Genomic DNA, 72089 nt, shown 5'->3' with positions numbered 1-72089 from the left:
AGGCGGACAGCGAAACACAGAGGAATTCCGGCTAAATTGTCTAGGCGTTCCGTGTTGTCGCTTAGCAACGCCAGCGTCTGGCATTTGTTACGGAGGGAGTTGTAACAGATCCATCCGATTTCAAGAGACTACACAGGGTAATAATCAATCCGACTATGCAGGGTAATTCTCACTAACTTTTAAAAAGCGGCGTAGGTGACGTTGGGACAAGTAATTTAATGTAAGACACATCGGGCTTTAAGAGCTATCATCACTTGCTCAGCAGAAGAGCTGTGTTTCACACTAGCGAGGACGAACAAATGCTGACAGCTTTCACAATATACATTACTTCGGGTGCGTACGCATATGTTACGTTCTTTGATGGAAAAACACAATAATGTAGACTACACATTATTTCTTTTTTATTGCTAAACTTTACTAGTTGTAGGCATTATCTTACATTTATCTGTTTAAGGAGAGCTGCTACTCATTACACCAAGTGCAAATTTTCGGCAAGTAGTTCTGCTTTCCCACGCAATCCATCGACGTGAGTTTCGTGAAGAGAGCAACATTGACGGCGAATAAAGTTAAACTGATTCTACCGCATCACAAATACTGACCATGTGACGTCACCAGATGACGTACCTAACTACACGCGCGGCGGTTGAGCCTACCGGCCCATAGCAACTGACCATCACAATCCAAATCAAACATTCACACCGGTGTGCGTCTGGGGCTACGTCCGCGACTTTAGTAGTTGAGGCTCAGGGTTCGCGTCTTGCGTGTAGCAAGTAGAATTTCCTTGCACTAAGTTAGGCAGTTTATGTGTTTGCATTAAAGTAAGATTTACAGTTTTATATACGGGTCTTGCAGTATCAAAAATGGTTCAAATGGCTCTGAGCACTATGGGAGTTAACTTCTGATGTTATCAGTCCCCTAGAACTTAGAACTACTTAAACCGAACTAACCTAAGGACGTCACACACATTCATGCCCGAGGCAGGATTCCAACCTGCGACGGTAGCGGTCGCGCGGTTCCGGACTGTAGTGCCTAGAACCGCTCGGCCCCCCGGGCCGGCTCTTGCAGTCTCAACAGATTTATTGCAAAGTACAGTACAAAAAAATCTAGCGTACATGCCGAAATGTGCCGCGACGACTTAATGACATAATTTTCCTTTACTAAATGAACCCTGTAAACAAAAGAAACAGGGACAAATGGAAAGAAATACAGAATAAAAACAGCTTTTTCTTGGTTACAACGAGCACAAAAGTTTTGTAGTACCTACATTTACAACAGAACTCATTTATAAAAGATGATAGAAACGAAAATATCCTAGCAAAGCTATGTAAAGCACTGCCCCCTGAGTTACTTCGGGGGTTTTTGAAGATTAATAAGAATCACCTCGTATACCATACATGAAATTTTAGCTGTCCGATAGGGATAAAATGTTTTTATTTATTTATATTTTTATCTTTATAGATCCACCGGATTGGACAATGCTACACCTTTTACGTGCAATCTTACGCTACTTTTTACAAATATGTTTAGCGTCAAAGTTTACCCTGAACTTTTCAAATCAATGGCCGATCCAGTGGACACACGGGAAATACACAAACATCTAAATCACCCAAGACTCTTACGAACATGTCAGGAGATGCACCATTCTCACCCCACAGTAGTTGCTCAACGAACTCGAGTACAGACGGTACAAGAGAGGCGTGGTGCATTACCAGGAGGTTTACTGCTGAAATTTCGAGAAATTTTTCTGAGAAGAGTCAGATCACATATTACTTCCTACCAAATACTTCGCGCAATCCAGCCGCTGTGGCCGAGCGGGTCTAGGCGCTTCAGTCCGGAACCACGCGACTGCTACGGTCGCAGGTTCGAATCCTGCCTCGGACATGGATGTGTATGCTGTCCTTAGGTTAGTTAGGTTTACGTAGTTCTAAGTGTAGGGGCTGATGACCTCAGATGTTAAGTCCCATAGCGGTTAGAGCCATTTTTGAACTTCTCGCGAATGACCACGACAAGGAAATCCGGAAAGTTAGTGCCAATACAGAGGCTTGCCGCCATTCACAGCTGTTCCTATTTAGTTAACAAAAGTTCTAGGAAGAGGTGGCAAACCGATAGAGTCTTTCACAATGCCCCATCCACATGTACACAAAAGCGTACAGTAGGAACAGACGACGTTCGAGAGTAATGGTACAATTCGCAATCCACACGTCCTTTACGACACACCCATCTTTGAGGTCGCTCATTGTCAAGAAACACTCTTATATGCACGTCATAGTACAGTGTCATTCCGTCCGATTCAAAAATAAAAGTTTTCGGCATATTCTAGCTACTTTTGAGAAAGCCAGCTCTTCAATACATCCAGGTTTTTCTTTTATGTAATCGTCATTTCCTCAGAGAGAAAGGGGTTGTAAGCCTTTACTCGGTAAACGACACAGAGCACGACAAGCTTCTCGGGTTCGGCTGTTGTATGTGGCTACTGTGTTCTCCACGTGCTTACGTTTTCCACTTTTGTGGAACATAGCCTATGAACTTCCAGCAAAAATTGAAATGGTTCAAATGGCTCTGAGCACTATGCGACTTAACTTCTGAGGTCATCAGTCGCCTAGAACTTAGAACTAATTAAACCTAACTAACCTAAGGACATCACACACATCCATGCCCGAGGCAGGATTCGAACCTGCGACCGTAGCGGTCACGCGGTTCCAGACTGAAGCGCCTGTAACCGCACGGCCACACCGGCCGGCGCTAAACTTGAAAAGCAGCTTTTATCCTCCATCTCCACGACTCGAAAAAGTTCGGAAAATTGTACGCGTTGCTGCTTATCATCTTAGTGAAGGGAGTGCAGCAATTGCATTCATTATGATTTTAAACACAAACTTCACCATAAAAGACGCCAGACAGACACGACGTAATTCTAGTGAATGTTCTCTACGTCTTGAACGAGCACAGAGCACGACCTCTTGATTTTCCCTTAGATAAGCAGCCACATCGGCACTGCTGATACCATCGTGGAATACTTTAAGCTGTATGAGGAACAGTGGTGTATTCTCGAATAAAATCACACCACACAGCATTAACTCAGTTGCACCTGTTGAAGCAGAGAATGCTTTTTGTTACTGTGCTATTGACGTCTCGATCAAGAAGTACTGAGCGAGGTGACCACACCATAGAGACCCCTTCCGGCAATCACACGAACAGTTAACTTATTCGCCGTGCGGTTCTAGGCGCTACAGTCTGGAGCCGAGCGACCGCTACGGTCGCAGGTTCGAATCCTGCCTGGGGCATGAATGTGTGTGATGTCCTTAGGTTAGTTAGGTTTAATTAGTTCTAGGTTGTAGGCGACTGATGACCTAAGAAGTTAAGTCGCATAGTGCTCAGAGCCATTTGAGCCAGCCAGTTAACTTATTCGTAAATAAGCTTTAAGCTTCGATACCATTTGCTCCAGTTTCCTGTTTTCATCCGTGCAGAAGATATAGTCTCGTGAAATTGGTTGTATCCTTTCGAAAGACCCTGTATTATTTGACAAATACAGGATGAGTCTCTAACTATTGCCACCTAGAATAACTCCGAAAGTATGATAGGAGGTGAAAAGTTTGTGGGACAAAAGTTGCATGGGACAACGGAGGCCATAATATGACGTTGGTTTTTTGTTACTAGGTGGTGTCGCGTCAGAGATACGATGATCAACTTTGTTTTTTTAAATAGATGCTACAGTTTTGTACTTATTTTCTGATAGCGGCTATCGAGACAAATCCAATGATGTGTAACAGTAAGGTCTTTGAAGGTCAACGAAGGTCACAAAGGTGGCATGAACTTCCATTTACAGAAGGTGTTCGAAGTGATCACCATTGGTATCAATAAAGTGCTGCAGTCTTCTTATCATGGATTGAGTGGTATTCCTTATCACATCGGCACTTATGGGAGGCAAATGCTCTGACCATTCTCTCTCGTATATCGTGCAAATAGTAAATATTCGCCGAATACGGCGTATCAATCTAACGTGTCATTGACATGTAAACACCATTCGACGGTTTCGCAATACGACACTAATAGGAACGGTAAGATTAGTCGAATCAGGCGAATGTCAACGATGTTTTTCTTCGAAGAACAAGTCGATATGCTTCTCATTTGCGGAGAATACCAACGAAATTCAGTGAGAGCTAGAGATTATACGCTGAAAGATATCCTGAACGTACTCACTGTTCGCGTCGTACATTTAAATTCGTGTATGATTAATTGAGAACAACTGCATCTTTGACGCATCGCAAGCATATCCGGCAAAGGAAAGTCACTAACGAGAAAACGGAAATTAGTAGTCTGGCAACTATGGTTCGAGATGCTTGCGTTATTTCGCGTCAAATCGCAAGGGTATCTGACATGAGCAACAGTACTGTTGTTTGTGTTCTGCATCGCCATAAATATCGTCCATACCATATGAGTCTTCACCAAGAATTAACAAGTGCGGATGGTATGCGTCGCATTGAATTCTACCGATAGGCTCAGAGGTATGGCTCATTTATTAATTTGATTTGATTCACTGACGAGGCTACATCCACGAACCATGGAAATGTTAATTTGTATAACATGCATTACTGGGCAAATGAAAATTCATGTTGGCTGTGGCAAGTTGCACACCAAAATCATGGTGGTTGAACGTATGGTACCCGCCGTTGTGGCCGAGCGGTTCTGGGCGCCTCTGTCTGGAACCGCGCGATCGCTGCGGTCGCAGGTTCGAATTCTGCCTCGGGCATGGATGAGTGTGATGTCCTTAGGTTAGCTAGGTTAAGTAGTTCTAAGTTCTAGGGCACTGATGACCTCAGATGTTAAGTCCCATAGTGCTCAGAGCCATTTGAACCATTTGAATGTATGGTGTGGGATTCTGGAGGACAGAAATATAGACCCATATTTAATCGACGGAAATCTTAATGGTAGGAAGTACACCACATTCCTGCAAGAAACGTTAGGTCTGTTACTGGAAGAAATACTTTTAGGGACAAGGAACAGAATGTCGTGTCAACACGACGGGTGCCCGGCACATTTTTCGCTGATGGCTAGAAATGAGTTGCAGAGACAGTTTCCAGATCGTTGGATTGGACAGTTGACGCCTCTGGATTATTTCTTGTGGGGATTCGTAAAAGACATTGTTTATAAATACGTTCTAACTACATGTGAAGATTTGTAAAAGAAAATTGTCAGAGTATGTGTTTCGGTAAGTGCTGGTGTGATAAGGTATACCACTCAACCCATGATGAGAAGATTGCAACACTGCATTGATACCAATCGAACACCTTCTGGAAATGGAAGTTCATGCCACCGTTTTCACCTTCGTTGACCTTCAAAGACCGTACTGTTACACATCAGCCGCTATCAGAAAATAAGGACAAAACCCGTTGTCCCATGCAACTTTTGTCCCACAAACGTTTCAGCTCCTATCATACTTTCTGATTTATTCTCGGTGGCAATAGTTAGTGGCTTACCCTGTATAAGTGCGCCGCTGGCGGTTGCAGGTACTGTGGTTGATGAGGTCGCAAGTAGCGATTTTACGGTCTGTGTGTATGATATGTCTATTGAACACCGCCCATTGGTGAGCGATTGTCGAATCGATTTTCCAGAGAGGTCAAAGAAGAGGAAATGTCCCTGATTCAAAATTTCTAGTGGTGATATGAATGAACGGTTTATGAGATAGGTTTTCACCGATACTGCGAGCCGTACAAATCTATGCTGACACTTCAGAAACTTCATCGTATTCGTGAGGCAGACCTGAACTTTATGCATAGCAAGGAACGTACCACGAAACATAATTTTTCTGCACGATTCCATTACCAAAACAGATGTAGGTCCAAGTGCCAATGGCACAAAATTGTTCTCGTACTTGAATTATACAACTACATGTAGCAACAGATTTCTTACGGCTGTTGGCACTGACATAAACAAGTGACAATGTTAGTTAAGGCTTATCACACGTGCCTTATTCTATGAAAGCAACACATGAAAGTTTGCAAGGAGAAATGTTTTGATCAGCTGTTGGGATATCTAGCTTGCAGTTCGGAGGAACTTAACCCAGAAACATGTAATTTGATTTTCGTAATCGCAATATGGCACATGCTCCTGTTTCAGTGACCTAAAAAAAAAAAACTGGAATGGTGACTGCCACTGTTGAACTTTTGATGGCATCATCCTCCCTGTTCCAAAGACTAACCAAAAAAAAAAAAAAAAAAAAAAAAGGGAACAGCGACTGCCTGCCACATTTTTTGATGGCGTTGTGTTACATGAGAAGCGATAGACCATGCTTTAATATACGATGTGCTTTAATGCTTAGTAATATTGGACAGCATGCATACAACTGAAAAAGAATGGTTGGCATTGTTGCCTGATAGACTCCGATGGTCTTTTCAAAAGCCGAATAGGAAAGGGTTACCTTACTTCTCGTACATTGCCGTCTTTCGGCACGGTCTGTGAAAGAGGCATATCTGTTGAGTGGAGGTGACCGTAATGGGTGTGCATATAGAGTGCTGTAACGCTTGGATTGTATCAAACTGTGAGAAAGAAGAAGGGAGAAGGTGGAACCTGCTGTTGGCTCCGAGCGCACTCTTGGCATCCATTGGACTACCTGTATTAACGTCCACATCTCGGTGAACCATCAACAACAACAATATCAGATATCCTCATATGATGAGATACTGCCGCATTGTTTTGTAATTTAATGCAGACCATCTGTGCAAAGTCTGGTAGTCTGAAATTTCACCACCTCTCCTTCACATCACGGCCAGTCACTGGCTATGAAAATTTCTTATGGCAGCTGATTCGAACCGACTGCTTTCAATTCCGGTGGCAGCTCACAGTAAAAACCGAATCAAAATCAAGGATCTCTAATGTAAGGAACCAAGCAAGGTGGAGAAGTGGTTAGCACACTGGACTCTGATTCCGGAGGGCGACGGTTCAAATCCGCGTCCGACCATCCAGATTGAGGTTGCCAGAGATTTCCCTAAATCGCTCCAGGCGAGTTTCGGCATGGTTGGTTTGAAAGAGTTCGGCAGTTTTCCTTCCCAACCCTTGAAAAAATTCGAGCTTGTGCTCCGTCTCTAATGAACTCGACATTAAACCCTAGCTTTCCTTACTTCCTTCTTTCGAATGGAACGCTACCACCGTAGAGAGTAGTTTTGAATGTACCCACGGTGAAGCTTCATGATGAACGCGGACAAAAAAAGTTTATCTCTACTTTTCTAATCACAGTGCGTTACTTTATTAATCGTGAACTCAAGCAGCGGCTATCGGCTCTCCATTTCTGTCAAAGAGGAGATGCACCTCGTCTGAACCACAAAGGTGCTTCTACTGTAGCTGCAAACACCGTTTTACCTTGCAGTTCACGTTTCCTAAACTCTTCCCACCTACAATGTTTTGTGTTCAGTATTTCGGTGCGTCTTCTGCGTGTTAATGCGATAGGTGGAAGTTATTGATGTAAACTGTTTCATGGTGGTAGCCTAAGAACCATGCACTTCATGCCATACTAATTCACACATTTTGTGAGACGTCTGGTGCTAAAATTTCAGTGAAAATGTATTTCAAATTTTCGACTTATTAATCATGCTTAAGGACTATTTCTAGTTACCCTTATTTTTTCCCTGGAGTCTCTGACTTCCCCTGCCGATTTATTCAGTACGACCTTCATCATTTCGCTTTGGATCCATGCTACGGACAGTAGCCTATCTCTCCTTTTGCAGAAATCTATTACATATTTTTGTTGATATGATGTCTCTGAGGATACCCTTACTACGGATCTGTCGAATGGAAAGTGTATTTATCTGTATATAATTTGAGGTTTGCTGCATGGAAGATCGACGAGCGCCGAAGACATTGAGTTGAGATCCAGACAAAACGTTATGGATGAGACTCATAGTTACTGGGCCACACAGCTAATCTGAACAGTAAGTACACGGTATAGGTCTGTTGCGATATAATTAACTCCCTATAGTGTTTAATATCCGGATATGTTTCAATAATATGTTTTCGTATCACAAAGGCGTAATACGAATGAAGTACATCTTAGTTTTACAGTAATTGATTACATTCAATAGTTATCAATTGGTCGTTAAGATGTTTAATACCAATTAAATTTTCAAATTTTTTCTTTGATATTGCAAACTTACGTCTACAGTTATGTACATAGTCTGGAGGCCATTGTACAGTGTCAGCGCGTACTAAAAATTCCGTGTGCTTACTAAACGAAAGAAAAGATTCTGTATTCCTCTGTATATGATATATGATGATGGAAAACCGGTTCTTTGCCTCTTTATATAAGCGTTTCCCCGTAAGTACGTCGCCTTGTATCCAAGAGTTCTCACATTATTTCCCCGAGTATATCTGTTACACCTTCATATGCTCAGTATGGACCTCTTACTATTCTAGCTGCAGGTCTTTCAATTAGTCATGTGCACTTACACTGTTGTTGTATGAAGTGATACAGATCAATTAACATTAACATCAATTAACATTGCCATTGTATTATGATGTGTGGTGTGTACACACGTATGTGTTGTTACTGTCGTCTTCAGTCCAGAGACTGGCTTCATGCAGCTCTCCGTGTTACTCTATCCTGTGCAAGTTTCTTCATCTCCAAGTACCTACTGCAACGTACATCCTTCTGAATCTGCTTAGTGTATTCATTTCTTGATCTGCCTCTTCGATTTTTATCCTCCACGCTGTTATCGAATACTAAATTGGTGATCCCTTGATGCCTCAGAACATGTCCTATCTACCTAGTCAAATTGTGCCACAAATTCCTCGCCTCCCCAATTCTATTCACTACCTCCTCATTATTTACCTGATCTACCCCCATGAACCATGGACCTTGCCGTTGGTGGGGAGGCTTGCGTGCCTCAGCGATACAGATAGCCGTACCGTAAGTGCAACCACAACGGAGGGGTATCTGTTGAGAGGCCAGACAAACATGTGGTTCCTGAAGAGGGGCATCAGCCTTTTCAGTAGTTGCAGGGGCAACAGTCTGGATGATTGCCTGATCTGGCCTTGTAACATTAACCAAAACGGCTTCGCTGTGCTGGTACTGCGAACGGCTGAAAGCAAAGGGAAACTACAGCCGTAATTTTTCACGAGGACATGCAGCTCTACTGTATGATTAAATGATGATGGCGTCCTCTTGGGTAAAATATTCCGGAGGTAAAATAGTCCCCCATTCGGATCTCCGGGCGGGGACTACTCAGGAGGACGTCGTTATCAGGAGAAAGAAAACTGGCGTTCTACGGATCGAAGCGTGGAATGTCAGATCCCTTAATCGGGCAGGTAGGTTAGAAAATTTAAAAAGGGAAATGGATAGGTTAAAGTTAGATATAGTGGGAATTAGTGAAGTTCGGTGGCAGGAGGAACAAGACTTTTGGTCAGGTGATTACAGGGTTATAAATACAAAATAAAATAGGGGTAATGCAGGAGTAGGTTTAATAATGAATAAAAAAATAGGAGTGCGGGTTAGCTACTACAAACAGTATAGTGAACGCATTTTTGTGGCCAAGATAGACACAAAGCCCATGCCTACTACAGTAGTACAAGTTTATATGCCAACTAGCTCTGCAGATGATGAAGAAATAGATGAAATATATGACGAGATAAAATAAATTATTCAGGTAGTGAAGGGAGACGAAAATTTAATAGTCATGGGTGACTGGAATTCGTCAGTAGGAAAAGGGAGAGAAGGAAACATAGTAGGTGAATATGGATTGGGGGGAAGGAATGAAAGAGGAAGCCGCCTGCTAGAATTTTGCACAGAGCATAACTTAATCATAGCTAACACTTGGTTCAAGAATCATAAAAGAAGGTTGTATACCTGGAAGAATCCTGGAGATACTAAAAGGTATCAGATACATTAAATAATGGTAAGACAGAGATTTAGGAACCAGGTTTTAAATTGTAAGACATTTCCAGGGGCAGATGTGGATTCTGACCACAATCTATTGGTTATGAACTGCAGATTGAAACTGAAGAAACTGCAAAAAGGTGGGAATTTAAGGAGATGGGATCTGGATAAACTGAAAGAACCAGAGGTTGTAGAGAGTTTCAGGGAGAGCATAAGGGAACGATTGACAGGAATGGGGGAAAGAAATACAGTATAAGAAGAATGGGTAACTCTGAGGGATGAAGTAGTGAAGGCAGCAGAGGATCAAGTAGGTAAAAAGACGAGGGCTAATAGAAATCCTTGGGTAACAGAAGAAATATTGAATTTAATTGATGAAAGGAGAAAATATAAAAATGAAGTAAATGAAGCAGGCAAAAAGGAATACAAACGTCTCAAAAATAAGATCGACAGGAAGTGCAAAATGGCTAAACAGGGATGGCTAGAGGACAAATGTAAGGATGTAGAGGCTTGTCGCACTAGGGGTAAGATAGATACTGTCTACAGGAAAATTAAAGAGACCTTTGGAGAGAAGAGAACCACATGTATGAATATCAAGAGCTCAGACGGCAACCCAGTTCTAAGCAAAGAAGGGAAGGCAGAAAGGTGGAAGGAGTATATAGAGGGTTTATACAAGGGCGATGTACTTGAGGACAATTATAAGGAAATGGAAGAGGATATATTTGAAGACGAAATGGGAGATAAGATACTGCGTGAAGAGTTTGACAAGGCACTGAGAGACCTGAGTCGAAACAAGGCCCCAGGAGTAGACAACATTCCATTAGAACTACTGATGGCCTCGGGAGAGCCAGTCCTGACAAAACTCTACCATCTCGTGAGCACGATGTATGAGACAGGCGAAATACCCTCAGACTTCAAGAAGAATATAATAATTCCAATCCCAAAGAAAGCAGGTGTTGACAGATGTGAAAATTACCGAATTATCAGTTTAACAAGTCACAGCTGCAAAATACTAACTCGAATTCTTTACAGACGAATGGAAAAACTGGTAGAAGCCGACCTCGGGGAAGATCAGTTTGGATTCCGTAGAAATGTTGGAACACGTGAGGCAATACTGACCTTACGACTTATCTTAGAAGAAAGATTAAGAAAAGGCAAACCTACGTTTCTAGCATTTGTAGACTTAGAGAAAGCTTTTGACAATGTTAACTGGAATATTCTCTTTCAAATTCTGAAGGTGGCAGGGGTAAAATACAGGGAGCGAAAGGCTACTTACGATTTGTACAGAAACCAGATGGCAGTTATAAGAGTCGAGGGGCATGAAAGGGAAGCAGTGGTTGGGAAAGGAGTGAGACACGGTAGTAGCCTCTCCCCGATGTTATTCAATCTGCATATTGAGCAAGCAGTAAAGGAAACAAAAGAAAAATTCGGAGTAGGTATTAAAATTCATGGAGAAGAAGTAAAAACTTTGAGGTTCGCCGATGACATTGTAATTCTGTCAGAGACAGCAAAGGACTTGGAAGAGCAGTTGAACGGAATGGACAGTGTCTTGAAAGGAGGATATAAGATGAACATCAACAAAAGCAAAACGAGGATAATGGAATGTAGTCAAATTAAGTCGGGTGATGCTGAGGGAATTAGATTAGGAAATGAGACACTTAAAGTAGTAAAGGAGTTTTGCTATTTGAGGAGCAAAATAACTGATGATGGTCAAAGTAGAGAGGATATCAAATGTAGACTGGCAATGGCAAGGAAAGCGTTTCTCAAGAAGAGAAATTTGTTAACATCTAGTATAGATTTAAGTGTGAGGAAGTCGTTTCTGAAAGTATTTGTATGGAGTGTAGCCATGTATGGAAGTGAAACATGGACGATAACTAGTTTGGACAAGAAGAGAATAGAAGCTTTCGAAATGTGGTGCTACAGAAGAATGCTGAAGATAAGGTTGGTAGATCACGTAACTAATGAGGAGGTACTGAATAGGATTGGGGAGAAGAGAAGTTTGTGGCACAACTTGACTTGAAGAAGGGATCGGTTGGTATGACATGTTTTGAGGCATCAAGGGATCACAAATTTAGCATTGGAGGGCAGCGTGGAGGGTAAAAATCGTAGAGGGAGACCAAGAGATGAATACACTAAGCAGATTCAGAGCGATGTAGGTTGCAGTAGGTACTGGGAGATGAAGAAGCTTGCACAGGATAGAGTAGCATGTATAGCTGCATCAAACTAGTCTCAGGACTGAAGACCACAACAACAACACTCCATCTGATCCTCAGCATTCTTCTGTAGCGCCACATTTTGAAAGCTTCTATTCTCTTCTTGTCTAAACTATTCATCGTCCATGTTTCACTTCCATATATGGCTACAGCCCATACAAATACTTTCGGAAAAGATTTCCTGACACTTAAATCTATACTCGATGTTAACAGACTTCTCTTCTTCAGAAACCTGTATGTAAATATTAAAAAAGATTCTTTGAAACACAGTGGGAAGGCTTTGAAATGTAGACAGTACTAATCCATTTGGAAATGAATTGCGTGTAAGACCTCACTGCAGCTGTGTATGTACATTTTATTACATGCCTAACTGAACACCAGCCAGAACAAACCACGGCGCTACGTAACATGTGTACATATCGACATTCAACTGTTTTATATATACTGGTATCGATTCGCAACTAATATAAATGATACGTGAGCTCCCTCTCCTAGTAGTCAGTTCCGTACTGATACGCGACAGGTCTTTCGAAAAAGTGTGCTCAGACTTCCACTGACACGCCGTAGGAATGGCTCTGTGGTTATCAAGAAAGGTCTAACGTTTCAGGCCAGTCTGTGAGACGTGCTGGAATAATTTTTGCTGATGCTGGCTGAGTGTTTAAGGAGACGCAACCGCTAAGGTCGTCAGTCTCCTATTCACCACTCAGGAAGGAAGCAGTGTACCCATTCTGTGTGCATGTAGAGTGAATTCAATGCGGTAGTGTGAGGACGTACCTTATATCTTTGTGTAGAGTTTATCTGACTCGTAACAGAGGAACCGGCTCGATTTTCAGCTAGTGGGATGTGGGAAATTGCCTGAAACCCACATTCAGTCTGGCCGGCTCACATCCTTCGTGAAGGGTTGACGTTGTATCTCGAATATGTCTTCCCACTGTAAGTGAGTGCGATGATTAAGTGTAGAGTTCAATGTCTAGCCATGTTGCAAATAACATTGGGGAAGAATGGAGAAATGTTGAAACCCAATGAATGTACCGGCTGGGCTACTCCAAAAAAATGGTTCAAATGGCTCTAAGCACTACGGTACTTAACATCTGAGGTCATCAGTCCCCTAGACTTAGAACTATTTAAACCTACCTAACCTAAGGACACCACACACATCCATGCCCGAGGCAGGATACCAACCTGCGACCGTAGCAGCAACGTGGTTCCGGACTGAAGCGCCTAGAACCTCTCGGTCACACAGGCCGGCTGGGCAACTCCAAATAGTATCAAGTGGGCTACCGAGCAAAAAGTCCTCTTCCAACGGACGCATCACCAGCGTCTAGAAGAGCGTAGCGCTCCAAAAGATTGGAAAAGGGCATAGGCCATCCCAGTTTTCAAGGAGGGACGTCGAACAGAAGTGCAGAACAATAGACCTGTATAACGTCGATCAGCTGTAGAATTTTGGAACACGTATTATGTTCGAGTATAATGACTTTTTCTGGAGACTAGAAATCCACTCTGTAGGAATCAGCATGGGTTTCGAAAAAGACGATCGTGTGAACCCCAACTCGCGCTATTCGTTCATGAGACTCAGAGGGCCATAGACACGGGAGCCCAGGTAGATGCCGTGTCTCTTGACTTCTGCAAGGCGTTTGATAGTTCCCACTGTCGTTTAACGAACAAAGTAAGACCATATGGACTAATCAGACCAATTGTGTGATTGGATTGAAGAGTTCCTAGATAACAGAAAGCAGCATGTCATTCTCAATGGAGAGAATTCCGAAGTAAGAGTGATTTCAGGTGTGCCGCAGGGGAGTGTCGTAGGAACGTTGCTATTCACAATATACGTAAATGACCTTGTGGATAGCATTGGAAGTTCACTGAGGCTTTTTGCGGATGATACTGTAGTATATCGAGAGGTTGTAACAATGGAAAGTTGTACAGAAATGCAGGAGGATCTGCAACGAATTGACGCAATTTGCAGGGAATGACAATTGAATCTCTATGTAGACAAGTGTAACGTGTTGCGAATACACAGAAAGAAAGATCCTTTATCATTTAGCTACAATATAGCAGGTCAGCAACTGGAAGCAGTTAATTCCATAAATTATCTGGGAGTAGGCATTAGGAGTTATTTAAAATGGAATGATCATATAAAGTTGATCTTCTGTGAAGCAGATGCCAGACTGAGATTTATTGGAAGAATCCTAAGGAAATGCAATCCGAAAACAAAGGAAGTGGGTTACACTACACTTGTTCGCCCACTGCTTGAATATTGCTCACCAGTATGGGATCCGTACCAAATAGGGTTGATAGAAGAGATAGAGAAGATCCAACGGAGAGCAGCGTGCTTCGTTATAGGATCATTCAGTAATCGCGAAAGCGTTACGGAGATGATAGATAAACTCCAGTGGCAGACTGCAAGAGAGACGCTCAGTAGCTCGGTACGGGCTTTTGTTGAAGTTTCGAGAACATACCTTCACCGAGGAGTCAAGCAGAATATTGCGTCCTCCTACGTACATCTCACGAAGAGACCATGAGGATAAAATGAGAGAGATTAGAGCCCACACAGAGGCATACCGACAATCTTTCTTTCCACGAACAATACGAGACTGGAATAGAAGGGAAAACCGATAGAGGTACTCAAAGTACTCTCCGCCACGCACCGTCAGGTGGCTTGCGGTGTATCGATGTAGATGTAGAAGCTGACAATCGAGGGCTACTGATGGCCATAGGATACCTTTATGTGTGATACAAAAAAATGATGTGTGTACTTACACAAATTCGCCTGACACGATAAACAGCGCTGTATCAACAGGAAACTACAGACAAGAATTATGAAGTTTCGCAAGAAACGAAAATAAGTTAAGACTCAAATGGACTTCCTATGAATACGAGTACGTGAACTGCTTTGTACTATATGGAGACAACGCGTTTTCATCGATGATTAGGATTACATTGCTAGTTGATAGCATTCATATGATACCCTGAAAATGCAATGTCCTTGACTCTTCGCTACAGCGTCAGATTTCCTTGTGATTATGTCCATCCCACATGAAGCCTCACATTAATGAAAAAAAAAAAAAATGAAAGCTGGAGAGAAAGAGCTTCACGGTGTGTAGTGCAATATGAGATCTCAAAATAGTACAAAAGATAAATTCGGAAAGAAGTACGAGAATCATGAGAGACTATAGTCATATAGGGACTAGGCGTGAATTGTGCATTTCGGTGAAAGATGATTCTTTAACGTTGTCTTTTTAAGATTCCAGATGATAGGCGCATACATTTGGTCACATGTATGAAAAGACGTACAGGGAAATAATTTACGAACATAAAGCAGCTGATGTTATAAAAACTAAAACTGCTAATTTACTGTCAAAATATGTCTATTGCCGTTCCTAAATGTGAGACAGATGCTGCTTCTAAGAGACGCAAAACTCAGTTATTTTGTGCGCACTCATACAAATTACATTAAAGTCTTATGTAACTTCAAGACATTACAATATTAATTATAAAGAAATTGATATGTAATTCGTTTGTCATTTGGAACTACAGTGTTACTAATTCCTGCTATTAACATCTTCTGTTCAGATTTATGAATCTGGCGGCATACCAGTCTTTTAAGTCATGATATTACTTATTATCCTTCTTTTATATGTCAGCAAGTCGATAATCATGTGTATCTTGCAGGTGTTTCACAGTTGCTTTATCGAATAGTTTCCGCTCTACTCTCTTTTTCCTTTACAGAGTGCTAGCATGTTACTCGTGATGTGGAAATGATGCAGATATGCTGCTGGCTTGCTTCTTCTGCCGTCAGGAAACATACATCAACCATTTCACCAGAAAGCGCCAGCAAATATTTCTTGCTGAGCAGATGCATATAACTTTCAACAATCTAATGGTGATGTATGGCTTCCTACATACTGACCCAGAGATCGTCTGCCTTTACCTCTACTTATATATCGAAGAAAGATAGATTATAACGGACCTACACGTCCGATTAATTAGGAGTTTTTAATGACGCGTTCATTGTTTAGGAAAAGCATCTATTCCGAAGGATAATTAAAATCCGGATATTTGCAGATAAAGTTGTAACCGAATCTTTATCGCCCGACTACTTCGCACGATAACGGTCGAAATAAGTTTTGACAGAAAAGGTAAAAGTAAGAAATTGTTAGTGATATCTGGAATAAATAAACTGAATCTGTTGTAGTTTTAGATTTCAAATTACTTAAAAACGTTCACCAGCTCACTGTGTGAGTAACAATTACTGTGTGGTTATTAACTGTTTATAAACTGTAGTTACGAATAATCATTAAATTTTAATCAGGTGAGAGCTGAACCAAAAGCACTGACCCGAGCTGGGACGTACAAAAACAGTTAATACCGTGAATTAAAGTCAATCAGAAAACCAGCAGAATAGTACGTACGAAACACATGCACGTAAAACTTATTTTTTTTGCAGAATATTTCGCTTAATAAATAGCTGTTCATTGATCATTGTAATGCTGTTACTGACTTTAGAGATGCAAGTGTTCATAAATACTTGTTTTCTAATAGAGTAAGTCATTTCTGGAAAGTTTATAATGTTTCATTTAGAGAAGGATAAGTAATTTTATACTACACTGTTATGCAATTTGCAAATGGGAGAAGTGTTAGCAGCGTACAGAAAAAAACATGAAACGGATTATTCTGAAGTAATATTTTGTCAACATTCATTGAAATTATGCTTACAGTCTTTTACTGTTAGCCATTATTCTTTAATTAGCTGTACTACTAAGTAAGAAAGTTCACTGCAGTTAAATGACCCTTTTGGATAATTCTCACTTTCTCAATTTTATAAATGGCTCTTCCTTATATTGGTTATCAAAATTAAATAATCTCATGACTTTCAATATATCTCTATTCGTTCACTAGTTGTATTCTCGGAATCAATCATGGTGATAAGCTAGGACCTTGTTAGACAAATGGTTGAGGTACAGTTCATTTACATGATAGCAGTTGCTGCGCTAAATACTTCGTTATTCAGTTAAGAAAAATTACTGCGGTAGCTAGCCTCGTACAATCTAAAGCTGAAACTGGTTGAATCTTACCTTAATGAGTTGCTGCTGCTGCGATGTAATTCATTATTCGTCGACGATGTATGGAAACAGGCTTTTCTCCATTGTCGCTCCATGTAACGGGTTTGGGCCCACAGTACTCTTCCTGAATATCAATTATTCTTGATCACTGTGTAGTGTGCCCATTTGCAACAACATGACATGACTGGACACATATTAAAAATCTTACAGTTTATTCCTCAGATCCTCGCGCATTGCGTCTGCACTTAATTACTTGACACTGGCAACTCTTTCCGACGAATACTTATGCAGGACTCTGTGCTTACGAACCCAGCGACAATATTCCTTACTTACAATAGTATACTTCCCTGACAAGGCTATCGTGTTCACTATGTGATAAATACAACAGTCTTTATTAATTAATTCGTTTGAAATAATTCTTTGATATTTAATTGTATGGCAACGTCAACAAAATAAGATAAGGTACATGTGACGTATTACAACACAGTTACACTATGGTCACATAACTGGTCACGCGAATAATTTACTACGCACTGTGTTGTTATGTTACAAGCTTACCTTGACAAATTTAAATTCAGGATGTAAATAATTCATATTATCTCCGAACAGTTCCTGTACTATTCCACCATGAGTACTAGCATGCCAATTACAATAAGATTTGTTTCCATTGGCGCCCTGGCGAGTAGTTAAATGTACCAGTTCATAGTCTGTAATTATGGTAATATACTCCATTTATGTGTTTGATGACTACTTCATGTCTTTCTTTTATTCTTTATCTTTCTGTTTCTACAGACGTTTAGGATGTGTGATTTACCGCCCCGAAGCACCACTTGTCGCCCTTATTATTTATGCAAGGTGTTCCAGGAGGAATCGTGAATATTCAGGTTATGATAGGAAGGATCATTCTGTGGTGTCACCGCCAGACACCACACTTGCTAGGTGGTAGTTTAAATCGGCCGCGGTCCATGTAGTACATGTCGGACCCGCGTGTCGCCACTGTGATCGCAGACCTAGCGCCACCACCAAGGCAGGTCTCGTGATACGAGAGTGGACTCGACCCCAGTTGTATGAGAGCCTAGCTACCGCCCAGTTGTACGCGAACCTAGCTATCGCCCAGTTGTATGAAGCCTATCTCTCTCATTAGCCGAGAGACATAATAGCCATCAGCTAAGTACTGGCTACGAACTAGCAAGGAGCCATTTGTATCAGTGCCTATAGCGTACGAGTATTCAAGAGAGATGTATTCCAAGGAATAAATAAAAGTTAAGTAAAAAGCATCTACATACTTTTCTTCGTATTCATTTATAAGTTCTCATGTTCCAGACTTCACGCCCGTCTGCTTATTGCCGTTCGTGCACTATCGGCCACAGCATTAGTCTAGCGTGCCTTTCTTTTGGCTACTACCGTGTGGCGTAACAGTCTTGTTACGTCACTACAGATTGGCGACGAGTAAAAACTTTTTTCTGCTTGCTTACATTTATTTCTGATTGCTTACATTTCATTGTGTCATGGCTTCGCCACATTCTCCAGATGTACTGTCCGAATTTTATCGCTTGCAGAATCAGCAGACGCAGGCGTTCCTGGATGCCCTTGGACAGCTCGTCCAGGGTCAACGTGCGCTGCACACCGATGCGGCCGCAGCCGCTTCACCGCTACCGCAGCCACAACCTGCCGTTGCACCGCCTTTTAGGCACTACGACCCGAACCACGAGACCTGGCAAGAGTGGTCTCGTCAGTTCGCCTTTCACATGGCTGCCTACAGAATTCAAGGTAATGAGCGGCAGCCGTTTTTGCTTTCTTGTGTCGGTGTGTCCACATACCGTGTGATAGTGAAATTGTTTCCCCGCCGCGACGTAGCAACTTTGTCATACGAGGAAATTTTGTCTGCATTAGATGCCTATTTCAAAGAAACAGTTAATGTGGTTGCAAAACGGTATACGTTTTTTCGTACAAAACGTACGGCCGGTCAAACTAATAGGGAGTGGGTAGCAACATTGCAAGGACTTACTAGGGACTGTGCCTTTGAATGTGACTGTGGTCTTTCTTATTCCGATACAATGGTGCGTGATGCAATTGCACAGAACGTTTCTGATGTTCGCATACGGGAGCAAATTTTGAAACTAGTTAATCCCTCCCTTCAACAAGTGATAGACATATTGGATAGACAGGACACACTGGACTGTGCTCAGGAATCTTTTGAAACTTCGCCAGCTGTGTGTAACATTAACCGGCCCGCGAGGCGCGCTCGCGCAACGCGGCCCGGTCAACTGCCCTCGCGGCCGTCCGCACAGCGACCGCCGCGTGCTAACCCAGGTGTGCCGCGCCGGCCCACAAATGCAGTGAAATCATGCCCGCGGTGTGCTACTAGACATTCGCGTGAACATTGCCCGTCACGCCAAGCTATTTGCTTTTTCTGCAATAAGAAAGGACATGTTCAAAGTGTTTGCCAGAAAAAGCTCAGATCAGACAATCACAATCATTCCAGGCCCTTTGCTTCGCGCCGGAATCGAACCAAGGACACTCAGGCTCGTGGACCTTCGCCTATGGACATTCATGTCGTTAATTCCACTTCGTCCAGTGACACTTTCTCTACCAGTGACTGTGATCGTCCCATAAAAACTGTGCGTCGACGTCGCCGGAAATCACGTCAATTAGCAAGTGATTCTGTACCAGTGTCTGTTCCAATTGCACAAAACAGTCGCTCTTGTCGTCAGCAGGACAATAAACTTTTTGTGGACTTAGACTTTGAAGGCCAAGTGATACCATTCCAGCTCGATACCGGAGCTGCAGTTTCATTGCTCAATCACGACACATACAAACAACTGGGCGCACCTCCGTTGCGTGCCGCAAATGTTAAGCTAACTACATATTCCGGACAGAAAATTCCTGTGTTAGGACAGTGCAGCCTTCTTGCAACATACAAGGGACAAACAAAACTTGTGTCATTTTACGTTCTTCGTTCTTCTTCTGCAGTGAACTTGTTTGGTCTAGATTTATTTAAGTTGTTTAACATGTCTATTGTAAATCAGGTCCTATCAGTGAATCAGACTGTGCCTACAGACAGTGTTTCTCGGCTGTGTGACGAATTTGCAGACATTTTTGCACCGGGCTTAGGTTGCGCTACAAACTATGAAACACATTTAGAACTGAAGGTCAACGCGCAACCGAAATTTTTCAGAGCGCGCAATGTTCCCCACGCATTGCGTCAGGAGGTCGCAGGAACATTGAACACTGTAGAATCACAAGGTGTGAGTGAATGTGCGCACTGCCTCTTTCCTTTCAGCTCCGCTTCATCGCTTACGCCGTACAGGTGTTCCGTTTCTCTGGACGACGGAATGCGAACGCGCCTTTCGCCAGTTGAAATCGGCGTTGCTTTCTAATACTTGCCTTACGCCATTCGATCCCCGGAAACCCCTTTTGTTGATGGTAGATGCATCGGATTTCGGGATCGGTGCTGTGCTTGCGCACAAAGTTGGCTCACATGATCGCCCTATTGCCTTTGCGTCCAAATTGCTCTCGTCTGCGCAAAGAAATTATTCACAGATAGAGAAAGAAGCTTTGGCTCTCGTGTTTGGTGTTACTAAGTTCCATGATTTCTTGTATGGTCGTCACTTTACCATCATCACAGACCACAAACCTTTGACATCGCTTTTTCATCCGAACAAGCCTGTACCTCCACGTACAGCGCAGAAATTCATTCGCTGGTCTATTTTCCTCTCGCAGTACCGCTACGATATCTTGTATCGGTCCACTGCTAAGCACGGAAACGCCGATGCGTTGTCCCGTTTGCCTGTTGCTGAGGATAAAGCATTCGATTCTTCCGAACTTGCTTGCATGTTCATTGATTCGGAAACCGATGAAGTGGTCGAATCGTTTCCGATTGATTTTCGTCGTGTCGCTACAGCCACAGCTGCTGACCCTGTCCTTGCTACTGTTTTACGTTTTGTTGCTACGCAATGGCCTTTGTCAAAGTCTCGGATCGAGGATCCGTTGGTTCGCCGATTTTTTGCTCACAAGGAGAGACTTTTTGTTCGACGTGGTGTTTTGTTGTTGCGTTCTGATAATGATCAGTCCAGAGTCGTGGTCCCACGTTCGTTACAGTCCTCTGTTTTACGGCTTCTTCACCAAGGACATTGGGGTATAGTGCGAACGAAACAACTTGCTCGTCAGCACTGTACTTGGTTCGGAATCGATGCTGCGATTACGACTATGTGTTCTTCGTGCCCGGCGTGTGCCGAACAACAGTCCGCACCGCCGCGGAAAGTCTTTGCATGGCCAAAAGCCACTTCCCCTTGGCAACGCTTGCACATTGATTTTGCTGGTCCATTCTGGAATGCTCGATGGTTGGTTCTGGTCGACGCCTTCAGTAATTTTCCTTTTGTTGTCCGGATGTCTTCCACGACGTCCTCCGCCACCATCCAAGCGTTGTCTGCTATCTTTTGCATTGAAGGTCTTCCGCAGACTATTGTTTCCGACAATGGCCCACAATTCATGTCCGCAGAATTTCAGTCATTCTGCCAGGCCAATGGTATTCAACATCTGACATCCGCGCCGTTTTCGCCTCAGTCCAACGGTGCCGCTGAACGATTGGTCCGGACTTTCAAGTCACAGATGTTGAAATTGAAAGAGTCGCATTCTCGGGAGGACGCATTGTTGCTCTTTTTGTCTTCGTATCGCTCTCAGCCCCGAGATGGTCGCTCGCCGGCTGAGTTGCTCCACGGTCGTCCTCATCGCACCTTGATGTCTTTGCTGCATCCGCCGCATCAGGTTCCTGCGCAGCGGCAGACTCCTGCTTTTGCTCCAGGCGACGTTGTATTTTATCGCAACTATCGAGGTTCACGGCGTTGGCTCGCAGGGCGCATTCTTCGCTGCCTCGGCCGCGCGATGTATTTGGTTTTGGGGGCCTCTGGTGAGGTGCGTCGGCATCTCAATCAGCTGCGCCTCTGTCGTCGCTCGGGTTCTGCCGCTCCCCGTCTGCTTTCAGCGACGGTGCCGTCCGGTCAGCGCCCTGGGGACCCATCTACTGGCTCGCCTCATCCCCAGGTGTTACCGACGATGCCTTCCATTTTGCCCCATGGCGACGCGCCGCCGCCGCCGCAGCAGCAGCAGCAGCAGCAGCAGCAGCCGCCGCCGCCGCCGACCGCATTCGACGCTTCGTTGCAGCCGCCAAGCGCCTCCCAGGGTCACGCGCCGCCGATCGCTTCCCGTGACCAGCTGTCCTCCGCCATGGAACTCCCGCCCGCTCCGGACCACATGACGTCATCGCGCGTCGGCTACCCCGACGCAATGGAGGTCGACACTTCGGCCCCTCATGTTTCTTTACGGGCGCATACACCGCATGTTGACGTGCACCCTGGACTAGTTTTGCAGGCGTTTCCTAGCTCCCCTCGGACCGGATGGCCGGGTGCGGGTGGCACAGCCTCGCCTGTTGTTAGGCTCCCCACCTCGTCGCATACGTCAACATGTGGTCCTCCCCACGGCGGGCGGAAGCCTTATTACACGACCGTTCGCCGATTTGCGGGGGAGGAATGTGGTGTCACCGCCAGACACCACACTTGCTAGGTGGTAGTTTAAATCGGCCGCGGTCCATGTAGTACATGTCGGACCCGCGTGTCGCCACTGTGATCGCAGACCTAGCGCCACCACCAAGGCAGGTCTCGTGATACGAGAGTGGACTCGACCCCAGTTGTATGAGAGCCTAGCTACCGCCCAGTTGTACGCGAACCTAGCTATCGCCCAGTTGTATGAAGCCTATCTCTCTCATTAGCCGAGAGACATAATAGCCATCAGCTAAGTACTGGCTACGAACTAGCAAGGAGCCATTTGTATCAGTGCCTATAGCGTACGAGTATTCAAGAGAGATGTATTCCAAGGAATAAATAAAAGTTAAGTAAAAAGCATCTACATACTTTTCTTCGTATTCATTTATAAGTTCTCATGTTCCAGACTTCACGCCCGTCTGCTTATTGCCGTTCGTGCACTATCGGCCACAGCATTAGTCTAGCGTGCCTTTCTTTTGGCTACTACCGTGTGGCGTAACAGTCTTGTTACGTCACTACACATTCGAAGCAAAAAATTCTAGTAATCACTGACTATAAGTGCTTTGCCCACTTCTTGGATGCAGTGAAACAAATCTCTGCTACTGCAAGCTATTTACTTTCCATATTTAGAGAGGTGGTAGTAAGGACAAAAATAGGAAAAGTATGTCCAGAAAACATGGGCTTTAAAGTGCATACCTTAAGAGCTTTGGGCACATAATCGTCTGCGCTACTGTGAAACACACCTCCTTTACTTAACAACTGTTCATAACTTATCAGATAGGCGTTTTAAAACCCACGTTCACCGGACAAGGTTTTCTTTATTTGGTCAGTACTACCCCCTCCAAAAATCTGGGAGGTAAAGAGTTTGCAGTGGAATAGATCTGTTGCACAGTATCTAAGATGAAAAATTGTTCAAATGGCTCTGAGCACTATGGGACTTAACATCTGAGGTCATCAGTCCCCTAGAACTTAGAACTACTTAAACCTAACTAACCTACGGACATCACAGACATCCATGCCCGAGGTAGGATTCAAACCTGCGACCGTAGAGGTCGCGCGGTTCCAGACTGTAGCGCCTAGAACCGCTCGGCCACTCCGGCCGGCATCGAAGATGAAGAAGTGCTCGTAGTCCTTATGGTAATTATTTAAACAATGTGTACTAGACTTCTTTGTTTCGAATGATCGCCATATCCTGGAATATTGACCATTAGTCCTGGGACGCACTATATCTATAAAATTAATGTTTATCACACTTATAGAAAGATGTGTAGGACTAAAACCGCCTAAAGTAAAAAAGAAATAAAAGAAACGTGGGGAAGAATACATATGACGAAGCTGCCTACATTCCTGCGTGTTACACATTTTCTCAAATACTCCTCGCAGAAGTTTCTTAAGGGTGTTCGTCTCTTTGCAATATTCATTAGGCGGACAGACGTGCGAAATGATCTGGCGGTCTCGAGACAACGCCCAACATACGACCTCAAGCAAGGCCGCGGTTCGAGGATCTCTACTTTCACGTCAGATTACCCGTGCTGGCCCGGCTGTGTATATAAACCTGCGAGGCCCACTGAGCAGACACATTTCAGCAGCAGCAGTAGCAGCAGCACCAACTCTCTCAGCCATGAACACTCTGGTACGTACTATGGTAGAAGTAATATCATAAGTCTTTACTACAAAAACAACAACCTTGTCTGGGCAGCACTAATTTACGATACTTCTTGAACTTCAGATCGTCCTGAGCGCCATCCTGGCCGTCGCCGTGGCTAAGCCCGGCTACCTGGGTGCCGCCCCCGCCGCAGTCGTCGCCCCCGCTGCCTACGCCGCCCCCGCTGTGGTGGCCGCCCCCGTGCACGCCGGCTACGCCGCCTACGGTCCCGCCCCCGTCGCCGTGCGCTCCGACGGCTACCTGCTGGACACCCCTGCCGTCGCCGCCACCAGGGCCGCCCACCTGACCGCCGTCGCCCAGACTCAGGCCCGCGACGCCGTCATCAACGGCGCCGCCCTCGCCTACGCTGCCCGCGCTTACGCCGCCCCTGCTGTGGCGTACGCCGCCCCCGCTCATGTCGCCTATGCCGCCCCCGCTCCTCTGGCCTACGCCGCCCCTGGCGCTCTCGCCGCCGCCGCCCACCTCCAAGCTAAGGCTGCTCTGCTGGGCTGAAATGTCCTCCCGCCAACCTGCTGTACATACAAAGTTCCTGTAATAAAATTATCCAAAAAATAAAGTTCTTAAAATAAATTATTATTTTGTTTTTGATTTTCTCCACTTACAAGTGCAGATGCAAAATTTTTTTCCTTGAAATAACAACACAACGGTATAGAAATGAGTCATTGATATTGCAGAACATGTAATATGTTTGCATTGTAAAAAAGTTCACACGATATCTTTCTCCAGTTTGAGTTAGAGATATAGCTCTAAACGTGTGACCTCATGTTCTGCACAGTGAATAAATTTGATTGCCTCCACTGCAATGCTATTCATGACACCCCTATAGCATTTTCTGATGTTTCTATTGCTGAATAGAAGAGTTTAATTTGTGGAAATACTGCTATTTTTTCCTATTCTGTAAACGGACAGTGTCTCTAAATTTGTTCCAATTCTGTAGTGTGATCACTTTGTAAAGGGAGGTCTTGTTAGTCGGTTTCAGGTACGGCAGATGTAAGGAGACTTCAACACAAATATCAAGCGAGATAACTACGTCAGCTGTTGCAACAGTCTTAAACTCAAGTATGCGCATATGTATCTCACGATAATGTTACTCCATTCTAATTACTTGAAATATCAGTATCACACGCTAGAAGAGCACTGAACACACTGTACAACTAACTAACGTCAGCAAGATACAGAGAAGCCGGCCGGAGTGGCCGTGCGGTTCTAGCCGCTACAGTCTGGAACCGCGTGGCCGCTACGGTCGCAGGTTTGAATCCTACCTCGGGCATGGATGTGTGTGATGTCCTTAGGTTAGTTACGTTTAAGTAGTTATAAGTTCTAGGGGACTGATGACCACAGCAGTTAAGTCCCATAGTGCTCAGAGCCATTTGAACCATTTGATACAGAGAACGAATAAGATGTGTGAAATCATTATATTGGTATGAACTTGTTGATCAGAGTTTGTGAGTGCAGCTGTACACACCAATAGAAGCAGCAGTGTCCGAACTGCTCAACTTCCTTAAACCAATAGTATTGCCTCCAACTTCGTTTCAAAATGTAGGAACCACTCATTAGAATAGAAGACATGTCATTCTAGACAAGGATTAAGAAATTTTAACCACTATATTAGTATGACCTTGTGGATCAGAGTTTGTGTCCGTCGAAGTAAAGAATGATACAGGAAGCGATCTCTAAACTTAATTACTCCAACATTCTAGGCTACAACTTCATTTCAAAAAGTAAGGGTCAAACGTTACAGTAGCAGACATACATACGTAATGCGACATATCTGTCCTCTAGTGATTAGCGCGAATTCTCGCTTAGAGTCTCACAGTCTAATCTACGACTATTCACAGTCAGTTATACTCTGATTGTGAACTGTTACAGCTTCCAAACTACGTAGGCGAAAACTAAGTTACATCTTATGACTATAATTTCTTTTGCCCTTCACATCAGACTAAACTATTGGCGATCTGAATATCAGCTTGAGTGCACAGAAGTCACGAAGCCGATGAACAGAAATGAACACTCAAGTCTGCATATAGCAGATAAGTAACATTTTTCGGTCCCCCCCCCCCCCTCCCCCTCTCCCACCCTCAACGATCCCCTCAGTCAAAATTCTGCGCATCTAACGAACAGTTACTCGAATACCCATTTCATCTCTCCCCGGAAAATTACATCTGTTCGATCTTACCAAGAATTCTCGTCAGACATGCTTTACAATCTGTAATTTTTCAGTAGCTCCACTTTCCAGTCCACGAAACACAGTAACAGTGCAGTAGCAAATAAATCCAAACTAAGTGGTTCGTAATAACTGTCCAGTTAAAGTCACAATACACAAGTACATATAACATGACACAGGCAAATTTAAAGGTAAAAGAACGTTTACGATTTGGAAAATTTTCAAAATTCAAAGTAATGTGAGCAAATGCAGAAACCAGTCATTAATAGAATGTGCTCAAATTGTTGGCCATTAAGATCATGACACAGCTGATAACAAGACGTTCCTAATCAGTGCAGTTGGTATTTTGGCACATTCATTTTCCATGACTGCTGTCAACTCACTGACTGTACCTCTCTTGTGCTATAAACATTCTGCTTCACATTCTCCTACAGAAAAATTCCATAGGGATCAAATCTGGTAATCGTGGGTGGTACTCGGTACTGTCTCTTCGTTCTATCCATCTGCCTGGTATGTTTTCATCACGGTTGGCCATTACATCGCGATTGCAGTGGGGAGGTGCGCCATCATGCTGGAAATAGCACTCTCCATCCCGAAACATCGATTCGTGGCATCACCGGCCGGAGTTGCCGAGCGGTTCTAGGGGCTACAGTCTGGAACTGCGCGACCGCTAGGCTCGCAGGTTCGAATCCTGCCTCGGCCATGGATGTGTGTGATGTCCCTAGGTTAGTTAGGTTTAAGTAGTTCTTAGTTCTATGGGACTGATGACCTCAGATGTTAAGTTCCATAGTGCACACAGCCATTTGAACCATTTTTGATTCGTGGCATGGCGTATTCCTGCAGTCAGTTCAAGTAATTTTTACAAGTCTCTATATGCTCAAGAAACAATGGTCCACTCAAATCGAATTCTGATAACATTGTAACTCCTCGTTGGTTCACATCGTGCTCCATTGTCTGGTGACGATACTCAGCTGCCCTTCATGTACAATTGTGATGATTTATTCAATCATTTAACTCAAATGTGGCCTCATCACTTCAATAGCTGGTATGGGGTAGTTTGTCCTTTGCGCATGTCGGTTTGATATCACTCACAAAATTCGATTTTCCGGTCATAATCATCCTCGTTCAGAGAGTGGAGTAATATAGGAATAAAACTTTTCCACTGGACACGGTTCGAAATGAGATGGACACTCGGTTTTGGAACACCTGCCTCACACGCCGCTTGCTGCAAAGACTATCTAGGACAGGGGCGGCAGTGGCTGTCAAGATTTGGGCTCGTTGTTCTTGCAGTGGCAACACTGCCAGGAGTGCCGTGGCTTTCAGCTTTGCTGACCATTTCCCCCACCGCCATGCCACGCTATTTCAGCGTGAGGACGGTGGAGAGGGAGAAACTGCGAACGCGCCACATTTAAATGGCGGTACAGTTGCAATACATACGACTTTACTTTATATTTCACATTTATTAACAACATAGATCATAACCAAAACGAATTTGCAGTATTATTTACTGAAGACATAATTTTTTATCTGGTACCGCCAGTCAGCATGTGAACAGACCCAGTCAGTTTCATAGATTTTGCCGCATAATCGTGAATTATTTAGTTTCATAATCTGAAAAAGGTCTTTCACACAAATACTTCGATCTAAATAATGCAGCACTTTTGCCAATTCATTATGAAGATGTGGCTACTGTACCTGAAGAAAACAATGCTGATATCCTGGACAGTTCTGATGTAAAATAATCCGTCATTAAAACGGGAATTCCCCTACATTTCAGTCTGTTACATCTGCATATGCACAGGGGCGATTTCAGTTGAAACTGGAAACGGTCTAGAAAACAGTTCGAAAACAGATGAAATGCTGACGGAGTCCTCAAAACGTTTAGGCAACTACCTCCTCACAGTTCTTTCATGGTCACAATGTGTTCTTAAACACAAGTGAGCTTATGAACTGGAGTGTGTTTGTCAGAATGTGTCCATCACATCACACGATTTTCTTTTTAAGCGCATCGCCATCAAATCTGAATGAAGTTGTCCCTCACCTTGCAATGTCTTACTGTGGGCAGTTTACAATTCGGTCCAGTTAAAATTAAAGACCTGCAATCTATTCTGAATGTTCCAATTTTAATTCCCGCTCTCCTTTTTCCTTAATAAAGTCAACAATAGTGAGTTTTAAATCGAAAAATTCGTTCCAGGCTTGCCCCTTGCACCAGCGTACACTGATCAGCCAGAACATTATAACCACCTTGCTAGTAATAGCCGGTATGTCCACCCTCGGCCTTTGTGGCCGAGCGGTTCTAGGCGCTTCAGTCTGGAACCGCGCAACCGCTACGGTCACAGGTTCGAATCCAGCCTCGGGCATGGATGTGTGTGATGTCCTTATGTTAGTTAGGTTTAAGTAGTTCTAAGTTCTAGGGGACTGATGATCTCAGATGTTAAATCCCATAGTGCTCAGAGCCATTTGAACCATTTTTCGTACGGATTACAGCAACGACGATTCGTGGCATGGAAGTAATGAGGTCTTGGTAGGTCGCTGGAGGGATTTGGCACCACGTCTGCAGACACAAGTCACCTGATTCCTGTAAATTCTGAGGACAGGGTCAATGAGCTCTGACGCCACCTCCAGTCACATCTCAGATCTGTTCAATCGGGTTCAGGTCTGGCTAGTTGGTGGACCTACATATCGAATGGAACTCGCCATTGTGTTCCTCGAGCCACGCCATCGCATTCCTGGCCATGTGGCATGGCGCATTATCTTGTTGAAAAATGCTACTGCATTCGGGAAACATGATCGTCATGAACGGGTGCACGTGGTATGCAACCTGTGTACGATTCTCCTTGGCCGTCATGGTGCCTTGCTCTAGCTCCACTGTACCCATGAATGCCCTCGTGAGTGTTCCTCAGGGCATAGTGCAGTCGCCGTCAGTTTGTCTCCAGCCTGCGGTACAGGTGTCAAGGAACTGTTCCCCTGAAGATGACGGGTTTGAGCCCTCCCTTCGGCATCTTGAAGTAGGTAGCGGGATTCATCAGACAATGCAACGCCCTGCCGCTGGGCCAAAGTTCAGTGCCAATGGTCACATGCCCGATTCGGTCATAGTTGCCGGTGTCGTGGTGTTAACATTGGCACATGCATGGCTCGTCGGCTGCGGAGGCCCATCATTAGGAATGTTCGGTGCTCTGTGTATTCAGACACCCAGCATTAAAGTATGATGTTATTCCTGACACAGTTCACCACCCTTCCTGTTTTATCAGTCTGCTCAGCCTACGACATCCGAAATTTGTAATGAGGATTGGCCGCTTACGCCACGACGTCCGGGCGTGGTTTCCTCTTGGTTTCGCCACGTGTTGAAGGCACTCAACACAACATTCCTTGAACACCCTAAATCCCCGTGCCGAGGCTCCAGGCCATCACAATCTGCCCTCCGTCATACTCAGGTAGTGGGTCGCGAGCCTTCCCAATGTGCACATGGACATCACGCTCGCTGGTACTACATACACCACGCGTATGTCTGACTAGCCGTCATTCCTCACCAGGTGACGCTGGTATCACCAGGGTCGGTTTATGTCGATAGCAGGTCCGTGGTCATTATTTTCTAGCTGATCAATGTGCTTTGCAGTGATAGTCTTTGTTCAGTTCCATCCAAAACAGTTGCAACTAACAGTGGAATAATGTATGCGACTTTAGAAATTTTGCTACTATACCACCAATATCTTAATATGCTGCATCGTTTCAAATTTAGCACTACCGAAAAGTGAACCCAATCTGTCTCTGCTGTGACATTGTCAACTATATCTTGGAATTCTCCTGTTCACTTTTAAGGGGTTGTGACGTCAGGTCGATAGACTGCCTCTTCTCTCTTTGTACAAACATCCAGTCGACCTTTGAACGTGAATAGCGAAGGATACGCGGAGCTAGCGCCACGATTCTGACGTACTGAAGAGAGTTGTGCCAACCGAAAAATGTCGCACCTGAGTACGAAAGCAAATGATCGCGCCGTACCAATTATGGGAAGGAACGAACAAAAACGATGCAGGTGGAGCATTGGCACGCCGGCCGCTGAGGTCGAGCGGTTCTAGGCGCTTTAGTCCGGAACCACGCGGCTGCTATGGTCGCAGGTTCGAATCCTGGTTGGGGCATGGATGTGTGTGATGTCCTTAGGTTAGTTGGGTTTAACTAGTTCCAAGCCTAGGAGACTGATGACCTCAGATGTTCAGTCCCATAGTGCTCAGAGCCATTTAAACCATTTTTGAGCATTGGCACGCCGGTGGCCCACACACTCGGTCCGTGTGAAGTTTAGCACGCCGTGGCAGGCACTGGTTCAGGACATTGCTGAAACTTCCCGATGACTTCTCTTTCTCTTGTGGGACCGGTGGATGATCATGGTTTTCCGGAATTGTACCTGTGGGCATTCTGGCCGGTTTCTTCTTCCTCAATCTCGCAGACGAGTATAATTACGAGACTCGTTTATGCATCTCGCTGAAACTTCGCCCTGAACTATCTCTAAAGCACTTCACTTACGTTCTTTTCCTTCCAATAGTACTTCAGAACGAACTGTTTCCGCTCAATATTCAGCCTGGCTGCAGAAAATTTTCAAGCCATCACAGCAGTAAAAAGGAAAAAAAAGATATTTTAATTGTGAGGTGTAAAAGAATGCACATTTTTTGGAACACATCGTATATACATATACATGATACACGGTGCTTCTAGCGGTTGTAGATGGGGCACAAACCTGATAAAGTTTTGATAAGCGAACGACGTCAGAAAATTTGCCGTTTGGATATAAAAAATTTTTTGAAGATCAGATAACTTTCTAATCTCCTGCTTCACGATACAGACACAGCGGAGACTATCAGTCTGTGTGCTCTGCAGAAGTCCATGGCGTGGGCAATTTTTCGAGTACTCGTCATCTGAATCTGGTTCTCTTCTACATGACGAAGGACAGTCGTCCGGGATTCTGCGCTTGTGTGCAGCATCGCAGTCAACACACATAATTACGAACGTACCAGGTTATCGCACCCGTTGATTTAGTCAGACGACAATTGTGTGTGATGCTTAATAATCAAATACGTAGCCCTGTTAAGGTACTTGAAAATAACACCCTCATATATTCCGCAATAAATGTTACTGTAATCCATTTACAACATAGACGTAGATTTGCTTGTATATAACAAAATTAACACAGAGTATTGTTTTTTCTACTCCCCACTTCGCCTGCGATTCATAACCTAGCATATTTTCGTTATACCTCAAAAATAAATGCAAAGCTGAACTACGTACGTACCATCAGACTTCACACAATTCCGAAGATTGCAAGAGGCGACAAGTGCGACAATAAACACAAAATCTGCTTAAAAATTCATGCGCCCAAATTGCTAATAAGAATTATATACTGAAGAATGGAAAAGAAAATTGAGAATGAGTTTGATGATGATCAGTTTGGCATAGGAAAGGCAACGTTGCAGTTGATAACGGAAGTAAGACTGAAGGAAAACCAAGTCATGTTCATAGGCTGTGACGACCTGGAAAAAGCGTTCGACAGTGTAAAATGGTGCAAGATGTTCGAAATGGATAGATATGGAGTTTTATAACTCAGAGGTGGATGGCGACTTTACACCTGGAGTGATGCATATCCAGCAATTAATAATTTTCTTCGTTATCACATAGTAATTATTAGTAAAGAGATCGATGTTCTTCTCATTATGTTATATCAAATTCATTGGGTTCGTCTGGAGCCGTGAAACACCCACACTTTAACAACAAATTTGCTCATAGTTCATAAAAACATAAGTTGTTGTGGTCTTCAGTCCTGAGACTGGTTTGATGCAGCTCTCCATGCTAATCTATCCTGTGCAAGCTCCTTCATCTCCCAGTACCTACTGCAACCTACATCCTTCTGAATCTGCTTGGTGTATTCATCTCTTGGTCTCCCTCTACGATTTTTACCCTCCACGCTGCCCTCCAATGCTAAATTTGTGATCCCTTGATGCCTCAGGACATGTCCTACCAACCGATCCCTTCTTCTAGACAAGTTGTGCCACAAACTCCTCTTCTCCCCAATTTTATACAGTACCTCCTCATTAGTTATGTGATCTACCCATCTAATCTTCAGTATTCGTCTGTAGCACCACATTTCGAAAGCTTCTATGCTCTTCTTGTCCAAACTAGTTATCGTCCATGTTTTACTTCCATACATGGCTACACTCCATTAAAATACTTTCAGAAACGACTTCCTGACACTTAAATCTATTCTCGATGTTAACAAATTTCTCTTCTTCAGAAACGCTTTCCTTGCCATTGCCAGTCTACATTTTATATCCTCTCTACTTCGACCATCATCAGTTATTTTGTTCCCCAAATAGCAAAAGTCCTTTACTACTTTAAGTGTCTCATTTCCTAATCTAATTCCCTCAGCATCACCCGACTTAATTCGACTACATTCCATTATCCTCGTTTTGCTTTCGTTGATGCTCAACTTATATCCTCCTTTTAAGACACTGTCCATTCCGTTCAACTGCTCTTCCAAGTCCTTTGCTGTCTCTGACAGAATTACAATGTCATCGGCGAACCTCAAAGTTTTTATTTCTTCTCCATCGATTTTAATACCTACTCCGAATTTTTCTTTTGTTTCCTTTACTGCTTGCTCAGTATACAGATTGAACAACATCGGGGACAGGCTACAACCCTGTCTCACTCCCTTCCCAACCACTACTTCCCTTTGATGCCCCTCCACTCATAACTGCCATCTGGTTCTGTAGAAATTGTGAATAGCCTTTCGCTCCCTGTATTTTACCCTGCCACCTTCAGAATTTGAAAGAGACTATTCCAGTCAACATTGTCAAAAGCTTTCTCTAAGTCTACAAATGCTAGAAACGTAGGTTTGCCTTTTCTTAATTTAGCTTATAAAATAAGTCGTAGGGTCAGTATTGCTTCACGTGTTCCCATATTTCTACGGAATCCAAACTGATCTTCCCCTAGGTCGGCTTCCACCAGTTTTTCCATTCGTCTGTAAAGAATTCGCGTTAGTATTTTGCAGCCGTGACTTATTAAACTGATAGTTCGGTAATTTTCACATCTGTCAACACCTGCTTTCTTTGGGTTTGGAATTAATATATTCTTCTTGAAGTCTGAGGGTATTTCGCCTGTCTCATACATCTTGCTCACCAGACCGTAGACTTTTGACAGGACTGGCTCTCCCAAGGCTGTCAGTAGTTCTAATGAAATGTTGTCTACTCCCGGGGCCTTGTTTCGACTCAGGTCTTTCAGTGCTCTGTCAAACTCTTCACGCAGTATCGTATCTCCCATTTCATCTTCATCTACATCCTCTTCCATTTCCATAATATTGTCCTCAAGTACATTGCCCTTGTATAGACCCTCCATATACTTCTTCCACCTTTCTGCCTTCCCTTCTTTGCTTAGAACTGGGTTTCCATCTGAGCTCTTGATATTCGTACAAGTGGTTTTCTTTTCTCTGAAGGTCTCTTTAATTTTCGTGTAGGCATTATCTATCTTACCCCTAGTGAGATAAGCCTCTACATCCTTACATTTGTCCTCTAGCCATCCCTGCTTAGCCATTTTGCACTTCCCGTCGATCTCATTTTTGAGACGTTTGTATTCTATTTTGCCTGCTTCATTTACTGCATTTTTATGTTCTCTCCTTTCGTCAATTAAATTCAATATTTCTTCTGTCACCCAAGGATTTCTATTAGCCCTCGTCTTTTTGCCTACTTGATCCTCTGCTGCCTTCACTACTTTATCCCTCAAAGCTACCCATTCCTCTTCTACTATATTTCTTTTCCTCATTCTTGTCAATTGTTCCCTTATGCTCTCCCTGAAACTTTGTACAACCTCTGTTTCTTTCAGTTAATCCAGGTCCCATCTTCTTAAATTCCCACCTTTTTGCAGTTCTTCAGTTTTAATCTACAGTTCATAACCAAAAGATTGTGGTCAGAGTCAACGTCTGCCCCTGGAAATGTCTTACAGTTCCTAAATCTCTGTCTTACCATTATATAATCTATCTGAAACCTGTCAGTATCCCCAGGCTTCTTCCATGTGTACAACCTTCTTTTATGATTCTTGAACCAAGTGTTAGCTATTATTAAGTTGTGCTCTGTGACAAAATTCCACCAGGCAGCTTCCTCTTTCATTTCTTACCCCCAATCCTTATTCACCTACTACGTTTCCTTCTCTCCCTTTTCCTACTACCGAATTCCAGTCACCCATGACAATTAAATTTTCGTCTCCCTTCACTATCTGAATAATTTCGTTTATTTCATCATACATTTCTTCAATTTCTTCGTCATATGCAGAGCTAGTTGGCTTGTAGACTTGTACTACTGTCGTAGGCGTGGGCTTCGTGTGAATCTTGGCCACAATAATGCGTTCACTATGCTGTTTGTAGTAGCTTACCCGCATTCCTATTGTTTTATTCATTATTAAACCTACTCCTGCATTACCCCTATTTGATTTTGTATTTATAACCCTGTATTCACCTGACCAGAAGTCTTGTTCCTCGTGCCACCGAACTTCACTAATTCCCACTATATCCAACTTTAACCTATCCATTTCCCTTTTTAAAATTTCTAACCTAACTGCCCGATTAAGGGAATAAAAACATAATCGTCGTTAAATTTACCGTTGAACCATTGGTGTTTTGCTATCATTATAAACGGAAAAAGTTAATGTCTGGGAACAGTTTACTCTTTGATATGTGTATTTTATGTTTAAGGTTGAAAAACAAAAGTGAGTTTTTGTTCTAGTAATTTGTTTATTCTGAACCGGATTCCATGGCATTGAGCTACTGTCAGAAAACAACCGAACAGCGTCCACTACAGGGATCCGTATGTAGGAAGCGAAACAAACGAAACATAGATAAATCAACCCGTATCTTTGATCATGACATCATACCTCTATCTTTATACCGCCTCTTTAGTCGCAGCCATTACTTAAATCTTTTGGTATTCTATCCCACGGAAAGGAAACGAATCCGTCAAATTACCAACAACTCCCAACTCTTGCACAACTATAACACTTATTTTTATGTAAGAGGTAGCATAGTACTTATCTTATTCAATAGAAAGTATGAACCAGATTTAATTCAATAGTGGTGTCTACCAAATCATTTATATGCCGATATGGAGATAATACTATTTCAATGGTGCCGCGAATGGTACCTGCATTTCCTCGTAAGGGTGTTGAACGACGTCGCTGGGCCACGCGGAGGGCGTGGCTGTCTGTGCACTGCCGGAGGCGGAAGCACGCGCCCCACGGCTATGGAGTCTTGTCAAATGGGTACAGCAATGGGAGAGAGTCATTTATTTGGTAAACTGTGTACTGAAATGACGCAGGTATTCGAACTGAATGGAAGAAAAGGAAAATGTTGAGAAAGAGATTTTCACTCTGCAGCGGAGTGTGCGCTGATATGAAACTTCGTGGCAGATTAAAACTGTGCCGGACCGAGACTCTAACTCGGGACCTTTTCCTTTCGCGGGCAAGTGCTCTACCATCTGAGCTACTCAACCACGACTCACGGCCCGTCCTCACACCTTTACTTCCGCCACACACACACACACACACACACACACACACACACACACACACACACACAGGCAAAGGTCCCGAGTTCGAATCTCGGTCCGGCACATAGTTTTAATCTGTCAGGAAGTCTCAATTACCAATCTCGTTCGTCCGCAGGTCGTGGTCGTCCGGTAACGTTCTCGCTTCCCACGCACGGGTTCTCGGGTTCGATTCCCGGCGGGGTCAGGGATTTTCTCTGCCTCTTGATGACTCGGTGTTGTGTGATGTCCTTAGGTTAGTGAGGTTTAAGTAGTTCTACGTTCTAGGGGACTGATGACTTCAGCTGATATGTCCCATAGTGCTCAGAACCATTTGAACCATTTATTTCTTGGATATATCCCACTTTCCGTTTTACCCTGCAGTTTTTACACACTAAAGTTCCATCTCGTTCAATGGAAATAATTCCCTGATCTCTGAATACATGTCCTATCATGCTGTTCGTTTTTCCTGTCAGAGTTCTCCAATTTTTCTTTCTTCGCGGTTCTGAGGATAACTTACCGTACACTGATTTAAACTAATTGTATATTAGCCAGACAGGAAGGGCTATAGCAGCTACAGTGACTGAATATGAAAGTGGCTGGAGTGTATGTAAGTTAGACTCCAGTTTTTCTGAATGTGTACTGTTGGCACGTGATGGATAAGAAGTCTGCACAGAAGTCCATAATGTGACCAACAAAGGAAAAAAAAAAGCTATTAGAAACAATTGAGGTAATTAAGCATTCACCTCAAACGACATTCTGTGTATGTTGATAGTATCTATGTTACAATTGCCTGGATTCTTTTTATCTGGTATCTCTTGAGAATAGTAGCCAGTTATTTCTGACAGTGGCAGAAATACTGAAACGAAGTCCTAACTAAACAAATTAGGACAACAAAAAGCAGTGTCTATGTTTTTTAACGTTAAAAATGAAATTGTTTTCCCAGGAAGTAACGGAGCGATATGTATTTAATGTATATTGACTTCGTAAAGGGGATCACATATTCCACAACTCGTGATAACTCAACAGGAAATCAGGAAAGGTAAGAAGAAAAAAACATGTTCGTTGTTAGTGTTTTATTATTTTTTTCGAAATTTTGGTGTTTATACTGGTCTCGTCTCTTGCAGGATTAGACATTTCAGCCCAGCAGAGCAGCCTTAGCGTGGAGGTGGGCGGCGGCGGCGAGGGCGCCGGGGGCGGCATAGGACAGTGGAGCGGGGGCGGCGTAGGCGACGTGAGCGGGGGCGGCGTACGCCACAGCGGGGGCGGCGTAGGCGCGGGCAGCGTAGGCGAGGGCGGCGCCGTTGATGACGGCGTCACGGGCCTGAGTCTGGGCGACGGCAGTCAGGTGGGCGGCCCTGGTGGCGGCAACGACAGGGGTGTCCAGCAGGTAGCCGTCGGAGCGCACGGCGACGGGGGCGGGGCCGTAGGCGGCGTAGCCGGCGTGCACGGGGGCGGCCACCACAGCGGGGGCGGCGTAGGCGGCGGGGGCGACGACTGCGGCGGGGGCGGCACCCAGGTAGCCGGGCGTAGCCACGGCGACGGCCAGGACGGCGCTCAGGACGATCTGAATTTCAAGAAGTCTCATAGAACGATGTTCTCAACTAGTATAGATCATAGATGTGCTACACAGACAAGCTTGTTGTTTGTGGTAGTAGTGAAGTAAAATAAAGTACAGTAGTACGTACCAGTGTGTTCATGGTTGTGGGAGTTGCTGCTGCTGCTGCTGCTGCCGAAATGTGCCTGGCCAGTGGTCATGGCCGCTATTCATACCGAACAGTCCGGCAGTGTGTGCACCGAGTGAAAGCAGCGCGGCGCCTGATTCTGACCTCGTGCTTGGATCGCCCTCGAGTGTTGTCTTTTTGGATTTGGATTTGATCCCCGAAACCTCTCTTGGTATTTGCGTTGTCGGTCGCAATATAAAGCTACATGGAGTTTACAGCGATCTTTCTGATGGCTGCATTCGTTGGCTGTAGACTCCCTTCAATGGTCAAGTCGTTTTATATCTGCTGCCAATATTCACAGAATGTGAAGACTGATATTGGTTTTGCTCGTTTCCCATATATTCATCAAGAAACAGAATTTTTTGATAGCTTAAGGAGTTATGAAATTACACTGTTGAGCAGAGATATCTCTGCACAGCCAAAAAATGGTTCAAATGGCTCTGAGCACTGTGGGACTTAACATCTGAGGTCATTAGTCCCCTAGAACTTAGAACAACTTAAACCTAAATAATCTAAGGACAGCCGGCTAGAATGGCCGAGCGGTTCTAGGCGCTACAGTCTGGTGCCGCGCGACCGCTACGGTCGCAGGTTCGAATCCTGCCAAGGGCATGGATGTGTGTTATGTCCTTAGGTTAGTTAGGTTTAAGTAGTTCTAAGTTCTAAGGGGCTGATGACCTCAGAAATTAAGTCACATAGTGCTCAGAGCCATAATCTAAGGACATCACACATATTTATGCCCGAGGCAGGATTCGAACCTGCTACCGTAGCGGTGGCGCGGTTCCAGACTGAAGCGCCTAGAACTGCTCGGCCACCACGACCGGCTTAGCATAGCAGTCTGCTACTACGAGCTTCCTATTAATATATGTTTAGTGTTCCTTATTCCGTTCTGGATGATACTCTCACCGCTATATCTTCTTTAACAACTTAACATAAGGTCTGATACTATCTAACGTATGTGTTCAATGTTTCAGTCACTTACCGCTCTAAGGACCTTCTACACAAATCACTCTTGCAAAAATAAAAGAGAGTAGAATTAAGCTTCCGTTGTACTCATACCTCGAAGTAACACACACTCCACGTACATCATTTGACTTTAGTACAGCTGTGAAGATGAAGTACAGTTTCGAACCGTTCGAAATCTAATTTTACACTTTTGTAGTCTCTGTGTATGCTGCAGTTACATGAAAACCATCACAGGATATCTGTAAATTCTAGACTTATTTTGTATTGACTTATGTTCTTCAGCGTAGTTCCTCTGGAGTGAAAAACCTTACAGGGTTTGTCGAACAAAGTCATGATCCTGCACTGAATACATATTCTGATTTTATATTATTTTGTGCGTATGGTAGTGCGATGCGCTTCCTGCCTACTGTTACGTATTCAAGGTGTTGTCACAAATCCTTAAAATATGCAGCTAACATGATGGTTAGTAATATGCTTTTATCTACATCTACACATAAACACATATTATCTAAGCCACCGCACGGTGTATGGCGTCAGGTACCATGTAGCACCACTTGTAATGTCATTGCTTACTCAGCTCGGAAATGGAATCAGGTGAAATCGACTGCCTACAGGCCTCTGTCCAAGTCCTATTTTTATGTTCGTGGTTCTTAGGAGTGATGTACGATGGCGGTGTTTCGTGGTTTTGAAAGTAGTACACTCCGAAGATACCCAGAGGAGCGCTGAGAACTTTTCAAAATGTGGATGTGGAGGAATACTGAAGGTGTTAACTGAAAATGAAAAATATACTAACATAGATATCCATATAAGTATACAGGGTGTTACAAAAAGGTACGGCGAAACTTTCAGGAAACATTGCTCACACACAAATAAAGAAGAGATGTTATGTGGACATGTGTCCGGAAACGCTTAATTTTCATGTTAGAGCTCATTTTAGTTTCATCCGTATGTACTGTACTTCCTCGATTCACCGCCAGTTGGCCCAATTGAAGGAAGGTAATGTTGACATCGGTGCTTGTGTTGACATGCGACTCATTGCTCTACAGTACTAGCATCAAGCACATCAGTACGTAGCATCAACTGGTTAGTGTTCATCACGAACGTGGTTTTGCAGTCAGTGCAATGTTTACAAATGCGGAGTTGGCAGATGCCCATTTGATGTATGGATTAGCACGGGGCAATAGCCGTGGCGCGGTACGTTTGTATCGAGACAGATTTCCAGAACGAAGGTGTCCCGACAGGAAGACGTTCGAAGCAATTGATCGGCGTCTTAGGGAGCACGGAACATTCCAGCCTATGACTCGCGACTGGGGAAGACCTAGAACGACGAGGACACTTGCAATGGACGAGGCAATTCTTCGTGCAGTTGACGATAACCCTAATGTCAGCGTCAGAGAAGTTGCTGCTGTACAAGGTAACGTTGACCATGTCACTGTATGGAGAGTGCTACGAGAGAACCAGTTGCTTCCGTACCATGTACAGCGTGTGCAGGCACTTTCAGCAGCTGATTGGCCTCCACGGGTACACTTCTGCGAATGGTTCATCCAACAATGCGTCAATCCTCATTTCAGTGCAAATGTTCTCTTTACGGATGAGGCTTCATTCCAACGTGATCAAATTGTAAATTTTCACTATCAACATGTGTGGGCTGACGAGAATCCGCACGCAATTGTGCAATCACGTCAGGCATTGTTGGTGATGTCTTGATTGGGCCCCATGTTCTTCCACCTACGCTCAATGGAGCACGTTATCATGATTTCATACGGGATACTCTACCTGTGCTGCTAGATCATGTGCCTTTACAAGTACGACACAACATGTGGTTCATGCACGATGGAGCTCCTGCACATTTCAGTCGAAGTGTTCGTACGCTTCTTAACAACGGATTCAGTGACCGATGGATTGGTGGAGGCGGACCAATTCCATGGCCTCCACGCTCTCCTGACCCCGACCCTCTTGACTTTCCTTTATGGGGGCATTTGAAAGCTCTTGTCTACGCAACCCCGGTACCAAATGTAGAGGCTCTTCGTGCTCGTATTGTGGACGGCTGTGATACAATGCGCCATTCTCCAAGGCTGCATCAGCGCATCAGGGATTCCATGCGACGGAGGGTGGATGCAAGTATCCTCGCTAACGGAGGACATTTTGAACATTTCCTGTAACAAAGTTTTTGAAGTCACGCTGGTACGTTCTGTTGCTGTGTGTTTCCATTTCATGATTAATGTTACTTGAAGAGAAGTAATAAAATGAGCTCTAACATGGAAAGTAAGCGTTTCCGGACACATGTCCACATAACATATTATCTTTCCTTCTGTGTGAGGAATGTTTCCTGAAAGTTTGGCCGTACCTTTTAGTAACACCCTGTATAGTTCTGGCAATACTGGCCATGACCTCCTTCTTTTGTGCGGATGCACACATATTCGCCCAACTCTTATGGGTCTTGGTAAGAATGTCTTCCACGAGTAACGAGTGCGTTGGGGTGGGACACTACGAAAGTAGTGTGTGGACATACAAGGTGAGAATGTGGGTCTCGTGAGACGCCTTCGCGAGATAATCCCTGCAGTCGCACTATCCTCTCTGCCCTCGGTGTCTCAGATGGATTTCGATTTCTAGCCATACACTGCCCCCCTCCTTCCCCCCAAATGCCACACCAGCAGCTGCAGTAAAAAAACAATGGACAAAGAGTTGTAGATTAATCTAGTTCAAATGGTTCAAATGGCTCTGAGCACTATGGGACTTAACATCTTAGGTCATCAGTCCCCTAGAACTTAGAACTAGTTAAACCTAACTAACCTAAGGACATCACACACATCCATGCCCGAGGCAGGATTCGAACCTGCGACCGTAGCAGTCGCGCGGTTCCGGACTGCGCGCCTAGAACCGCGAGACCACCGCGGCCGGCGATTAATCTAGTTTAAGAGTGTTTATTTTTAAGTAACATTTCTCTATATGTATGTATGTATGTATAAACGCCTGAAGATGAACAGAACATGTTCGAAACGCGTTGCATTATGTTAGATTAAGCATAATATAAAAAGTGACTGGTAGCAGAAACTTGAAATAAATAATTATCCCACACAGTCACGGTGCACAAACATAGCCATTATGGCTGAAAATAATGAAGCAAGCTGTGTTTCAAACCACTGGTTTTAGTTGAATATGTGCTGATTCATTAAGAGACTCTTCTTTACCTCGACTACATACTTTTGGAGCTCATAATATGCTCTAGGATCCTGCAACGGTTATCTCTGGGTGGAGAGCCCTCACAAAGTAAGAAACCCTGCCTCTGACCCTACTGAAGAATGCAACGGTGATGAAAGACGTGTTGAAACGCCATTGCGCTGGGCTAAGGACAGGTACCGCTATAGTCATGGGTGGGGGGGGGGGGGGGGGGTCGGTGCTGCGTAGCGCCTGTGGGCGTCGGTCGCTCCACGTTCCTCCACTTGCGCAACGTCCGCCGACCGCAAGCAGTGCAGGAAAGCCGCGAGGCGGTGGCCGACCCTGCGTGTCCCAGGGCCAGGGGCGGGCGGCGCGAGTAGTCGCCGTTATGGAAGCGAGTGGCCGCTCTGCTCCGACAGCTGCGCTCGCCAAGGTGACGAGGCGGACAGGGGAACACGGAGGAATTCAAGCCGGACTAGCCTGACATCATTTCTTGTTGCTTGGCAACACCAGCGCCTGGTATTCTCTACAAAGGGAGTTTTAAGAAAACACATTCGATTTCACAGGAGTATACAGTATGTGGAAACGTAGGCTTTCGCTGCCGTTGTAACAGTCAATGAAATTCTTCTGGGTTTGAGGCCGCATTGTCATCTGTAAAATTCTGACGTTTCGGCGACTGTTGCAAGGTGCCTTGCTCAGGGTGTATTGCTAACAGTTAGCAATACACTCTGAGGAAGGCGCCTTGCAACAGTCTCCGAAACGTTGGACTTTTACAGATGACAATGCGGCCTTAAACCCAGAAGAATTTTAGTGACAGTATATATTATACTTCAGTTAAGACTATAACTTGGGCTGGATCTGATCTTATAGACGGATTTTACAAGGTACGCCTTTTCCCTTTGTCCACATATAACCTTATGGTACTTTTTACTATTACCTTACTTCTTTTCTTCTTTCTCCCGTGACTTTGCCCCGCATCTGCACAGGATTAGCAAGGTCACTAACGGATATAGGATACTTATTTTTTGTGGTGTCACCACCCCGTTACCCTCCTAGACAGAAGGTGCTTGCCCAACTGTTTTCGTGTAGTGTCATTCATGTCAAGGGGTGCGAAAACGTTCCGAATATTTTTGACTTGCGTAACTGAGGCGGTTCTTGGTACCAGTCCAGTATTTACCTTATTGGACGTGGAAAACCGCCTGAACACCACATCCAGTCTGGCCGGCACACAATTCCTCGTCTGCTATGCGGGTTCAGTCTGGAGCCTTACAACTGGCTCAAAAGTGCTAAGTTTCGATGCATAATCTAAAATTTACTCCTATTTTTGATTTCCATTCATATAGGAGATACACTGTGTGACATCGGCTGTATCGCTTCGGAACATCCTGTATTATCTGACAAAAACAAGTAGCGCCGCTGGCGGTTGCAAGTACTTACGCTGACGCGGTGGCGAAGTGCTATAATGAGTGCAAAATACATTTTCCAGAGAGGTCAAAGAAGACGAAAAATACTTAATTCAAGATTTACGGGGGCGTCCTTAATAAATGTGCTATGATGATGATGATGATGATGATGTTTGGTTTGTGGGGCGCTCAACTGTGCGGTCATCAGCGCCCGTACCAAGCTCAAATTGTTACACAGTCCATTTTTTTACATAGTCTAATCTAGTCACTGTCACGAATGATGATGATGATGATGATGATGATGATATGATGAGGACAACACAAACACTCAGTCACTGGGCAGAGAAATTCCAAAACCCGGCCGGGAATCGAACCCGGGACCCCGTGATTCAGAGGTAGCAACGCTAGCTACTAGACCACGAGCTGCGAACTAAATGTGCTGTGACGTAGCTGTTCTCCGATACTGTGAACAATTATATGCAGGCAATGTAGAATCTTCATCGGATTCGTTCTACAGAGCTAAACTTTATGGACAATAAATAAAATACTATAAAATTAATTTTCCTGTGGGCTTCCATTTGTAATGTACCAAAACAGAAGAGTAGCCACGTACAAACGATACAAAATTGCTATCATACTGGAATTATGTTATGAAATATACCTTCATATTTCTTAAAGCCATTGCTATGCATGCAAACACTATACGGTCAGTCAGTGCTGATATAGGCACATTGACATTGACAAACTCCAAGGTTTAATGTTTGTACTTTATCCCATGCAATCAGTATACAGAGTTTTGAAAGGAATTTGTTTTAGTTGTCTACGATAGCCGCTGTAATATCAAGCTTCAAATCCGGAGAAACATTAAAGAAACCAGCACCCTCCACTTTTTATGTATTTATGTTTTGTTATCTTGAAAAGCGGACGTTGTTGGCTGGAAGACTGCGACGAATTGTTCAGCAACCGAACCGATATGAGACGCCGTCCTCCTTGTACAACAGCTTCTTTCGACACCGTGTATGAAGATGTTGTACCTGTTGAGTGTGGGTTACTGTAACGGAAGTTTGTAAGTGGGGTGTCTTTTGTAATATATGATGAGAGAAGTGAGAGGGTGAGGTCCCCTGCCGGGACTAACACTACTCCTAACCCCAAGTGGACCACCGATATTAACGCCCACATCTGGAAGACGAATCATCAACGACATGTCACAGCGCCTCACGTCATGAGGTGCTGGAGAGTGGTTTCTGATTGAATACCGACCATTGGCGCAAAGTGCGGTGATCAAGAACTTTATTCCAGAATTCCTGTTCCACATATTGGCAAAATATTGACGGTGACAGTTTCTTCCACCACCTCATTTGAACCGGATGCCTTCAACAACCGCAGCCAAGAACCACGAATATGACGGTATCATCGTAGAAAGTTTTCAAATATATTCCCAGTCAATCGTCGAGAATAACAGAAAACAAAAGGTTATTTATACCCTTCAAGTTACATGGCGTTACTTTAATAATCATTAACTCAATCAGCTCTAACAGCTCGCCAATTCTGACCAACAGGAATCGTGTCTGGTCTCCCCGTCAGACTTAATCACGAACGTGCTGCCACTCTGCCCGGAACACAATTAATCCTAGATCACGATACTTGGTATTAGCATTTAAATTAAAATATATTTCATACTTTTACTTATTCCACACCCTTGAGGACAATACTAGGCAGTTTACTTCATATGCTTGGATTTCTTCAGCTTGCTACTAAATTGATACTATCATCAGTTTGGCAGCGTAGGGTTCCAATTAGGATTGAGAGTTTTTTTTCTCGTGTAGAAAATCTTACCTCTGCCATTCGTTCGGTACACCCTTGACCATTTAGCTTTATACCTAATTAAAAAATCATTATGGAATCTCTTCTTTTGTAATATCTATTATGTATCTTTGTTTATATGACGTACCTGAGGAGCCCCTCACTGTTAATATGTAGAATGAAGAGTGTACCTAGCTGTGTGTAATTTACATGTTTCTCCTTGGAAAATGGACGTGCGGCAATGGTTTCTAACCAAACGCTATGGTTGAGACTCAAATTTGCTGGGCCACACAAATCGCCAATACAGTATGTACAACACGTTATGCCAGCTCCGAAATAATTAGCTTCCCATCCTGCTCTCTAGCCAGATTTATTTCGACAAGGTAGCACTATTAGCAGAATGGTTCAAATGGCTCTGAGCACTATGGGACTTAACATCTGAGGTCATCAGTTCCCTAGAACTTAGCACTACTTAAACCTAACTAACCTAAGGACAGCACACACATCCATGCCCGAGGCAGGATTCGAACCTGCGACCATTGCGGTCGCGCGGTTCCGGACTGAAGTGCCTAGAACAGCTCGGCCACATCGGCCGGCAGTACTATTAGCATAGCATTTACATTTCACAAGTGTATAATATGATTGTGCTGTATATTAACTATACAGTAATTGATGACGTCTAATCGTTAGTAACAGTGCAAAGATACATTTAATACCTGTTATTATATCAGGTTTTTTTTCCTGTAATTCCGCTAATTTACATCTGTAGCTACTACATCTACAGATACGCTTGGCAAGCCACTGTAAAAGTCATGGCGACGGCTTCTACAAATCATTGTTACAGATTTTGTGTTTTACTTCATTCGCGTAATGAAAACGAGAAAATTCTGTTTGCCTCTGTACGTGTCATTATCCCTCTTATTCGCATGATCCCTACACGAAATAATTTGATGACAGTAGTAGAATGTTCCGACAGTCTTCTACGAAAAATGCTTCTCAAAATTTATCCACAGGGTTTCCCTAAAACTATAGCGCCTTTTTTCCAAGGACTCCTATTTTAGTTCCCGATGCTTGTATGTTAAACATTCGTATGCTCTATACCGATCTGCCACAATTCTTACATTTGCTCTTTAAATTTTCTTTGATGCATTACATTAAGCCAACGGCCTAGCCGCAGTGGTAACACCACTCCCCGTCAGATCCCCGAAGCTAAGCGCTGTTGGGCTTGGCTAGCCTTTGGATGGGTGACCATCCTGGCCTGCCGAGCGCTGTTGCCGAACGGTTTGCACTCAGGCGTTATGAGACCAATTGAGGAGTCCCGTCACGAAATCTGACAATGGCCAGTAGAGCGGTATTCTGACCACATGCCTCTCCATATCCGCATCCGGTGACGCCTATCGGCTGAGGATGTCACGGCGCTCGTTGAAGCTTCCAAGGGCTGTTGGGGCGGAGTTTACTTTTAGTACTTATATTCGTGTTGGATGTAACGTTATCGATCTATATTATTCATCTTCGGATGCAAAAAATGTCTCATGTAAGTACATGATGCCGTATTACCCAGATATTCCAGTTAACTTTGATATTGTATTATGAAGTGTGGTATCTAAATATTTACGAATATTAAAGAGAATAACTTAACAAAGTGGGAAAGCGCTAAGATGTTGGAAATGCTAATGCACTCGGAATCGAAATTGTCAGTGTCATACACCACTGGTCATTAAAATTGCTACACCAAGAAGAAATGCAGATGATAAATGGGTACTCATTGGACAAATATATTATACTAGAACTGACATGTGATAACATTCTCACGCAGTTTGGGTGCATAGATCCTGAGAAATCAGTACCCAGAACAACCACCTCTGTCCGTAATAACGGCCTTGATACGCCTGAGTATTGAGTCAAACAGAGCTTGGATGACGTGTACAGGTACAGCTGCTCATGCAGCTTCAACACGATACCACAGTTCATCAAGAGTAGTGACTGGCGTATTGTGACGAGCCAGTTGCTCGGCCACCATTGACCAGACGTTTTCAATTGGTGAGAGATCTGGAGAATGTGCTGGCCAGGGCAGCAGTGGAACATTTTCTGTATCCAGAAAGGCCCGTACAGGACCTGCAGCATGGGGTCGTGCATTATCCTTCTGAAATATAGGGTTTCGCAGGGATCGAATGAAGGGTAGAGCCACGGGTCGTAACACGTCTGAATTGTAACGTCCACTGTTCAAAGTGCCGTCAATGCGAACAAGAGGTGACCGAGACGTGTAACCAATGGCACCCCATACTATCACGCCGGGTGATACGCCAGTATGGCGATGACGAATGCATGCTTCCAATGTGCGTTCACCGCGATGTCGCCAGACACGGATGCGACCATCATGATGCTGTATACAGAACCTGGATTCATCCTAAAAAATGACGTTTTGCCATTCGTCCACCCAGGTTCCTCGTTGAGTACACTATCGCAAGCGCTCCTGTCTGTGATGCAGCGTCAAGGGTAACCGCAGCCATGGTCTCCGAGCTGGTAGTCCACGCTGCTGCAAACGTCGTCGAACTGTTCGCGCAAATGGTTGTTGTCTTGCAAGCGTCGCCATCTGTTGACTCAGGGATCGAGACGGGGCTGCACGATCCGTTACAGCCATGCAGATGAGATGCCTGTCATCTCGACTGCTAGTGATACGAGGCCGTTGGGATCCAGCACGGCGTTCCGTATTACCCTCCTGAACCCACCGATTCCATATTCTGCTAACAGTCATTGGATCTCGACCAACGCGAGCAGCAAGGTCGCGATACGATAAACCGCAATCGGGATAGGCTACAATCCGACCTTTAAAAGTCGAAAACGTAATGGTGCGCACTCCTCCTCCTTACACGAGGCATCACAACAACGTTTCACCAGGCAACGACGGTCAATTGCTGTTTGTATATGAGAAATCGGTTGGAAACTTTCCTCATGTCAGCACGTTGTAGGTGTCACCACCGGCGCCAAGCTTGTGTGAATGCTCTGAAAAGCTAATCATTTTCATATCACAGCTTCTTCTTCCTGTCGGTTAAATTTCGCATCTGTAGCACGTCATCTTCGTGGTGTAGCAATTTTAATGGCAAGTAGTGTATTTTGTAAACAATTCCAACAAAAGTCATTGTTGTCAGTTCAGTTCTGTATATGCTAAAAGGTAATCGATTTTTTTGCCTCACGAACACCTAGAAGAGCAAGTCTCGGCGCTACGCATCATGTGTATAAGTCGACAGACAGCAGTTTTAGATACACTGGAATCGTTACGCAAACAATACACCCAATCCTATATCATCACGGTATTAACAGGAAAATTTCAGTTTGTACTTCGTCCCAGACTAGCTACTTCCGTGCTGATACGTAATCGTTCTTTCAAGAAAAAGTGCTTAGTTTCCATGATGCTACTCCAGGCGGGTGTAAACAGAAATGTGCCCAACGTAAATTAATAAACGCTAAAGTGAAGATTTTCCCTGTCTGACTGCCCCCTGAAACAGATCTTAGGATCTCTTAATGGACTTTAACATATAAATTACAACCTAAACATAAATGAATGATTAAGGCAACTAATACTACTAAATGATAAACGTCGTTCCTGCTTATAAATGTATTGTAGATAAAAACTATATATTACAAAGTTTACATTTCGTGAATAAAATTACTGATTAATTGCCCAACTCTGCCCCTTATTATGACTGCGCGATCTAATTTCAATAACGCGAAATTACTGACACCATCTACGTACCAAACACTAGAAGACACTACTTTCAAGGATGATTTACGATGGTGTGGAACCTTATCAGAAGTAAACTAACGTGATCACAGCTGTTTAGCTTTTGTAGCGCTAATACGCCGAAGCAATTTGCGATATCACCATATGTACTGCGTCCGGTGCGTCGAAGTGATGGTTCTCGTACTCGTCTGCGGCGATGGAAGAACTCCAGCTACAGATATACTCTTTTAAACACCAGGACGGCAGAAGGCGGTCCTCTGACTACTATAATACTGTCTTCTCCTCTCTGAGTTCTACAGACGAGAAACGCTAACTCCAACCCACAGGAACGGAGTTCAGATAACGTCTCAACGTGAGTATAGGCAGAGGAAGATCTCTCAATTACGGAATGCTGCGCACTCAGTGACGACTTCCAACGCGGAGGTGAAGTCCAGAATCGTACAGGTTCGCAACAGTACAGTGCCTGACTGTTGTAACTATAAACTCTCCTGAGAGTCTGTAACAACAAAGCTGATATCGAGCGACCGTCACACACGGGCGCTCACGACAGAAGACCTCGTCTCTCCACCGCTGGCTTCCCAGCAAGGCTCGGCTCCCCACCATCGTAATTCCGAAAACGAATCATATTCCCGAAACCACGGAATATTCTACCTCTCTACAGATTCTTCCGAATGCCGACCAACCATATTTTAGTCTTTTGTCGTCCAGAGCAGAAAGTTTGCGAGGGAAAACCTATACTCCTACTATGGAATGCTTCTGAGTAAAAATCCTTGGAAATAACCCAGCCCTCTGTGGTTTGCGATGCGCCGCTACTCCGCTCCTCTCACCTGCATCAAGAATTTGCAGAGTTCGAAAGTATTATCTGGTTATCCTTCCGGCACTACTACAATAGCGGCGGCGCGTCATCCTATTGTGCTCCAGAGCTCAAGTGCTACGACGTACGTGTAGCTACTTTCTGTGTTTAAACAGGACAAACACCTGTGCAGGGGCTTCCACCCAGAGCGTGAGTTCTGCCTGCCGTTTCATCTCCACTGGCGTTCCAACCTCTACTAGTGTAGGCAATCATTCATTACGCCGTTTTTATAATAAAGACACTCCGTCACCTTTCATGCAATAAGCGCTAACAATTATTTACAAGGCGTACGTGGCAACGTCAGTCTTCTTTAAATATTCATGTATACCATGTACAACTTATCAAATGATATCTAATTGTGGTGGTTGTTCATGGCAAAGTATGTAGATGAGTGCTTGTAAGGTGCGAAATTATAGCCACCTTACAAGTTCTCTATTCGCCTGTCTAAATGTCACAAAAGGGAAAAGCGGCAAAAGCCTAACCTTTCATGGTAGCTTTTGAGGCTTGTTAGAATAACTGAGGATGAACGAAAATGAGGGTGAACAAAAAAATTTTCAGCGCAGAATTCGCGCATGTCTCTCTGATTCTCGTTGATACAGGGTTTTAAGAGATGAATTGGTTAACAGATACGGTAAAGAATGCTAAAAGCAAATGGTTCAAATGGCTCTGAGCACTATGGGACTTAACTTCTGAGGTCATCAGTCCCCTAGAACTTGGACCTACTTAAACCTAACTAACCTAAGGACATCACACACATCCATGCCCGAGGCAGGATTCGAGCCTGCGACCATAGCGGTCGCACGGTTGCAGACTGCAGTGCCTAGAACCGCTCGGCCACTCCGGCCGGCTGCTAAAGGCAAGGAAAGCATTTAGTGATAGTGTTTCACTCAAGTTGACATTATAGAGTTACTGATGACTGTAGGATATATATGTGTAGGACAGACAAGGTGAGAATGATGTATGTGCTTATACAATACCGCCTGTAAACGTGAAGGTCAGGCTCAATAGGAGTTTCCCTTACTAAATGAACTGATTTTACGGTATGGATACAAACCGTTCTCAGCAGTCATTGGTGATACATAGGTTGTTCATAGCACCCATGTGCTACGCTGGAAAATGATATAGTTGAACCACATCTTAGACCTACAGCTTCAGCTACAGTTTTAATTACTTGGAATACCCTTCCATTATGTATCATTGCATGAGACACTTCATTATTTAACAAAATTACTTACAGTCCTTAATACCACAAGATGTTACAGCAATTCTACTGTAATGCAAAGAGTCGAAGGTCTTGTACATACTGCGTATCTTAGGAGTCTTTCGTAACTCCATGAGCGTATAAATTCCTCTCGGTTTCTCTTAAATGAAGCGTGAGTCCACACAAAACTCGGGCGAAAGTGCGAATGATTTTTCCTTTTTAGATACTCTTTCATTTTGAAGGTATTCTGCACACACCTTCCACATTTTTACACTGGACGGAAACATATGCTAAATCTTCGGAACCGGACGGACCACCCATTCTGAGCCTACACCTCCCGAGAACGCAAGCACACCAGCGGTGGTGTGGAAATGATGTATCCATGCTGCTGTCTTGCTGGCATTCAGAAAGCGTCCTTCTATTTCACCAGAAAGCGTCAACAAATATTTCTTGCTGAACAGGAGGGTATAACCTATCAGCGTTCAGTTATGGAAAGGTGTTGATTGCCTCGGTATACACTGATCCACGGATTATCGGTCTTTAGATCACTTAATACAGGAAAGAAAGTTAGCTTACCTCGACAGATTTAATTTTACAATGTACGTAACTCATCTTCTTTCCGATAAGGTCCTGTACCATTCCACCAAGAGGTCTTTCATTCCGATTACAATACGATCTATTTCCAGATGTGCCAAGGTACATCATCTCAGAATTTATAATTTTGTGTCATAACTCTTTAAATGCATTTCTTAATTACTTTTTCTCCTTGTGCTGTTCAGTTTTGTCATTCTGTTCATACAGCAGTTCCTGATTTACTATTTAAGATAATGAAATGAAAAGTAATATAACAAAGTTATTAATCGCCAATCAAGGCAACAAAAACATCATACAATTAGGAAGAAGACAAGAGCAGGAAGAATTTCTTGAGGTAGATGGCAAGCTGTTCAAGAGAGTACACCAGTTGAGATATTTGGAATCTTGGTTTACCATGGACAACAACATAAAAGTGGACATCAAGGAAAGAATAGCAGTGGGAATGAAATGCATGCATTCTCTCGGTGAGACATTCGGCTCTAAATCTATCTCCGTGAACATTAAGATAAAAATCTACAACACAGTGATATGCCCAGCACCAATGTACGGTTCAGAAACATGGAGCATGACTAAGCGAGAAAAGGAAAACCTATTATGATTCGAAAGAAGAGTAATGAGGACGATATGGGGACCAGTTTTAGATAACGGAGTTATGGAGGAGGAAGAATAACGGGGAAATCTACCTTCTGATGCGGCAACCAACTGTCCTATAGAAGATAAAGAGCAAAAGAGCCCAATGGGCGGGCCTGTAACCTGTACGCCAGATGAAAGACAGACGAAGATGGCACTAGAGGGGAAACAAAACACTAAACGCCTCATTGGACGAGCAAGGCAGTGCTGGATGGACGACCTGAAGAAGGACCTAGCAGCCCTGGAGATTGAAGACAGCCGGCCGGGATGGCCGAGCGGTTCTAGGCGCTACAGTCTGGAACCGCGCGACTGGTACGGTCGCAGGTTCGAATCCTGCCTCGGGCATGGATGTGTGTGATGTCCTTAGGTTAGTTAGGTTTATGTAGTTCTAAGTTCTAGGGGACTGATGACCTCAGAAATTAAGTCCCACAGTGCTAAGAGCCATTTGAACCATTTTTTGATTGAAGACACCTAGAGGAACCGGGCGCAAAGGAGGAAGGAATGGAGGCAGTTTGTGGAAGCAGCGCGTGGTCTGCAGGGCCTGTGATCGCTGGATATCAGTCTATATCTATTTATTGCCAATAGTATTTCTACGTCGAAAAGTTAAGCCTTTGATCTTCACAAACAAAGTGTAGGCGCGATATGCCCTAAATTCCCGAAAGTAAAGCACAACATAAATGAAACAGGTGGAAGAAATTAACTTTTAAATATGACAAAACTGCTGATTTTTCAACAGGTTACCCAGTTTCTCTTATGCCAGGCGCGTCTCTTTGCTATAACTGTTATTCAGTGAGGCGTACTGAACAAATCTGGCGGTCACGAGACAACGCCCAACATACGACCTCAAGCAAGGCCGCAGTTCGAGGATCTCTACTTTCACGTCAGATTACCTGCGCTGGACAGGCTGCGTATATAAACCTGCGATGTCCTCTGAACAGGCACATTTCAGCAGCAGCACTAGCAGCAGCACCAACTCACTCAGCCATGAACACCCTGGTACGTACTACTACTGAAGTATCTAACATTGTACTTCATTACTGCAACCAACAGCCTTGTCAACGGAGCACTCTTTCACGATACGGTACATCTTGAATTTAAGATCATCCTGAGCGCCGTCCTGGCCGTCGCCGTGGCTAAGCCCGGCTACCTGGGTGCCGCCCCCGCCGCAGTCGTCGCCCCCGCCGCGTACGCCGCCCCCGCTGTGGTCGCCGCCCCCGTGCACGCTGGCTACGCCGCCTACGGCCCCGCCCCCGTCGCCGTGCGCTCCGACGGCTATCTGCTGGACACCCCTGCCGTCGCCGCCACCAGGGCCGCCCACCTGACCGCCGTCGCCCAGACTCAGGCCCGTGACGCCGTCATCAACGGCGCAGCCCTCGCCTACGCTGCCCGCGCTTACGCCGCCCCCGCTGTGGCGTACGCCGCCCCCGCTCACGTCGCCTACGCCGCCCCCGCTCCACTGTCCTATGCCGCCCCTGGCGCCCTCGCCGCCGCCGCCCACCTCCACGCTAAGGCTGCTCTGCTGGGCTGAAATGTCTTTCCATCTTCCTGTCAGTAACTCTGCTGTTCCTGTACAAAAAAATTACAAAAAGTAATAAAGTATCTAAAATAAAGCCTTATTTTGTTTTTCATTTTCTTCACTTAGTACTACCGCTGGCTAATTTTTCCTTGGAGTTATAACATACCAGTGATGAGATGTGGAACTGATCTTTCAGCATAAATAATGTGTTTGCAATGCAGAAAAAAATTAACGCGGAACATTTCTTCAAATAGACTTAGACAGAAATATAGCTCTAAAATTAATCTGCACAAGGAGCAAATTTAGCTTCACTGTCTCCACTGTAGGCTCATCCAGAGACTCTGATGATATTTCTGAGTAAAAGGGTTTAACTTTTGAAAATAATGCGATATTTTCCTCTTCTCTAAATAGACTGCTTCTGTAAATTTATTCCAATTGTGTGGTGGGACCACTTTGCATAGGAACATTTCGTTGCTCGTGATCACGTATAGCAGATGTACGTAGAGCGCTACACAGCTATACACCGAGGTAACTATGTAACGTCCGTCGGTGTGGCCGAGCGGTTCTAGACACTACAGTCTGCAACCGAGTGACCGCTACGGTCGCAGGTTCGAATCCTGCCTTGGGAATGGATGTGTGTGATGTCCTTAGGTTAGTTGGGTTTACGTAGTTCTAAGTTCTAGGCGACTGATGACCTCAGAAGTAAAGTCCCATAGTGCTCAGAGCCATTCGAACCATTTTTGAACTATGTAAGCTGCTGTATGCAATGGTAAACTTATGTATCACACGTATGTCTGCTACACAGAAGTATACCCTGTCTGTGTCTTAAAAATGCACCCATTTCATTCTAGTTAACTTAAATATGAATATTACGCAGTGGAAGAGCGATGAACACATTACATATCTGACCAACGTCAGCAGGGTCTAGAGAAGGAATAAGATGTCGGAAATCATTACATTAGTATGATCTTGTTGAGCATAGTATTTGAACCATAGCAATAAACAGTAGTACATATAACAATCTCTAGACTTCTTAAATTCTTTAGACCAACAATACAGCCTCCAGCATCGTTTCAAAAAGTTGTGTCACAGACTACAATAGCAGTGATGGCTACATAATGCAATAATTTTCCCTTCCAGTGGTTAGCATGTATCTTCGCAGAGTGTCCCTCAGTCTGTTCCCCGATTGTCCACAGATTATTATGCTATATTGGTGAACTGTTAGCGTCTAGCGCAGCTTTCACACACCACAGACGAACGCAAAGTTTACAAGTTACGGGAATAGATATTTTTGCCAAAATCAGTCCTAAACCGGGTGTAATATCAGCGTAGGATTTTGAATAAAATACTAGCACCAGCTGAACTTTTATTTTCGGAATCGGCTCTGTTTCTCTGAGTTCTATTAGGTCCCCTGGCATATACCACTGGATAATGGTCTTGGGACGCGAAACCGATAGTGCTTTTTATAATAAAAAGAAAAGTCCAACTAATGCTAGAATGTTATTCCAAATCAATAATACAGCTGCGATACCTGCCTCAACATACTCTATACGCTGAACAAGAAGAAGAACGATGCAACGTTCCTTTTGACACGCATGTATGTCCGAAGGAATACTGCTTCGTAGTTTGAAACTAAATAGCTACTGCACTGTCTTATCGTCTTGATTTTGAGGTAAATTTCAGCTGACGAATCAGCTTCAGCTGCATGGAAAAAGAAATGCACTGTGGGGCTCACTTACCTTACACTTACATCTACGTAGGTATTCCACAAGCCACCGTACGGCGTGTGGCGGATGGTACCCTGTACCACTTGTAGTCGTTTCTCTTTCTGTTCCATTGGCAAACAGAGCGAGGTAGAAACGACTGTCGATATGCCTCCATACGATCACAAATTTTGCTTATCTTCGTGGTTTCTATGCGCAATGTATGTTGGTGGCTGTAGAATCGTTCGGTAGTCAGCTTCAAATGTCGGTTCTCTAAATTTTCTCAGCACTGTTCCTTGAAAAGAAAGCCGCCTTCCCTGCATGGATTCGCATTTGAGTTCCCGAAGCATCTCTGTAATATTTAAGTGTTGTTCCAAACTACCGGCAACATATCTATCAGTCCGCCTCTAAATTGCCTCGATGTCTTCCTTTAATCCGACATGTTAGGAACCCCAAACACTCAAGCAGTACTGGAGGATAGGTCACACCAGTGTCCTATATGCCCTCTCCTTTACAGAAGAGCCACACTTTGCTAAAATCCTCCCAAGAACTCTAAATAGACTATTCGGCTTCCCTAACACAGTCCTCAGATGCTCGTTCCATTTAATATCGCTTTGCAACGTTAAGCCGTCGGCACACGGACCGTGCATCCGAACGTTGAGAGTTAAATGTAAACGTCGTGTGACTAGGGCCTGCCGTCGGGTAGACCGTTCGCCGGGTGCAAGTCTTTCGGTCTGATGCCAATTCGGCGACTTGCGCGTCGATGAGGATGAAATGATGATGGCTAGGACAACACAACACCCAGTCCCCGAGCGGAGAAAATCTCCGACCCAGTCGGGAATCGAACCCGGGCGCGTAGGATTGACATTCTCTCGGGGGCGGACACGTTGAGCGTTGGGCGTGCCGAGTTTCTGACGTCATAGCGTGGAATAGCACGTTCGGTAGTGTTTTTGAAAATGCAGAGCAACATCTAGTACCTCAGATATTCTGAGAGTGCGTCTGAGCGTTGACCAATGGGACACCACCTACGTCACATGCACGCCATCTCCCTTCTGCACAGAGTTGAGAGGCGCCATCATGGCATTCATTTCAAGCCTATACGTATATATGTTGTTCGTGCGCACCAGAAAATTGAGAATGGTTCAAAATGGTTCAAATGGCTCTGAGCACCATGGGACTTAACAGCTGAGGTCATCAGTCCCCTACAACTTAGATCTACGTAAACCTAACTAACCTAAGGACAATACACACATCCTTGCCCGAGGCAGGATTCGAACCTGCGACCGTAGCGGTCGCGCGGTTCCAGACTGAAGCGCCTAGAACCGCTCGGCCACCACTGGCGGCCAATTGAGAATCACTCGAAAACACTTTGTTAACTATGTGTTTTGTTGCAATAAAATAATGAGAATCATCATATTCGTGGCAAAAGAATTATTGTAACTGGTGTATTATGAGACTACGTCATTTTAAGGCAATGACACACCGAGGATCCACCAAAAATGCGTTGTTCTTGGTACAATTTGTTATAATTAAATTTCAGTTAGTAACTTAACTACGATTAAAGCTTTTTGGAACTGGCAACATGCTAAGATTGGCTACCATCAACGTGTTGTCGGTTCAGCGCAGTGAGTAGGGTTAAGGACCTCCGTAAGGGTTTTCTAATATGACAGTGGTTCGTGTCCACCGCTGTATAACATTTTTTCCCTGACATTCGCGTTTTTAATCAGTTCTTATGTTTTATTGTTAGTTTAATATAAGTATATAATATAATATTTGGATGTTATGTAAATGTAAGTTCACCTTTTTTTGAGGAGTGAGTTTGTTCGATTGGCTTAATCTACAGGACCGCTTGCGCTACTTGTATAAAGATATTTTGCTCCTTTTCTTTTGCGTTTCCTAATTCACATGTTGCAAAGATTCTGCCAATAGATAGGAACAGTGATCAAGTAAGAATGACCTAGGGTTTTTACTATAACGTGAAAATGATGAAATAATGCTTATCTTATGTGGACAACTTTTCCAAATTTCTATCACACTGTTTGTAATGGAACGTTTATAAGCCCGTGTTCTTATTAATTTGACATGGTAATTTCCTTTCTGTCTTCAAATATGTGCATGGATGATGAAGTTTCTATTTGTGTATATTACATATAGAACAACGTGACTAGCATATGGACAATGGAATAAATGTTCGTTTTAATAAAGCTAATGTGGGAACACATCAGCAGAGCACTGAAAATAATATCTAGTTAATTTGCAAGCGCAGCTGCGAAATACTTGGTGCAAATCTACATGCATGCCACAACTGTTTTATTGTAGAACAATGAAAAACTACAACTACAAAGGAAATTCTCTCTACAATTACGCAATAGCAATAAATAATAGCTATACTAATTACACCTACAAGAAAAAATCAGAAGATTCCAGTGAGGTATCCTCGGCTAACGGTCGACATATGTAACGTCCCCTTAGAAAAATTTATGAATTACTGTGCTGATAAACCTCTTACATTATTTGATCTTCAAACAGCTGAGCAGAACTGAACGTACTCAGACATATTCTGATAAACACTAAACTGACACACAATATTTTTAGCGCAACGCAATCTGACTTTCAATAATCTCTACAAAAGAATGGCCCTGACTAACTATAACCTATACCTTTCATGAATCACTTAGCTCACAAAAATCTTCATTACACGAATTACTGCAATACAGCGAGCGCCAATACTGCCAGCTAAATAAAAGATTCTAGCTACTGAAGGCACTAACTACTGATAGACATACTTAGCAAATGAAAGATTTTGATAGAGAACAAACATTGTATTTACCTTAATAGTGTTCAAAAGTCATTATTCATCTGACATTACCGCTGGATATATTTCGTAAACCACATCAAATACTGACGAATCGATTCCACAGACCGAACGTGAGGTGAGCGGCTAGTGTAATTGGTTAATACAAACCATAAGAAAATGCACGGAAGTATGTTTTTTAACACAAACCTACGTTTTTTTAAATGGAACCCCGTTAGTTTTGTTAGCACATCTGAACATATAAACAAATACGTAATCAGTGCCGTTTGTTGCATTGTAAAACGTTAATTACATCCGGAGATATTGTAACGTAAAGTTGACGCTTGAGTACCACTCCTCCGCTGTTCGATCGTGTGTATCGGAGAACACCGAATTACGTAGGGATCCAAAGGGAACAGTGATGGACCTTAGGTACAGAAGAGACTGGAACAGCACATTACGTCCACATGCTAACACTTTTTTACTGGTCTTTTCCACTGACGCACATGTATATTACCATGAGGGGTGAGGTACACGTACACACGTGGTTTCCGTTTTCAATTACGGAGTGGAATAGTGTGTGTCCCGACATGTCAGGCCAATAGATGTTCAATGTGGTGGCCATCATTTGCCGAACACAATTGCAATCTCTGGCGTAATGAATGTCGTACACGCCGCAGTACATCTGGTGTAATGTCGCCACAGGCTGCCACAATACGCTGATTCATATCCTCTGGTTCAAATGGCTCTGAGCACTATGGGACTTAACATCTATGGTCATCAGTCCCCTAGAACTTAGAACTACTTAAACGTAACTAATCTAAGGACAGCACACAACATCCAGCCATCACGAGGCAGAGAAAATCCCTGACCCCGCCGGGAATCGAACCCGGGAACCCGGGCGTGGGAAGCGAGAACGCTACCGCACGACCACGAGATGCGGGCTCATATCCTCTGGGGTTGTAGACACATCACGGTACACATTCTTCTTTAACGTACCCCACAGAAAGAAGTTTAGAGGTGTAAGATCAGGAGAACGGGCTGGCCAATTTATGCGTCCTCCACGTCTATGAAACGCCTGTCGAACATCCCGTCAAGGGTCAGCCTAGTGTTAATTGCAGAATGTGCAGGTGCACCATTATGCTGATACCACATACGTCGACGCGTTTCCAGTGGGACATTTTCGAGCAACGTTGGCAGATCAATCTGTAGAAACGCGATGTATGTTGCAGCTGTTTGGGCCCCTGCAATGAAGTGAGGACCAACGAGGTGGTCGCCAATGATTCCGCACCATACAGTCCACGGTCGCTGTCGCTCTACCTGTCTGAGCCAGCGAGGATTGTCCACGGACCAGTAATGCATGTTCCGTAGATTCACTACCCCGTGGTTTGTGAAACCCGCTTCATCGGTAAACCGGTAGAACTGCAACGAATACTCTGTTAATGCCCATTGACAGAATTGCACTCGATTATTAAAGTCACCATCATGTAATTGCTGATGTAGCGACACATGAAACGGGTGAAAGCGGTGACGATGCAGTATGCGCATGACACTACTTTGACTCAGTCCACCGGCTCTCGCAATGTCCCGTGTACTCATGTGTGGGTTCATGGCAACAGCAGCCAACACACCAACTGCACCCGCTTCTCCTGTGACGGGCCTGTTACGGACCCGTTTGCGTGCTACGACCATACCTGTTGCATACAGTTGGCGGTAGATGTTTTGCAATGTGCGGCACGTTGGATGCTCTCTGTCCGGGTACCGTTCTGCATACACCCTGCAGGCTTCAGCTGCATTTCGTCGACACTTGCCATAGATGAGTATCATCTCCGCCTTTTCAGAGTTCGAATACACCATGGTCACAGTTCCTACAACACTACACTATCACAGACGTCTGGTAACACGGTGTACTACAGTTGGTCTGCGTGCGGAGACGAATGCAGAATAACAATAGCAGCAAGCGCTACATGCGGACACTGCGACAGTTAGACCAAACCACACCAGTGCACTACAGTCACACTCGTAAACACGGTCGTCATCGTAAACACGTCCCCGCAGATGCTGCTCGCCGACCGTGGCCCGTGTTTGTTACAACACGCAACTGAGCGTCGGAGGTTTCAAGCGTCAACTTTAGGTTACAATATCTCCGGATGTAATTAACATTTTAAAATGCAACAAACGGCACTGATTAAGTATTTGTTTATATGTTCAGATGTGCTAACAAAATTAACGTGGTTCCATTTAAAAAAACGTAGGTTTGTGTTAAAAAACATACTTCCGTGCATTTTGTATGGTTTGTATTAAACAATTACATTAGCCCCTCTCCTCACATTCAGTCTGTGGGGAATCGGTTCGTCAGTTTTTGATGTGGTTTACGAAATATATCCAGCGGTAACGTTAGGTGACTCACCCTATAAATATATAACAGCCAACTGCCCCACACTACAATAGCAAATTCCAGCAATGCAAACCAGCCACAGACTTCACACAGCACAGTCAGTGATTTTCATACAAAGCGCTACGTAGCGTTACCAACATAAAAACCTAAACAGAGTACAGGCTACTTACACGTTCACCGGGACGTTGAACTCAGCTCGCTCAACGTTGACGTTCGACAGCACGCTCCGTGTGCCGACGGCTTTACGCCCAGATATTTAAACGCTGTATCTGTGTTAAGCACGACACTACTAATGCTGTATCCGAACAGTGCGGGTGCCACGCGGTGTGCTGTTTGTGTCATCGGCCGCTGCGTGCTGTAACAGTTGTTGCTGTTCTCTGCTGCTAGTGCCGCGTCTGTCGAAACCGCCGTTGACTGCCGATCCGCTTCGGTGGGCGAACACAATTGGCCCTTTCTGTCCCCTGTGTTCCGCTGCCACCAGTCCGCTGCTGTTACGCGCGCGTCACACTACTGTACTGTTCTCACGCGCCAAACCGATGCGTTAACGATGCAGCCACTCTGTCTAAACTTACGCAAAAAACGGATCCGAGACTGGCTCAAAATCCAAGAATCTTGCCGTCAAACAGTTAACACGAATTCTCGCATAAATTCCGTGAGTCTATTTGAGACTACCCACATCTTATAAAACTGTAGTTGTTTATAGTTACAGATGGCCGCAACTACCAAATAACATAAGCGAACACAAACAAATCAAAACAACAGTTTATTTTTCATCTTTCCGTTTCAGATCACTCCTAACTGGACCACTGTTCTAAATACTCAGATCTCGCGAAAGGATTGTACAATAATGAACACTCCAGTCCACCCATGGCTGTTTAAGTAAAACTTTAATCCGAACCAAGTCGAGAGTTTTGCGAACGTATGCTGCCAGTTCGCCTCAAATCCTTCTTCCCTTCTCAGTAGTGCAATCCTTTCAACCGCCAAACACATTCCACGCATTCTTCTAAGGTAAGGCTCAGATCCTGTAATGTTGCACTACCTAACGAAGTAAGATACATGTATAACTCAAGTCTGGGCTACATTTCATACTGAGTTGGTTTTTTATATTTGTCCCAGTTACGAACCGGTAATTAATTACAGTATGTGATGACTATATTCACAAAAGAGCGCAAACAATTTTCCAGTCACATCTAGTCAACATACCTGAATATTGCAGTCAATGTAGTAACCTAAACCAGATTAGATATTTTGACTTAAAAATTTAAGAACATAAAATGTGCAATTTTGTTTGGCTTATTACTTTGACTACACCATGTTTGCGCATGTTAGTTCTATGTGATTGAAAAGCTGTTTGTATTTAGGACCGAAGATGATAATCATAGACTGAAATTAATTTTTTAGCGTAAAGTATCGTCATCCGTAATTGTAATAAATGTAAGGAACCTTTCCTAGATTGCTGTGGACTTTTGCTACTACTGTGTCGCAAATAAAGTAGTGAATTTGTGCTACAATTATAATGGCACCGGTAAAAATAATCTAATATTATGCATATATGGGAGCATGGAGAAATCTCTTCCATTAGTATGTAATCAATTTGTGACGATACATCTACATCTACATCTATACTCCGCGAGCCACCTTACGGCGTGTGGCGGAGGGTACTTATTGTACCACTATCTGATCCCCCCTTCCCTGTTCCATTCACGAATTGTGCGTGGGAAGAACGACTGCTTGTAAGTCTCCGTATTTGCTCTAATTTCTCGGATCTTTTCGTTGTGATCATTACGCGAGATATATGTGGGCGGTAGTAATATGTTGCCCATCTCTTCCCGGAATGTGCTCTCTCGTAATTTCGATAATAAACCTCTCCGTATTGCGTAACGCCTTTCTTGAAGTGTCTGCCACTGGAGCTTGTTCAGCATCTCCGTAACGCTCTCGCGCTGACTAAATGTCCCCATGACGAATCGCGCTGCTTTTCGCTGGATCATGTCTATCTCTTCTATTAATCCAACCTGGTAAGGGTCCCATACTGATGAGCAATACTCAAGAATCGGACGAACAAGCGTTTTGTAAGCTACTTCTTTCGTCGATGAGTCACATTTTCTTAGAATTGTTCCTATGAATCTCAACCTGGCGCCTGCTTTTCCCACTATTTGTTTTATGTGATCATTCCACTTCAGATCGCTCCGGATAGTAACTCCTAAGTATTTTACGGTCGTTACCGCTTCCAATGATTTACCACCTATGGCATAATCGTACTGGAATGGATTTCTGCCCCTATGTATGCGCATTATATTACATTTATCTAAGTTTAGGGAAAGCTGCCAGCTGTCGCACCATGCATTAATCCTCTGCAGGTCCTCCTGGAGTACGTACGAGTCTTCTGATGTTGCTACTTTCTTGTAGACAACCGTGTCATCTGCAAATAGCCTCACGGAGCTACCGATGTTGTCAACTAAGTCATTTATGTATATTGTAAACAATAAAGGTCCTATCACGCTTCCCTGCGGTACTCCCGAAATTACCTCTACATCTGCAGATTTTGAACCGTTAAGAATGACATGTTGTGTTCTTTCTTCTAGGAAATCCTGAATCCAATCACAAACGTGGTCCGATATTCCGTAAGCTCGAATTTTTTTCACTAAACGTAAGTGCGGAACCGTATCAAATGCCTTCCTGAAGTCCAGGAATACGGCATCAATCTGCTCGCCAGTGTCTACGGTACTGTGAATTTCTTGGGCAAATAGGGCGAGCTGAGTTTCACATGATCTCTGTTTGCGGAATCCATGTTGGTTATGATGAAGGAGATTTGTATTATCTAAGAACGTCATAATACGAGAACACAAAACATGTTCCATTATTCTACAACAGATTGACGTAAGCGAAATAGGCCTATAATTATTCGCATCTGATTTATGACCCTTCTTGAAAATGGGAACGACCTGCGCTTTCTTCCAGTCGCTAGGTACTTTACGTTCTTCCAGCGATCTACGATAAATTGCTGATAGAAAGGGGGCAAGTTCTTTAGCATAATCACTGTAGAATCTTAAGGGTATCTCGTCTGGTCCGGATGCTTTTCCGCTACTAAGTGATAGCAGTTGTTTTTCAATTCCGATATCGTTTATTTCAATATTTTCCATTTTGGCGTCCGTGCGACGGCTGAAGTCAGGGACCGTGTTACGATTTTCCGCAGTGAAACAGTTTCGGAACACTGAATTCAGTATTTCTGCCTTTCTTCGGTCGTCCTCTGTTTCCGTGCCATCGTGGTCAACGAGTGACTGAATAGGGGATTTAGATCCGCTTACCGATTTTACATATGACCAAAACTTTTTAGGGTTCTTGTTTAGATTGTTTGCCAATGTTTTATGTTCGAATTCGTTGAATGCTTCTCTCATTGCTCTCTTTACGCTCTTTTTCGCTTCGTTCAGCTTTTCCTTATGAGCTATGATTCGACTACTCTTAAACCTATGATGAAGCTTTCTTTGTTTCCGTAGTACCTTTCGTACATGATTGTTATACCACGGTGGATCTTTCCCCTCGCTTTGGACCTTAGTCGGTACGAACTTATCTAAGGCGTACTGGACGATGTTTCTGAATTTTTTCCATTTTTGTTCCACATCCTCTTCCTCAGAAATGAACGTTTGATGGTGGTCACTCAGATATTCTGCGATTTGTGCCCTATCACTCTTGTTAAGCAAATATATTTTCCTTCCTTTCTTGGCATTTCTTATTACACTTGTAGTCATTGATGCAACCACTGACTTATGATCACTGATACCCTCTTCTACATTCACGGAGTCGAAAAGTTCCGGTCTATTTGTTGCTATGAGGTCTAAAACGTTAGCTTCACGAGTTGGTTCTCTAACTATCTGCTCGAAGTACTTCTCGGACAAGGCAGTCAGGATAATGTCACAAGAGTCTCTGTCCCTGGCTCCAGTTCTGATTATGTGACTATCCCATTCTATACCTGGTAGATTGAAGTCTCCCCCTATTACAATAGTATGATCACGAAACTTCTTCACGACGTTCTGCAGGTTCTCTCTGAGGCGCTCAACTACTACGGTTGCTGATGCAGGTGGTCTATAGAAGCATCCGACTATCATATCTGACCCACCTTTGATACTTAACTTAACCCAGATTATTTCACATTCGCATTCGCTAATAACTTCACTGGATATTATTGAATTCTTTACTGCTATAAATACTCCTCCACCATTGGCGTTTATCCTATCCTTGCGGTATATATTCCATTCTGTGTCTAGGATTTCGTTACTGTTCACTTCCGGTTTTAACCAACTTTCCGTTCCTAATACTATATGCGCACTATTTCCTTCAATAAGAGATACTAATTCAGGAACCTTGCCCTGGATACTCCTGCAGTTTACCAATATTACGTTAACTTTTCCTGTTTTTGGTCTCTGAGGACGGACGTTCTTTATCAACGATGATACTGTCCTCTCTGGTAAGCCGTCAGGTATTTTATCGTTTCGCCCAAGGGGGGGTCCCTCTAACCTAAAAAAACCCCGTGTGCACGCCACACGTACTCTGCTACCCTAGTAGCTGCTTCCGGTGTGTAGTGCACGCCTGACCTGTCTAGGGGGGCCCTACAGTTCTCCACCCAATAACGGAGGTCGATGAATTTGCAACCATTATAGTCGCAGAGTCGTCTGAGCCTCTGGTTTAGACCCTCCACACGGCTCCAAACCAGAGGACCGCGATCGACTCTGGGCACTATGCTGCAGATATTAAGCTCAGCTTGCTCTCCGCGTGCGATGCTGGTTGTCTTCACCAAATCAGCCAGCCGCCGGAAGGAACCAAGGATGGCCTCAGAACCCAAGCGGCAGGCGTCATTCGTTCCGACATGTGCTACTATCTGCAGCCGGTCACACCCAGTGCGTTCAATAGCTGCCGGAAGGGCCTCCTCCACATTACGGACGAGACCCCCCGGCAAGCACACCGAGTGCACACTGGCATTCTTCCCCGACCTACCCGCTATTTTCCTGAGGGGCTCCATAACCCGCCTAACGTTGGAGCTCCCTATAACTAATAGGCCCGCCCTTTGTGACTGTCGGGACCTTGCCGGAGAATCGGCCACTGGCCCAACAGGCGAGGCATCCTGTGGTGGCTCGGAAACGATGTCATCACCACTAGGAAGCACTCCGTACCTGTTGGAAAGGGGTAAGGCAGCTGCCATGCGGCCAGATCCCACCTTCGCCTTTCGGCCAGGCACGCGCGAGCCCACCACTGTCCGCCATTCACCCTGGAGTGATGGCTGACCGGTAAGATGCTCACTGCCGGAAGACGCAGCGACATCAGGGGTTCCATGTGATTCCAAGGCCACCGAAGTAGGCATAGGTCTCACCACAGTTGCCCCAACGCCACTACGAGCCGACGCCTGCGCCTCGAGCTCGATGAGCCTAACAGACAAAGCCTCCACCTGCCCCCGAAGAGTGGCCAATTCTCCTTGCGTCCGCTCACAACAACCACAGTCCCTACACATGACTATGTTTACCCTACTCTATACGGTGACAAATTCCCAAGATAATCTTCTGATGAGCTACTCTGATAATCAAGAAACACTCACTGAAATACGAGACGCGAAAACTACGCTAGGTTTTCCCAGAAAAACTATTTAAAAGCTAAGCGCAGCAAATAAGTACAAAAACGCTTTATACAAACAGTACTCGCTGCTGCTGGTGCTCTCGCTCTGGCTGTCACAAGACAACTGCTGATTCAAGTGACTAGTGGCTAACGGCCGCGAAACAAACAAAAGACGGTTTTAGGGCGCTTTCTGTTCTAAACAATCAAGAAAACACTAAGAAATCTAACACGAAAACTACGTAAAGTTTTATCAAGAACTGTTAGTTACTATGCAGAGCAGATAAACACAAATAGAATCCCTTCCTTAGTGGAAGGTCGTAAACAAAATGCAAAATAAACGCTTTATACAAACAGTACTCGCTGCTGCTGGTGCTCTCGCTCTGGCTGTCACAAGACAACTGCTGATTCAAGTGACTAGTGGCTAACGGCCGCGAAACAAACAAAAGACGATAAATGTACTGTAGAAGAAGAATAGCGCATGCACGGCTTCCAAAATATTCATGAAGTGCATTTCCACTTAGGAGGTAGTCGCCCGGCGAGTAGAATGTTCGAAATTAGCGAAACATACCGGTCGATGTTACCATCGGTATTTGCGATAAATATAAATACCTAGGGAATATAAATAACAAATATGGAACATGTGAAGATGGTCTGAGAAAGAGATTGAGCTCAAAAAGAGGAACAATATCGAAATGGCCGGCCGCGGTGGCCGTGCGGTTCTGGCGCTGCAGTCCGGAACCGCGAGGCTGCTACGGTCGCAGGTTCGAATCCTGCCTCGGGCATGGGTGTGTGTGATGTCCTTAGGTTAGTTAGGTTTAAGCAGCTCTAAGTTCTAGGGGACTTATGACCTAAGATGTTGAGTCCCATAGTGCTCAGAACCATTTGAACCATTTGAATATCGAAATGGAACTCTCTCTTATGGCCCACAAAAATTGGATAGAAAACAAAACATAGTTCACATGAAGCCATTACTGACCGAGTTACGATCTACGGGGGTTGGGTTGTTTTGGGGGGGAGAGACCAAACTGCGAGGTCATCGGTCTCATCGGTTTATGGATGGACGGGGAAGGAGGTCGGCCGTGCCCTTTAAAAGGAACCATCCCGGCATTTACCTGGAGCGATTTAGGGAAATCACGCAAAACCTAAATCAGGATGTCCGGACACGGGATTGAACCGTCGTCCTCCCGAATGCGAGTCCAGTGTTACCATCTACGGTTCGGAGAACCGGACGATTACAGAGAAGAACCGTAAGAAGACCGAAGCTGTAGAAGAATCTCCCGTTTGCAACACAGAAGTAATGAGGAAGTATGGGAAGCGACACACAAGATTGATACTGCAATGCATGAAACAGACTCCGCACAACTTTTTTTTATTGTTATTTTAACACCTTATACAGAAGGTGGGCCGGCAGAGGCAATATTACAAATAGAAAACAAGGAAGACACAGAAAAACAAAACATAATGGTGGACAAAAAACAGTAGACACATGTGGTGTGCGTACTGTAAGACCTTCGGTACACACACCATCATATTATTTGACTTGTCGCTCTAACGAAATAGGCGAGTCTCAGCAATATGTCTCGTAGTCTTATCGTGGCGTGTTTATCTTCTGCCGTTAGGTCAGACGATAGAAATGCCTCTTGCATGCTTAGAGTAGCAGATTGACGGTGACCAGCTTTAAACAGAACTTGATGCATTTTCACACACATTTATTAAAATAATAACAACCTAAAAACTACTTAACTTGGTTCTGGATGCTATTTGCAATTGACAATCGGAAGTTCCTTTGGTCTTGGTACGTTAATCTTATTCTCACATATCTCTGATACTTGACAAAGTGTCTACACATTTCTCTTCATGGCTATATACAGGAATATGATAATCTTATTAGGCGCAGACTGAAACTTGACTATAGACTGGTACAGACTAATGCAGACTGACTAATTGGAGGTCCGTACAGTCGTTATAATACCTCGAGCGTTCAGGTATGACTGCGCGAGTGTGATCCGCGAGGAGAAAAGGTTCTACGTTAGCAGTGATCTCATTGGCTGCGTTACATATTAATACGCGGATCGGCGGAACCAGAATTTGGTCCGTCTCTACAGCAGCGCCATCTCGGAGTGCAGAGACAAACGAGCGCTGTGCCTGCGCTGTTGTGCTTAGCGGGGCGCGCTCTAGTGGGAAAGTTGTGTACGCGCTGACTACGCAGAACTATGTACACAACAGCACATGAGTAAAAAACACAGAGCAGTTCACAGGTGTAGTAAAACAAAAAAACGTTCAGCACTTGTACACGATCACTGATGACTGAAATGACATACGTGAACGATGGAGCGTGGGCGTTGAAGACACTAAAGTACTAACACGACAGCACAACTTTTCTGGTTTGGAGACTTAATGAGACAAGAATGAATACTCAAGAATACATTTGGATATAGACCGACAAACAGTTCATAAACAGAAGGCGCAGAGGAAGACTGATACACAATTGGATTTGTTCTGTCGTAACCACAAGCCCTGGAACGAAGATGAAGAACGCAAGAAAAGAGAAGGCGGTGAATCGACGTCAGCCAATAGCCCGCTGAAAAGGACCGCACCACGACAGGAGCGCCCTCTGAAACGTCCCCATTGAACAATTATACATGATTGTGCTTAAACTGACACACAATATTTTGTTAGCGCAACGCAATCTGACTTTCAAAGTTCCCTACAAAAGAATGGCCCTGACTAACATTAAACTATACCTTTCACAAATCACTTACCTCACAAAAATCTTCGCTGCTCAAGCTACTGCAATACAGCGAGCGCCACTACTGCCAGCTAAATAAAAGATTCAAACTATGGAAGGCACTAACTACTGATAGGGATAGTTAGCAAATGAAAGATATTAATAGAGAACAAACAATATATTTACCTTGATATCATCATATATAAATATAGCAGTTCATGACAAATTTCAAAACTCCGCCATCTCTCTCCTCACATCCACCACTGCTGGCGGCTCACCTCCAACTGCGCAACGCTACGCGCTGTTCACATCCAGCTACCGCTGCCCAACACTACAATGGCAGACAACAATGCAAACTAGCCACAGACTGCACACAGCACAGCCAGTGATTTTCATATTGAGCGCTACGTAACGTTGCCAATAAGAAAACATAAACAGCCTACTTACTTAGAGAAAACATAAACAGCCTACTTACATAGCCCCCACGCTCCCCACAAAAAAATTTTACAAATTTTTTTTTTTTGGGCAGTGGCCAATAATGATTTGATAAAATTTTTCATAATTACAATAACAAAGAAATCAAATGCACACACTTATTGATACAATGTTGGTCAAAAGCTAAAATTTTCTCACAGTCCATAAAGATAGTCCTGATCATTCATCATAATAGTAATTACAGGTTTTTTCCACAAAGTCTCATTAGTAAAAGAAATTGCACACAGTGGATTTCCATGCAGTCTTGAAGAAGTAGTGTTGTCCTTCCAACGGAAAGACAGTGCTGACTCTTGACATGCTGACAGGTAATGGGCCACAATGGAGCAAACCCACAGCAGAGTCATTCGAAGTTTTGGAAAATATTGGTAGGTAGGTCATCACAGAGCAGACCCACTGGAGTCCTGGTAGAGATTGTGGTATTGGTGGGCCACCAGAGGTGCAGACCCACTGTAGTCCTTGTAGAAATAATGGCGTTGGTGGGTCATCATAGATGCAGACCCACTGTAGTCCTTGTAGAGATAATGGTACTGGTGGGTCATCAAAGATGCAGACCCACTGTAGTCCTTGTAGAGATAGCCAGCAGCCATCTGTTGTGACTGTGCAGGTGCACAATCACCATTGAAGAGTCTTGCGGATGATATAGCAAGTCCATAAACCACCACTTGTGCACTCACAAAGTTTTTGAAATTGTCCTTAGAACCAGCAATGCTGTTATCCAGTCCCTTGCTGAATTATTAACACACGTGCAAACACTAACAGTCCCTACTTCTCACATATTGTCCATATACTACGACCAACAGAAACGTGTGCAGTGAAATGTAACTAACAAGTTAATAATATCATGAACTGGTGACAATTACAATTTAATAACATAAGAATACAATTACAAAGGTACAAATACATCATTAAAGAACATAATAGTACAGATAACATTTGTAGTAATATGGGCTTTGCAAAAGAATCGAAATAACATATACATCAGTGTTACAGGAATTATGACATGAGTACATACATAAAAGATCAGAGTAACTTTCGAAACATCAACTTCACACATGAGCATTAAACAGAACAGAATTAATAATATCTAACATCTTTACAAAGTAAATAACATATTATTAATGCCAATTATATTCGAGGATAACAGTATTCCTCATCATAGTGAATGTAGCTTAATATTAAAAGAAGAAAAAAATTCTATGAAATTACACAGAGACAGGAAGAAAACAAATACACAAGGGTACACAAACACATAGTGGGATAACACCAATAGGAAAGGACAGGGTTCGTTTTCAGTGTAACATGTGGTACTGCAGTCCAACCCAAAACTTCATATATTTTTCCTCTTATTTCATCCTTTGTTTCCACCAAATAAAATTCTATCTAAGCATGCTTTCTGTATTTATATGTTCACACATTTCTTACCTCAACATTTATTTCCAAGAAAATCCTACCTAAACCTGTTTTCTGTACTTTTTTTCGTATAACTTCTCAATGCATTTCTTCCAATTCATCGAAACTCATTCTCTTAGAGGCTACCCCCTCTTAAGCTAACTTAAATCTACTGAGCTCAGATGCTAAACTAAGGAACGAGCCAATGCAGCAGCACAAAATAAGTAACACAAACAACAATGCCCAAAAAAAATGGAAAATTGCAAAGCAAGCTACAGTAAATCTAAATTACCAAGCAATGCAACATTACAACTAATATGAGCCAATGTGCAGCAACAAGAAAAATAAATGAGTAGTAAAACTGGCTTAGCAGAGTAACACAAAGTCAAATTCAGTAACACTACGCCTGGCAAACAGCAGTAACTTATACCTAAACATGACATAGCTCAAGCAGAAAAAATATTACAGTAAAAACAACAATGCAGATAAGGGAAATGTATATTCACATCTTAATATCTATGTAATTAAAGTGGTGCACCACAACAACTGATTGTAAAAAGAAATATTACCATGTACTTGAAAAGTAAATTACGTGTTACTGTTACTAGTTCCTTCTTATTGTTCTTTCCTTTCCAAGTGCTCCTTTTTTAAAGAATGTGGATCATAAAATAATTATTTAATAGATCTGTTGACAGAAAGCGTTCACATTAGCAAATGCATTTCATTTTATAAAAGCAATGCTGCAACACAGCTGGAAACCAGATATCAAATGAAATAAGCAATTATGCAATCCAAAGCATAAAAATATCATTCAATAGTCATGTGACATTTCATAAGTTAGTAGAAATTCTCTCAACTCTCGTAGAAAGACGCTTGTCATAATCAGGTGTGCAGATGGAAGTATCTTTCCAAGTAATGAGCGTGTCGTTTTTGCGATGCTTTCTCTAAAGGAATGTCAATGGCGAGGATAATGGCCTCTTTTTTTCTCCACCTAATGGCTTTCTTTTGTCAGACGACTACCTCTCAGCTGGGCGCCAAAAACGCATTACGTCAAGGTCACTTACATTTCTTAACGAAATATTTACGACAGCAGTTTCTGCTACAGTGACAGTGTCATATAAAAATATTTCACAGGTCAAGAATTAGCGTTGCAAATCTGTAGAAACAAAATCCTATAAATATAAGTGTCCAAAAAAATTTTCGCTGGCATTGTGATACATTCACGCATTTACACACATTTCATAACTCTTAAAGTACGATTCTTGGTTTCCAACATCCTGTTTCACAAGTCAAGAGTCCCTACCCACTATTCATTACTCCTTACCTTATTACACATATAT

The 72089-nt window shown here is 43.8% G+C and overlaps 2 protein-coding genes across 3 annotated transcripts; one reads left to right on the top strand and one right to left on the bottom strand.

The window, feature by feature from the left end:
- Positions 1-24253: 24253 nt before the first annotated feature.
- On the top strand, positions 24254-53753 carry LOC124606691 (cuticle protein 16.5-like). Of its 2 annotated transcripts, none has more exons than XM_047138715.1 (2): positions 24254-24305; positions 53225-53753. In XM_047138715.1, exons 1-2 carry the CDS (start codon positions 24294-24296, stop codon positions 53651-53653), a joined length of 441 nt encoding a protein of 146 aa, XP_046994671.1. In that variant the 5' UTR covers positions 24254-24293; the 3' UTR covers positions 53654-53753. The 2 variants fall into 2 exon arrangements, with proteins under 2 accessions (XP_046994671.1, XP_046994670.1); XM_047138714.1 differs by lacking the exon at positions 53225-53753 and adding an exon at positions 24402-24908 and having other exon boundaries at positions 24262-24305.
- LOC124606693 (cuticle protein 16.5-like) lies at positions 37115-37780 on the bottom strand. The gene is made up of 2 exons (XM_047138718.1): positions 37742-37780; positions 37115-37620 (listed from the first exon to the last, which is right to left on the bottom strand). Exons 1-2 carry the CDS (start codon positions 37751-37753, stop codon positions 37192-37194), a joined length of 441 nt encoding a protein of 146 aa, XP_046994674.1. The 5' UTR covers positions 37754-37780; the 3' UTR covers positions 37115-37191.
- Positions 53754-72089: the final 18336 nt, after the last annotated feature.

The sequence above is a fragment of the Schistocerca americana genome, chromosome 3, assembly GCF_021461395.2.
Source record: "Schistocerca americana isolate TAMUIC-IGC-003095 chromosome 3, iqSchAmer2.1, whole genome shotgun sequence".
Classification (NCBI taxonomy): Eukaryota; Metazoa; Arthropoda; class Insecta; order Orthoptera; family Acrididae; genus Schistocerca; species Schistocerca americana.
Note: the sequence above shows the minus strand (reverse complement) of the source record. Positions and strands in the feature narration are given on the sequence as shown.